The following is a 63,275-nucleotide window of genomic DNA, read 5'->3' as shown; positions in this document are numbered from 1 at the left end:
GCGGCCAGGACCGGTGCCCGTGTAACCAAGGGGACCAGCAGCAGCCTCCCTTCGCCCAGAAACACCGCCGCGATTACTGGGGTCGCGCACAAAGGCTCCTCTCCCGCCCGGTGCGATGGAGAAAGGCAATCAGCACGTCTGGGGCTGGCACCGATGCGAGCAAGTGCCTGGCAGAAAGCGCTCGCCTGGTTTGCCAGGAGCCACAAATAACAGTGTCGGCTCACTGAAACGATCCATTGTCTGCACAGGGAAAAACGTTCTGCTCTTGGATTACTCGCAGGCGAGGATCCCTTCCCATCTCCCTTCTCCAGAAGGAAATGCCCCAGGAACAAGACATTCCTGCATTCCTGTCCGTCCCCCCCACGCAGCCGAGATCGCGCTCGGCCAGAAGCTATCCGGAGCTAACAACTTTGGAGATGCTTTGGGCAACGACTCCCGCCAAGCTCAGCGGATTAGGGAAGAGGAGATGAGGCAAACGCAGCTAGAGCAGGAAAATTTCAGCCTGCTGCTAGGGATGTCACGGCACACCGGCTCCCCGCATCCCTCCACAAGGTCCTTCCCCGCGTGACCATCTTTAGGTCATCATCTCCCAAGCCAGCGGACACCAACGCAAGCCAAAGCAAATCAAGGCTCCCTCCCTGAGGGTCTCCGGGCAGTTTTAGACTCCGATCGTGACAGTACAGGAGCAAGATTTACCGGTCTGATCCTTCAAGCGCTTCCACCACACAGGCCTACCGCAACAAAGCCATGGTTGTGGCCGCTTTCGCACCTGCAAAACAGCCCACGCGTTAGCAATGCCTCCCGCCTCTGGGCGCAGAGGTGCCGTGGCCGTCCTCTCCGATGGCAATGCCGAGAAGGATGGAAAACAATAAAAGCCTGGGTGGGACACAGCAAACGGAGAAGAGCCACCAACCCGCACGCACCATCTGAATTCAAACATCACCTGTGGGACGTTTTAGAAAGGTATTTCCATAGGTTTCACAGGCCCCAAATTAACCGAAGGAGAGCAAATCACTCTTGGACACACACCAACACACCGTACTTCAGCAAGGTTATTATTTGCAAGGAAACAGGCTTTTAAAAAATTATAATAGTCTTGCTTTGCTTCCTCTGAGATTTGGCAAAGCAGCATCCGGTCCTTAATTGAACAGGGGATTGCTTTCGGACTCCGACCATCCGCTGAGTCAGTGGGGATGATCTGAATGTCCGGTTATTAATTTTATCAGCCCCACTGAAAAAAAAACAAATAAAAGTGTTACGATGCAGAGAGGCTTAATCCCAGGATGGAAGCTGGAAAGTTAGCCATGCCAGCGGCTACCATGTCACCCGAAGTTTAACGTGAAACCCGGCGAGATCCAGCAAAGAAAGAATCAGAGGGAGGAAAGCAGGGATCGGAGACAGAAAAAAAAACTCTTCGTTTTTTTGATTTAATTATCAGTGCTGTCAGGTCTTTTTTTTTTTTTAAAGATTGGGATTTCCCTCCTCGCAGCTAAAACAGCGGTGGCTTCTCTGCGGCCAAACCGCCCTGCAGGTGACTGTGTCAGCGGGGCGGTTAAAAAGCAAAGGAGCGAAGCCGCGCCGAGCTTTGCGGCCCAGCGCAGGGAGAGCAGCGGGGCCGGGGGGGGGGGGGGGGGGGGGCCGGAAAGCAGCAGCCGGCTCGGAGGGCACCCTGCGGCCCCCAGAGCCTCCGCGCCCGCCGGGCCAGCGGGCAGCACGCAGGGAAAGGATGCTGGGCAAAGGATGGGTATTATTTGCGACATTTATATAGGTTGCATTTCCGTGCACACGCTGCACCGGGGCGGCACAAGGATGCTCCGGTGAAACAAGCGGCTCTGGCTGCCCACCCGGGGGTCCGGGCATCCCCTCGGGGCCGGGGAAAGTTTAGCGGCGTCCAAATCCCCCGCCGCCCGCCCTCGCGGCCATGTGCTCGGCGGCGGCACCGGCGGCGGCTTTGTCCCTCTCCCCCTCCGCCCCCCGCGCTGCCCCCGGCCCCGCTCACCCGCTGCCGCCGCGCCGGGGCCGGTGTCGGTGCCGGTGCCGCCGCGTCCCGGCGCCTCCCGCTGCCGCCGCCGCCGGGCGAGTGGCGAGCGCGGCCCCGCGCGGGGCTGGGGGCGAGCGGCCGCCCCGCCCCGGCCCGCCCCGGTCCTCCCCGGCCCTCCCCGGCCCTCCCCGGCCCGCCCCGGCCCTCCCCGGCCCGCCCCGGCCCGCCCCGCGCGCCGGCACCGGACCCGGCACCGGACCCGCCGCACACGCGCGTTCCACCTCGCGGCGAACCCGCGGCCCGCGGCGGCTGAACCAGAAGCTGGAGAGATCACGCAGCGCCCATCCCGGAAAAAAAAAATTTAAATAAATAAATAAATAAATAAATAAATAATTGAATGCCTCACCCTCTTGGGAGCTGATCCTCCCGGCAAATCCTTCGGCTCCCGGGATTTTCCGGGGGGCGATCCCACAGCTCGCCAAGCTCCCCGCCGGCCAACAGCCCGGCCCTCCGCGGTTAGGGCGCTCTGCTTGTCGTCTCGCCTCTGCCCCAGCAGCCGCCGCCGCCGCCGCCGCAGCGCTCCGAAAACCCCACGGTTAGCAGAAATACGGGGAAAACACGGTCACCTAATTTTCCTTGTTGCTGCTAAGGAAATTTGCCTAACGCAGCTTCCGCGTCTTCTTTCAAGCAAATCACTCGTTTGTTCGCAATTGATTCGCTGCAGGGTTTTCGTGTTGCTTTTTTTTTTCCTTTCTTTTTTTTTTTTTTGGCATTCGGGATCCCGGTGCCAGCGCAGCCAGTCGAATGAGTAAATTAGCTCTCAGAAATGCGTTAATCATGACAGAAATCTCTCTTGCAGCCCAGAGCAATGTCTCAGCTACGTGAGGGGAAAACGAGCGGGGAAAACGAATGGCCCAAATTCCCAGCATTTCTTAAAAGGCCGGCGTGTCAGAGAAGCCGGATTCAGCCATCGCAGCTGAGGTTGCAGCTGAGGTCTTTATGGCTGCCTAATTTCAGAGCACCGTAAACTTCCCAACCTTCAAATGCCTAAAACTGAAACCTTGGAGCTTTAAAAAGAGCATCTTTTTGGGCGCTATAATTTTCCCAATGTGGCTTCTCTGCAAAGGACTGTCGGATGCATGAGGGGAACCGTAGGGAAGGAAAACTGGAATTAAATTTTGTCCTAGGCTTGCACCAGGACAGCCACGGACCGGCTGAGCGCTCAGTCGTGGGCAGAGTGGCTACGGCAAGGCCGGGGCCTCTTTGGCAGGACCAGGAAAAGCAGACGGTCACTATCCGTCAGCCTCTCACCTGAAAGCAGGGCGGCTGCGGCTGCCAAATTCCCAGGCAGACGTCTCGGTATTTCCTGGGCCCTGCGCCTGGCCCAAATAACCCCAATTACACTGGAAAATGACAGCGTTGCTAAACCTCTCTGATTACACCGTCGGTGAACTGTCTTGAAATGTTCATTCCAGGTGGAAAAATCTTTCTCATGCCAGAGGCTTTGGGATACAGGATAGAGAAAAACCTATTTTTCTACTAAAAACCATCCTTTTTATGTCCAAAGATTTGAGTGAAAAACAGCATAGCCTCATATTCTACCAAACAAAGCAACCTTTCTTTAAGGCTAAACCCAAGAATGACAGCTTTTAGCCCAGAACAATTTGGGGTAGTTGGGAACTCGCATAGCTTCGCCGATATGATATTCATCATTGTTCATTTAAGTATTTTACCAACGGCTGAGAAAACTTCTGATAAAAAGCCTCCCCAAATGCAGACCGGTATACAAAGCCCCCTAAGACAGGGTAACATGTCCCAGCCAAACATATTTCTCCCAAAGTATTGTTTGCCAGAACGCTGACTCAGCGAAAAGGCACGTGACCTGGAGAAGCCCTGGCGACTTAAGGGGACTTCAGGCTGGCGGGGACTTCAGGCACCGTCCCTCACCAGCAGAAGTGAGGGCATCGCCAAATCTGGTTTTCAAAGAGCCAGCAATAGAGAAACCCCCCCAAAACAACGAGGAAAACACAGGCCTAGACGGACAGGGAATGTCTATGGGGTCAGGCAACAGAAGCCAACCTCTCTGGAGATGGTTCAGCGTTGCTCGAGGCCAGCAAAGCTGCCCGGTTCCCACGCTCGCTCGTGGCAACAGTATTTTTTACCTCAGAGGGTTTTTTTTTAAAGAAAGAACAAAAAGGGCTCTCCAACACCTTTTATCACTTACTCTCCATACGGTGCGATTGTGCCAGTCCCCATTTCCACCTGCAGCGCATGGATCTCCTCCCGGCCGTGGGTCCTGCTGTGTTGGGGCTTGTTCCTGGGCACCCTTCCAGGCTTTACCCAGCCGTGAGGTGTCTTAGGTGGAAACATGATGGCACCCTGTGCTGCGACTAGTTCGCCTGGCCTCGTCCAGCAGCAAAAATGCACCTGTGGTAGAGCAATGGGCAACAGTGACAGCATCTACCACCCTCCTGGCAGAAGAGTAAAGGGTGAAGGCTCAGTAGGGCTCTGGGGGACGCTGATACCTCCCTGAGAGTCAGCAGACCGCTTCGTTCAATGTGCGTGTCCCTGCAATGTGCTTCTCCCCGCGCACAAGACACTTTTTGCACCCCAGATGCTGGTCGCCTAGTTTGCTGTGTGCAATCAACCCCCCCCCGCAGCATTTCTCCACCCACCCTCCCTTTCCTGCGGGAGCTGCAGACCAGAAGAGCGGATGTGCAGGCTTCTCCCAGCAGCGCCCGCCTCCCACCCACCCCCAGGACTTCTCCTCCCCGTCTTGCCCTGGGGAGAGAACGTATCTGGGCCCTCGGCACCTCTGATGTTCAGAGCAACACCGTGACGCCCAAATCCAAAGAAATTTTCAAAATCCGCCCCCCTGTTTCTGGGAAGAGTGGGTTAAAAGCACAGCCGCAAAGAGCTAAACCCCAATGCGGTCTCCGAACCGCCCGCCCTCCTCCTCCGGAGTTACCTCCCTGCTAGCATCTGGAGGCCTAAAGCCTGCCCCCCGTAGCAGGTCCCTGTTGGGATTGGGGACCTCCTGCGTGTCCTGTGGGACTGGACCAGTGCCACCCCGTGCATAGGCAGCAGCCCCTGCCTCCCTGCCACCACCGCCGGGGGAGAAAGGCCACGGATCAGCACGCCGATCGGCGACGGGCGCTGCTGTTGCATGGCTGGGGGGGGGGGGGGGGGGGGGAGCTCGGTTCTCCGCGCCGAAGAGCAACAGTGGCTGTTAAGAAACCGCCGGATAATAGCCCTTTTGACGGCTGCTCGGCTCGCGCTCGCGGGGCAGAGCGGCTGCGGCCGGGCTGCGCAGGGGGAGGGGGCGCGGGGACGTACGACACAGCGCGGGCAACAAGTGGGCTTTGTACGCCGGGGCCGGGGACACCCACAGCTGCTCCGGCCTCCTCTCCCGTTCGGGGTGCCGGGGCTGGGGGAAGAGGCTAACAAAGCTCTAGCGAATGAGCGTTGCACAGAAGAGGAGGGTTTTTTTCTTTTTTTTACCCATTCAGTCACTGCCCGTGTGTAAAAAAGCAAAGCGGCATCATCTCATCTCGTCCTTGCAGCGGCTCCGAAGAGGACGGACCGGCGCGGAGCAGCGGCCGGGCTGCTGCGGCGCCTCCTGGAAAGGGAACGCGCGTGAGCGTGTCCGTTCAGTTTGCGTGCGGCGAACGCTCGCAGCCCACGCCAGCCACGGTCAGCACCTGGAATCGAACCCGGCCTGCTCGCTCCGCGGCCGGCACGGGTTTCCCCCCGTCGCCCGCGCTGTCCTCAGCCGGAGCCGCGGCGGCGGTAGCGCTCCTCTCGGTGACCCGCTCGACCCACAGCCCGGGGCGGGCGGCCCTCGACCGCTTCTAGCCACGGCCCTGGTGGCCTTGGTGGCCGCGCCGGTGGCTTCCCGGGTGGGTCCCCCTCACCCGGTGGCGACGTTTCCTTCCCGCGCCACGTATTCCTTGCGGATGGGGGGAGAGGGTGATGGCAGCGGGCTACGGATTGCTAAATTAAAAAAAAAAAAAAAGGAAAAAAAAAACAGTAAGAAGAAGTAAAACCCACACGCTTTGCTTCCACGATGCTTGTCCCAACAGGACGCGCGCGCGGCCTCCCTCGCCGCCGGCGGGCTGGGAGAGGGACGGGCCGGCCGCGGCGGGGAGCGGGAGCTGGCGGCCAGCCGGAGGGAGATCGCCGGCGCAGACACGGGGGCACGCACACGTGGGCGACGGGGCTCATCAGCGCGGCTTCCTACCAGCAGGTCCAAAGGCCGGGCGGACGGGGCGGGGAGCGAGAAACCCCGTTCCTCATCGATCCCGTGATCCCGGCCGGCGCGGGAAACGCAGCAAACCAGATGGTTTCTCAGCCTCCCACAGACGGGGAAGCGAAAGCCCTACAGAGCCAGCTAATGGTCCCAGGCCGGCGCCACGCGAATGCTGCGGATAAGTGCCAACCACCTCCCCGGGTGCCACCTTGGCTCTTCCCGGTCCGGCTGCCAACCCAGGAACATCACCTGTGGAGCGACGTTCCTGGGGGGGCAGCGAACACCAGCTGCCTCCTTGCAAAGCGCCGCGTTGTCGGGGGCTCCGGGCGGGCTCTGGAAACGCAGCCAGCCTCCAGGAGGCATCTGGAAAAGCCATCGACACGGAAGCAGCAGGCACGAGGCACGGCGGGAGAGCGCGCCGCTGGTGCCTGCAGCTCTCCGACGAGACCGGCTTTTCCCTCGCTTTTCTCAGCGGCGTTTGCTGTCTGCAGGCACCGGGGAAGGTTTGCTCCTTGCGCTCCTTCCAACGGAGCGTGGGAAAAGCTCTCACCCATAGTAAAAACAACAAAAAAAAAAAAACAGGGGAATTTGCTTTCAAGTCTATTCTTCTCTCTCTCTTTCTCTTCAAGTGGAAAGCCCTGAGCTGGCTTTTTTCTTTGCGAGGAAAGTGTTCTGGCCAAGGCAAACCGGCGTTTTTCTCTGATGGTGTCAGCAGGGTGACGGGCAGCAGGACAAGCTGAAGGGCACAGCTGCGGCGAGTGAGCCGGGGCAGGGAGGGTGGTGGGATGGTAGACATGGCCCGTATGTGCCTCCCCTCCCAAACGGCATGTTCCGGATTCGGGAGGAAGAAATATGGGCTCGATCTGGGGGCATTTTGCTCCCGAGGGATGCACGCAGAGCCCTCGGTTTGGCGCTTGGCTCGGCGATGCAGTCGGAGAAGAGAGGAAAATCGTAAGGAAGAAAACGCGCCTGGTGCCGCCCCTGCTCACGAGCTCTGGAGCAAATAGGGATGGAGCAAGGATGGAGAAGCAACCCCCCCCGCCTCCAGGAGCAACGCCAGGGCTTCTCCCGTCCCTCCGCAAGCTGCCGTGCTGGATCGCGTCCAGCAAAGGCAGCCCCCGCACCGGCGCCTGGCACGCGGCACCGCCGTCAGCCCCCGCGTGCCCAACGGGAGACGGGCAGAGGGCTCCCGAGGGTCGAGACGGGAGCCGCGTGCCAGGCCGGCTGCTTAGTCCTCACCGCCACCGCCACCTCCAAGGAGCCGGCAGGAGGATGCTTCCCACCCCACCGGCGCAGCGGGGACCTGCCGGACTCGTGGCTCCTGGCCAGGAGGCATCGCTAGGCAAGTCCGACGGGAGGGCGATGGCTTCGGACAGCCTGCTTCAAACAAAGCTTGGGTGATGCAGGCAGGCAACGAACTTTCCAGACACAGGAAAAGGCTAAATCGTGCATTCCTCTGCCCAGCGGACCAAAACCCCCCCCCCAAAAAACAACAAAAAAACCCACTCCCTCTCCAGAAAACAAAGCTGAGGGACCCGACAGGAGTCTGCAGGACTCCCAAGGCGGTGACAAACCTGGAGAAAACGGATCCAGCAGAGAGCTGGCCTCTGCCCGCCCCGTGCAAGCAGACACCACAAGACATCTTCTCGTTTTGCCCGAGGACGTCTCCAGGAGGAGAATGAGGGCGTCCCTGCCTCCCCCTGTAGCCCTCTCTCCCCACCATGAACTGGAAACCCTGGGCACCAGCCGAAAGAGGGCTGCAACCCCCGAATACAGCGCCCAGGAGACCCGCTCCACGCCCGGACGTGGCCCTTCCTTCGAAAGGAGGGAATACGGTTTCGCTGTATCCAGCCACTGAGGGCGAATGTCGCGCGTGCTTCCAGGCTGCATCCCGCGAGGAGCCTGACGCCCCCGGCGCGGTTTTCCCCGCGCGAAGCTCCCTCCGCGAGAGCTGCTTTGGGCGAGCAGCTTGCGGAGGCGGCTGCACGCAGAGCCCACGGAGGCGTTTGCTTCCTTCATCTTCCCCCCCCCCCCCCCGCGCGCCCTCCCCTTAATTATTCGCCCTCCTCTTAATTATTCGCGCGTCAAGAAACGACTTGCAGCCTCCCCAGGGCAACCCGAAACTGCCCGCGCGCGCGCGGGGAAAAGCAGCAGAGAGCTCAGCGCCTCTGCTAGACACCAAGGTGTCTCCGCGCATTCATAACCTCTTTCAAAAGCCCTTCCTTGCACACGTCCGTTCCCCCCCCTCCTCCCGTCACCCCCTCCGGATGCTTTTCAGAAGCGACTGTGATTCATCCGAGGTGCGAAACCGCCCGGTAAAATTTTAATGCAGCCTGAACGCGAGAGCGCTCGAGCGCCTTTCAAGCAGCCCGTCCGTCCCCAGGAGCTGCTTTGAAGGCGAGAGCGCTTCCACGCCGCGCGCAGAGCTCCAAAGGGAATATTCGGGACCGATTTTTTTCCGTGGCTCGGGGAAGGCAGCGGCGCTTCCGTCGCGCCTCCCTCGGAGGACAAGCGCGAGCGGAGAAGCACGCCGGCTCTTGCCGCCCTCTCCCCGGCGTGGCTTGGCGCAGCCGGGCCACACTGACGGGTCTGGCAGGACCGGAGCTGCGCGCCGCCCAGACCGTGGGGTTTGGTACCCACGGGGTGCCCCACCGCAACCCCTGCCCCATCTCCTTGGGCTCCCGTGGGGAAGAGGTTGCCGGCCACCGAGGCCCTCGAGCGCAGCTTAGGAACGCCGACGGGCGAAGCCAGGAGCCGAGCCCCGCGTTTCCGGGCACCCTCTCGCAGGGCAGCCCTTCGGGCTCTTGCACCACCTCCGCACAGCGACCGAAAGCCCCTCGTCCCCAGCGGGTCCTGGCCGAGCAGCTCCAGCGACTCCTTCCCAGAGCATCCGTCCCCGTTTTTGCCTGCCGAGCCAGCCCAGGCAGCGCACGTCGGCCTCGGGCCGCGCGGAGGACTTTGGGAAGGTGCAGGCTGCAACCCCGCGTGTCCTGCACCATCACGCAAGGGAGGACGGAGCCGCTGAGAGAGGAGTGCAGAGGAGCTTTGAGTCAGTAAAACCCCCTGGTTTTTTGTTTTTTGTTTTTTTTTTCCTGCAAATTATGCAACCCGCCAAAGGAATTTGCCTCCTGGGCCACCACAAACAGGACTTTGAAAGGCAGGAATGCCTCTCTGGAAAGTTTAAAAGTAAAACACACCACCACCCCCTCGTCCCGTGTAGATATTCACCCCTCCGTGAGCAGCACCAGCCCACAGGGCTGGCGGGGGGGGGCAAGACCCAAATCCCCACCCGCAAGCACAAGGTAGCCTGACTCAAGCAAGGGGGAGAAGGGCTGCACGTGAGGACCGCGGGCAAAAGCCCGTCCGAGCCCCGGGCAGCAGGGACTAACATCTGGGCCAATACATCTGGGGCACTTGCAGTTATTCGGAGAAGAGCGTCTGAAGCACGTGGCACGGCTGTCAAGGACTAAGCTAGCAGGAAGCAACGGGTGCAGATAACAGAACTGCTGCCCCCAGCCTGCCAAATCCCAAAGAGGGGCTTATTTTGGGGGGAAGACCGGTAGATTTCAGAGCAAGCCGTAACCGCAAGAGAACCGGCACGCATCCCTCCTAGGACGCTTCCCGAATGAGACCTCTCGGAGGCCCCTTAGCCTCCAGCAGGACCGTGCCACCTCTAGACGCAGGCTGGCAAAGTGCCCAGGGCAAAGGCGAAACTCCTTCCGCGCGGCGTGTGCTCTCCCACTCGCAGGAAGACGCCCAGGGGACCCGTTTGCTTGCTCGGTGCCGGCCCGTGGCTCCTAAAGGCTTGCAGCCTGCAGCGCCTTGCAGGAGGCTGGAGGCGACCGAATGCAAATTACGTCGTCCTTAGCGCAATCCTAGAAAACAGCACGACGCAATTAGCTAACGGGCATGCCTTGCGTCTGGGCGGACACACCCGTGAGCTTAGGCATGCCTGCGAGGGAACGTCACCCTTTCCACGTGCTCGCTCCCTTTATGTTTTTAAAGCCATCTTCTGCAGCTCTGGCCCCTCACGGTGGGGACCCACGTGTGCCCACTTGATGCTGCTGGAGAGCCTTAAAGCGAACAGGGTGACAGAGCAAACCGGCTGGATGCTTTAGCCTTAGCCAAGCCTGGCTGGAGGATGCACCTCCCAAAAGCCGCTTGGGACCTACGCTCCGTAACATCTACAGGCTTTCCGGCGCAGAGGGTGGGACGGATGGCGGACAACGTGCACAGTTTGTCTGCACCGACATGGCCTCCTGGCCTCCAGCAACTTGCAAGGCTTCTTGGGCCAAAGCTGGTGTCTTTGGATGTAATACTCCCAGATCCCTCTTTCAGGAACATTTCTAGTGTCCCCCGGAGCGCATGTACATTTTCACCCTCTGCAACATCCTGCAGTATGCAATTCTGCAGCTCGGTGCTGGGCTGGGTGAAAAAACATCTCTGTTGGCTTGTTTTGAACCCGGCACCTGCTCGCTTTATTCAATATCTCCTAGGTCTTGTGCTGTAAAGGCAGTGCACGCCCATTCCCTCTCCAGCATACATGGTTTTATCGACCGTTCTCATACTGCACCTCAGTAACCTCCTTTTTCCTCTTCCCAGGCACAGCACAGGGCTGTTTGCGCCAGGCGTGTGTGAGGTGTGTTCGCACCCTCATCAAAGCAGCAGCTCAGCACAAACAGCGTGCGAGGGTGAGACACGGCACCAGGCATCCAAATAAAGCCGATGAGAAGACCAGTTTACAACCAGAGTGCAATCCTGCCTGTCCTGCGGTGGAGCATGGCGAAAACCCCCCCTTCAACCCTGAAACAGGGCTCCATCACTGCTAGGAAGGCTGAAACGCCGAGGTCCAGCGCCAGGTCGTAACACGCAACAGGCAGACACGTCTGGAGCGGAGCAGTAGCAGGAAAAACCCATGGAGGGGTGGGGTGGACATGCAGCATGCTTCCGTGCCATCCCCCTCCCCAAGGGTTGTTTTTGCTAAAATAAGATTTGAGCCTCTCGAGAGCGGCACCAACAAACCCGCCGGCCCCCCCCCGGTATTTTATCGTTGGGTCATGATTTACAGAGCAGTCTAGAAGTGGCTCTAGCCAAGGTAGAAAAAGAGCAGGAATGTCACCTCACAGGTCAGGACCGGATCCTGTTTGGTTTTGCAACGGTAGCTGTCATCAAGCTGGATGTCTGTCTGAAAGGTCTGCCCCGCAAGGGAAGGCCCCTGGGCACGTCGTCGGGCTGGAGACGGGAGTCACCCAGCGAAATTCTGTGCCTGGTGTTACGCAAGGTTCGGGGCTACGTTAGCAAAGATCCGCTCTGCAACCTAGTCCCTGCCTCCACGCTGCTTTCAAACCACGCTGCTCACTTCCAAAAAAAAAAAAAGAATAATTCAGCGTAAAGGGCAGGGAGCCTAGTCTGACACTACCAAGCGATGAAGCACGTTTACCGACATCCTCTTGCACCTCTTACCGAATCTCTGGGATCTTTTGTCCCAGAGCTGCCCAGCTCCATCCCAGATATTGTATGAGAAAATAGAAAATGAGACCAAAAGGGAACCTCTGCCAGAAGAAGCCCACCATTATCTTTAAAAACAAGTACTGGGGGTGGATACAGACCTCTTCCTGGATTTAAGGGAAAGCCCTGGTTTGTAGCTGCTGGATTTGTCTTCTGGCTCTGTTGGCCTACAGCGACTGCATTCCTCGTCGAGACAGGGCAAAATGGGTCCCAGGGCAGCTGCATACGCTGTGGGTAGAAAATTTTCAGAGGAGCCAAGAGAGCTGGAATTTGTCCTCTGAGTAAGAAAGACGAGCTCCTACAGAATGAGTTCAGCAGATGTTTTAGGTGACTCACTGTCTTCTGATAACTGCCCAGCTCCTGAGGCACTGCTGGCACGCAAAAACAAAGGTACGTCTGGTTGAATCAGGGGTGGGCGAAGAGTATCAGCAGCAGCAGTTAGCAAAGACATGCAAATGTTTATTCAGGGCCAAGCTGTGAACCACCACTGTTTCCCAAGGTCTTCAGGGAACATCCTGGAAAATCTGTGTCATCTTTGCTGCCAGATCTGGGCTTGCGCCTTGGGAGCATGCCTTGGGAGCAACATCCTTGCTCCATCCCTCAAAGGCAGCCCCCAGGGTGAAAGGCTGGAAAAGCCAGGCTGAGCCGTCTGTATGCAACACTTCCTGCCTGCCCTCCAAAAGCATGCCCAAAAGTGAGCCCTCTGCACCAGGCGGCAAGAGGTAAGGTCCTTCTGGCGCTGCCTGGATCATCCGGTGGGCCTCCAAAAGATGGGAGTGCCTTTTCCTCCGTCTCCTGCAGGCCTCCAAGACACGTCTCCAGATTCTTTGGCCTTGGTTTCTCCACCAGGCACCTAATCTACAATAACATCCTCTCCTCTACAACTGCCAAGAGTATTCAACACGACGTTAGGGGTCTCAGGGACGCACGGGTTACTTTGGGGAGCTCAGATAAACAGCAAGAGGATGAAAGGAGGAGCAAGGAACTCGGTGCCAGCGCATAGCTACATAACCCTTAGCTTCCCACTTAAAACCAGAGATCGGGCATTTGTCATGGAAGGAAAAGGAGCAGAAAACTCAAAGGACTTTGCGAAACAGCTCAGTGGCCTTGCATATGTCCCAAGGCAAACTTTGCAATTACGCCTCATTCTGACGACTGCTGTGGCAGCAAAGATGGCAAAACAACAGAACAGGCAACGGCGCCCCGGGTACGACTAGTGTTTGCCATGGGAAAGGATGCAGGCATTCTCAGCGCCGGCTATTAAATCCCAAATCCTGGCACTTGGGGAACTCGGCAATGAAGCTGCAAGTTCAGACATTTCGGTGAGGCTATTTCTAACGCAGCGACAGGCCTGAGCGAGGAATGCAAGGTCAGCTGTTCTGCGTGCACCGCGTTTCCGTGGTATGTGCGGGTAATATGGGGCCATATAACAAGGGGCTAACACCTGGCAAGGGAAGAGGAAAGGCGAAGGACTTTTGGACTTGTGTCCAAGTGCAATGCAAGTGTGTTCCTGATACAGGGGAATAACCCTGTTTTGGCATGTGTTGGCTATTTTCTTTTGCAGACCTATGGCAGCACTGGCTGGAAAGGACCTTCACGGTCTCTAGTCCAGCCTCCCACTCAGAGCAGGACGAACACCAGCACTGACTCAGGGCAGCCACTGCCTTGTCTAGATGAGACTTGGAAACTCCCAGGGATGGCGAGCCCCCACTGCTCTGGGGACTGGCCCCAGGGCTGCATCTCCTTCTGGGAGAGAAGTTTTTCCTAATGCACAGTCCGAAGCTCTCAGTGCTGCAGGAGCAGTTCCTTCAAAGGGGGCTTTGCAAATGGGGGTGAGGAAAAGAGAAGAGCAGAGGAAGGATCTGGGAATTAGCAAAGCTCAGATGTTTTCAGGTGGCCTTAGACTGAACTGGCTAGCTCTGTGCCAGGTGTCTGCCTTGCCAATGATTGCTTACCAGTGGGAGGACAGCTTATATGCTGAAAAGCTATGAGAGACATGAGAGGCAACTACAGGAGGGCGAAGAGGAAGGACTAAGGGGCAGGTGACACCATCACTATCACTCATTTGAGGGAAGCAATGGAAGAAACTGAAGACTTTGATGCCTTTTGTGGGTTTAGCCTTCACCCAAAAGTCGAATCGAGGGGTGAATCACTCGCCAAAAGGGATCCATTACCCTCCACGAACCACCAAGATAACCAGATGACTAGCTGAGACTTTGCAGTCTGTCTCTCAGGCACCTACAGGTAGTTAGCCAAGCCCTTGCCCTGGTGTTCAGCCACGATGATGAACAGAAAAAGGGCTGGGAAACGGGCCAGGATTGCGAAAGAAGAGGTTCACGAACTCTTCACTAGGTGAAATGTGTGCAAGCTAGCAACACCCGTTGTCAGAGGAGGAGCCATCTCCGGTTCCCGAGCTCTCCAAGAACCGCTGGAGGGCTGGAGCAGAACCAAGGAACTGGCAGAGTGTAATGTCCCATTTAAAAGGGTTAAAAGCAAGTTATGGATCCCTAATCCGGTGCCTAGAAAACTAACCTGCACAAAGGATTAAACCAGAGGCATCTAGGGGCTAATATGAGGACTAAGAAATGGGCAACAGGGATTTCTCAAGAGCTACTTTATACCAGATGAACTTAATTTCCTCTTCAAAGATCTGGCAGATAAAGGGGGAGCAGCAGATGTGACAAATTTTGACCTCCTTAGCGCTCCTTGTGTTATCCCATCCAGACTTCTTGTCAGAAAGGCAAATACTGACCAGATAAAAGATGGACACAAAACTGGTGCAAAAATAGCACCCTGGTCTGGTGCTGAGAGGTATCAGTGGCTTGTGGTAAGACTAGAACAACATATACAGAAAAGATCAGCAGGAAAAAGGTCCTGGCTTCGGTATTATTCAAAATTTCCATCCTGCAGGCTAGGAGGCACGCTGCCTTAGGAGCACTGCAGCTAACATTGAAGACGAGCCCAGAGGAATGCCAGAAAGCAAAATTAGAATTCAAAGTGACCTGACGAAGAAAGGGTTTGACATCGGTCAGATGAAATTCAGTCAAGTCAGGTGTAAAGGGCTATGCATTAGGATCAGTCCAGTGCAAGGAAAAAGGGATGTGGGATGAAACGGGCCACAAAATAAGACAGGGGAGCACACAGGGAGCAAGGCTTCCTCTGATGGCAGAGAATGATACTTGTCACTTGCTTCAAGAATATTTGCAACTCTGTTCCATCCCTGAATGAGGCTTTTTTTTTTTTTTTTTTTAAAAAAAGGGCTACCACTTTATTGGAGCAGCTGTTTTCAAAGCACGTCCGATACCTCCCAGGCCACCAGCTTGGCAGTGTGGTCTCTACCTCAGGAAATGAGTCCTGTGGCCAGGAAGAAATACAGCGTAAAGTGCCTGGCTTCTGCCCCTAGAGCTAACGGCCAGGAAAGCAGGAAGAAAGCCAGGTCCTGCAGGAGCTCGCGACACCCTCTCGGCTGAGTCCCGGCAGCACGTGATGAAGCAGCTGGAAGTGGCTTCCCCTGGCTGTCCCCCAAGATGCTGGGCCTGGCAAGAGCCGACGCAGAAGCTGCGCCCTCGCCCAAGGGATGCAGCCACTTCGCTGTCCCCGCACGCTCTGGGCAAGCGTCAGGAACCACGTCGGTGCCCCGGAGGAGTTCAGACTCAGGGGATGGGGACAGTTCTCCATAGCTTCTCCCTGCCCACGATGCTGTGCCTGCTGGCTCCTCTCTTTCCTGCCCGAGCAGCTGGCGCAGGCAGGGGCGGTGGGGACAGGCAGAGAGCCAGGGCCGGCTGCTCTCATTAGGGCTTAGACTTAACAAAGCTCCGCCGGGCTAGGAATAGCGTTGGGTGCCAGGTTTTCCCGCAGCACGTGGCTCGCGGCCTATGCCAGCTTTCAGAAGGAGCTGCTTCCCAAAGGATGCTGTGACCAATGAGTGGCAAACTGCCCGGGACAGCCCCGGAGAAGGGCAGCCCCGTGGCCAGCTGCAAAGCCTGGCCACCGCAGCCAGATCAGTGAGGAAGCCCCATCTGAACAGGGCACGGGTCAGCAATGTCAGCAGAAACCTCTTCCACCTCCCAGGGCAGGAACGACGAGGCCACCCCGTCCTGGATGCAGGACTGCCGTTCTGCAGCTTGGATGCAGAGCCAAATGCAGGTGGTCTTTATAAGTCCTCTGCACTAGCAAAAAAGTTTGGTTTATTTCCCATCTCCTCACCGAGGAAATGTCCCCGAAGCCCACTCAGCAGCTGCCCTTTGGCAGGGCTTCCTCGCCTGGAGACCTTCTGCTCTGCCATATGCCACTTCCCCTGCCGTGGCGGGTTCGCCCTCAACCTCTCGCTCCGTCCCCAAGGCCGCAGCCCTCGGGTGCCCATGTCCCGCCGCCCCCACTCAGTGAGATGCTGAGGTGCAGCATCTGTGCCCAGCATGCACAGGAGATCCCCAGTCCCCACGGCCCCAGGGATCTGGCCCATCACCCTGCATTCGCAGGCTGGGGGGCAATAGGGTACTGCTCCAGCCCAGCCTCCTCAAAGACCATCAGGCTTCTTCGCTCTCCGGTCTCCAACCATTGCGTAGCAATCTCCAGGGGTTTAATCTGTGCGATGGCTCTGGTGAGGCATCGTGGATGCCTCGGCAGCTGTGTGCAGTGATGCTGGGCTTTGTCTTCCCACAGACACCTCGCCCCCCCCCCCCCCCCCGGCCTCCAGTCTGCTCTTCCAACATGCTTGGCAGTTTTCCCTGCCTTCCTCGTGATAAAGCTTTGATGAGCACGGGTAATTTATTGCTGTTGTCTAGAGAAGCGCACCAGGTGTGACACGCAGCTTTAAAATGCTTTCTCTGGGTGCTTGCACTTGACACTGCCCTGAAGTAGCTGTTTCTCCAAGACGTCTCATTTCCTCCCTTGTTTCCTTGCTGGTAAGCATTCACGTCCCAAAACATTTGGCCTGGAGCAATGTCTCCCTGATCTTCTGTCCTGTTAACTGCCCCTGGCTTTGTATCTGATGTCCCATAGCCTACGGCACATTGCCATAGCGCTGGTTGTCCTAAGTGGATCTTCTGCTTGGATTTCACCCCAGCAAAGCACAGGAAATCGCCGGCTCCACCACCCCCAGAAAGAGCCTGCCGCTCTCAGAAACCCTGCCAAGGTGTTCAGTGACCTTTAGTTTTGCTGCCCTGGGGAGCTAATGGCAGTGTGCAATGCCCAGGCTCTCTGCTTTTCCACCCGGAGAAGCACGGTGTGTAGACACCCACCTGTAGACCCACCTGACACCCTATGGCCACTCGTGGAGCGCTCTGGATGCTCCCTGAATTGGGAGCTGGCTTGCTGCCCTCTGCCCAGGGCTCCTGCTCTGCTTGTATATCATCAGCCCACTCACAGCAGTTGTGGGTTGACAGGATTTTCTTTTATGGGAGATGTTTGAAGTGCCGGGGTGTGGTACAAATGCCATGGCAAAAAAAAGCAAACAAACAACGAAAACAACCAAACCAAAAACCCCAGAGCAGCACCAAACTGTGCACATCAGACTGGCGGCACCATGGGAGGGCGAAATGGCCGTGCTGGTGATGCTCTCTGCTCCTCGCCTTTCCAGTGTCCTTGAAGCATCGTTGCACCATTTCCTCTCCCTGAAGGTCTCCTGCACGCACCATGATTTACCATAGCGCTGTTGGCTGGACGGGGCCTCTAGGGTCCTCTCGTCTGACCTGCTGCTCGGGCCAGACAACTGCCAACACTAAGTCAGGACGGCTGATGGCTTTTTCAAGCTGAAACTTGAAAAGCCCTCAGGGTGGACTCATAACCATCTCTCTGGGGATCTCTTCCAGGGCTGCACCTCCTCCTGGGGAGGAAAAACATCTGCCTCCTTGGGAATTTCTTAGGCTTATGTCAAGACCCCCAAGCTTTAGATCACCCCTGTCCCAGTTATGCTAAAGGCTGCCATCTCCCCTGCCCCATGCCAGGCTTTCCCAGGGGTGGATCTCTCCCCTCTGGGCCTGATTTACTAGATCCTCTACGCTCATGGAGTGGGACATGGGCTAGGACACATCATAGCAGAGTTCATCTGTGCAGGGAGCCAGCAAGGGATGTGGGGGATGAGGAGTGTCACTGCTCTACCACTGCCACGGTCCGATCCAGCATCTGGGGCAGACAGCTCATGCCAAAGTGCTGGAGAGCTGCGGTGCAGCAGAGAGCCCGAGGTATGGGGTCCCCAGGCCAAACTCTGCTTTGCTGGTGCCTGTGCTTCACATGCTCTGCGTCTGATGAGTTCACTGGCATTTCTATGCCAAAACCCATTAGTTTTGTCTCCACTGGAGCGCTGACTACCTAGAAAGTATGTATTGATGGTCTCGAGATAGCACATTGAAGGTGTGCCACATTGCATGGGGCTGACACCTTGCCAAGAAAAAAAGTATTATTTTCCTTTCATTTGAATGATTTCTCTGACTAACTTGGAAGAGTGCTGTGCTTTCCTCCGAAGGGGGCAGGATCCTCCTGCGGAGAAAGCCTTTGCTCTCCCAGCCCAAAATTGGGCTGTCTGCTGACCTGCAAATAATGCGAGAGTGAGATGCAACTATCCTTCCAGGTCAAAACATCCATGGAATTTACAAATACGGTGTCAGGATTTCCTATAGTCAAGACAGAGGTCCCATCCCACCCATGTGCTGATCCCATCCGATCTCAGAATAAAACGCCCATAAACTAGCTGTATGGCCGTTTTTCACTCACCAGAATGGGCGTGGGGCAAGCTGTCTCCCTCCCAGCGGTTTCTCACGAGGAAAGGTTTAAGCAGGTCTTTTCTCAGGCAGCCTTAGCCATACGTCCAAAGGTGCGACCCACAGAGAGCTGCCCGGGCTCCTAGAAAATAGGCAATGGCACAGTCACAAGCCAGCTGAGCTTTGGATTTAGACCTTTCGCCCAAGGAGAGAGCAAAGTACGTGCAGGTGAGTCACGTTTACAGTAACTAAATGAGCCGCGACACCAAGTATTGCTTTTGCCTTACAAGCTGCGACAAGCTCAGTGCCCACATGCATTGGGCATTGCCTTTAGCCTCCAAGCTCCCTGGCCCAGGAGCTGGACAACCTGCGATTTCCACAGCCAGACGTAGGTCTAACCACCGTCTTCTCCATGTCTGAAAAGGGCTGCTGAACCCAGCAGCGTGTTAGGCGTCTCCAAAACCCAGCACATGAGCTTCATGGCCAAACCACTCTCAACCACTTCAGGACTGGGCTGAACGCAAATAGAAACAGCTGCAAAAACGCTTTTTATATCGTTCTCTGAACTGAAAGCAAGGACTCAGAAGAGGCACTGGACAACCTGGCAAGTTCAAATGCAGCGGTTTGGAAGTGAGAGAGTTTAGCAGATGAGGGAATACCTGGAGGGCATCTAATAATGCTTTCAACAACTAATTCCCACGTTCTAGCTTGAATATTTCTCTGACTCACAGCTGTGCTGCAGAAGCGGAGCAGAAACCTCAGCGTTTGCCGATAAATTTACTGCTCCCTGCAGGCGTTATGGGGTGCTGCCCCCCCAAATCGTGCGGGTGCACGTGGTGCCGTGACGCCAAACTCTGAGCAAGGGGAAGCAGCCAGGACTCCCGCGGGCCGTGGCCTTGAGCTCCATAAGCCGCCGCTGGTTGACGGCTCTGGAGGCTGGCGAGCCGGGGGCAGGGGTCTGCGCGCAAAGCGCCGGTCCCGCCGCCCGAGCTCTGGGGAGGACACACGGCTGGCGAGGAGGCACGGGGGGCCTCGCGTCGCCCCGGGGCCGGTCTTCAGCACCCCGGCACGCAGCGAGCACAGAGGCGACAGTGTGCCTGCGGAGGAAGCTGGCAGCCGGGCCGCGAGGAGCTGACGGCGGTCGCAGCTGTTGGCACAATGCAGAGCGTGTCCTGGCTACATCCGCGTGCTGCCCGGACCACGGCTCCAAAGCGAGGAGAAAGTGATGGGAAACCCTTGCTTTGCGCTCCTAGAAACCTCCCCCTGCTCAAAATCCTAGAGGAAAAGCAGCAGAAGGGAGCTGACAAGTCCTTCAAGCTAGACACCTACCTAAGGACGCTTTTCTGTAAGGTGGAGACTGCAGAGAGGCTTAGAAAACGAGGCCTCAAGCGCTTGCGAATTCTCCTAAAGAGAGCGCGAGGGTGAAGGACGCACGGCCGGGAGCTGTGCCCACCGGGCGTAAGGCAGCCCGGCGAAGCACCGAGCACCAGCTGCCCTTTGCCACGTCCGCACACCCAGCTGTCCCGTGGCTCAGCGCTCAGCCGCGGGTTGGGTGGCTCGGGAGTGATACGACCGGCGGGATCCAGCCCGTGCGGGACGGACACTGAGCTGGCTCCGGCTCTGCCTCCAGCCTCGCGGAGCCCCGCTATCTCGCTCTACGCGACGCAGGCAAATCCCCAGGGTCGGCGGGATGTAAACAGGAATTGCCAGCTGCAGGCTCTGGCTAAACAGCCCCGGCCCCAGCTGCTCCCGGCGCGGCAAACAGGATGCCTAGAGGTCCCGCCGCTGCTGGCGGAGATGGGTCCCGAGGGGAAGGGGGAGCCGGCAGCCCCCCTCGCGAGGACAGGCCCCGCTGGTTCCAGTGCCGCCGACTCCGCGGGAGGAGTGAGCTGAGGACCGCAAACCCCTAGCTACGCCATCCGCGCAGCGATGCCGACGGGCTATGCACAAGTTCAGGGGCAGGATGTAACCTAAGAGCCGCTGATAGGATCTAGTACCCGTCCGGGCTGGGGTCTTGCCACCAGCAGCCAGAAGCAGACGCCTAGAGAGGCCGAGAAGAGGGTGAACGTGTAGCAGCGCTGCCCCAAATGTGTTCCCGGCCTCCAATGACGCGGTGATGTCTGAGGCTGGAAGTAGCAACCCCGCGCTTAATAGCCCATCATGGATTTCCTCCCCCTGCCCCCCCCCCAGGGATCAGTCCTGTGCTCCATCCTGGCCTGGATCTTTTCTAGTTCCCCTTCGGCCAAGGCCTCTTCCTGCTCCAATTTACAAAGCAGGGCTGAAAGAAAGAGGTGAGCATGCCAACTAGAACATGCCTGGATAAAGTTTCCGTCGCTTTCTTAAAGAGATGGCTTTGCCAAGGTAGGAAAAACTAAGTCACAGCCCTGGAGAAGTAGGAAACACCAAGTAAGGTAGCTCTCCCCACCCGGCAGCCAGGGAAACGTGGGAAGGAAGGCAGCTCCAGCCGGCCCACGTTATCTCTAAGACCAGATGCCTTTAAATGCTTCCCCAGAGCTTGGAAAGGGCCAGGCTCTGCTTTGAATTGCTTTGCACACAGACTCATTAAAAAGTAAAAGGGAAGAAACGTACAATCTACAACTTCGGGGCATCGGGAAACGGCTCTGTTAATCCTATTTCCTTCCCCGAGCTTAGTCAGAGCAGGTCAGCAAGCTTTGGGGCCAGATCACCTAATCTGCTTATTGTTACCCTGCAATAAGGAGAGAAACACCCTGCTGTCGTTATTTATAAACCAGGGAGGCCCAGGTTGTTAAACCTGAAGCCGGTGCTTCGCTGCAGAGCTGCCAGGGCCCAGCATCTGCTCATCCTCCCCAGGCCAAGCCGTGTCCGCCGGCCAAACCCAGGCTGGTGGGCTAAGGGGAAGAGGGGCAGCGCATCCCTGGAGGAGCCGGAAACCACCCCGGGCTGGGAAGGAGCTGCAGGGAGAGACACAGCGCTGAGCGGCCCTCACGTGTGGCGCTTGGCCTCACTGTGCCACCCAGCTGGCCGCCAGCCCCTTCCCTTCACCTCCAGCTCCTGCAGAGGGAGAGCAGCTTCTCAAAGCCAGCTTGCGCCCCGCGTCCGAGAGCAAAGAGAAAACCAACCTTCTGCAAAAGTCGGGATCGGAAGATTTGAGGCTGTTTCCTGTTCCGGTGGCTGCTCCCGTCGGGGGGGTCACAGGGCAGAAGGCAGCTTTGCACGGTAATGCATCAGGCAGGTGGCACCTGGCCGGAGTAGTGGCTCCAAGGGCAGTGATGGATGGCTTGACACGGGGTCAGCATCTGGCACAGGGTGCAAGTTAAACAAGTTAAAGCCACGGAAAGGGAAACAGCAACTCCTGGCTTCGTTTCTCAAAAGAATTCTCGAGTGATTTGGCACCCACAAAGCCAACGGGCTCCTGAAGCTCTTGGGGAATAGCTGTAAGGCATGGAAAAGTGGCTGGTCCAGCACACATCCACCCAGCCCTTGATGTAGCTAAGGCCCCACAGCCACCAGTGCCTAGATGCTGCGTGGCTCGCATTAATCGTCCCGGACTAACCTGCAGAGGATGCTGCCCTCTTTCGGGCCCGGCACGACTGGCAGAAATTCAGGGAAATTTGGAGAGTCCCAAGGCTGGTGCTCTCACAGGCCAAAAAAACACCCCACATAAGGGACCTCAGAATGTGATGACTTACTCACACCTCCCTCTGTGGACATCCCAGGACCTTTTCCCGCTGAGAGCTGGGCTGCTGCACCCACGGGTGACTTCCGAACGCAGCCTGGGAAGGGACCGAGCTCAGTTATGTGCCCAGAGTTTAGGGAAGTGCTGGCTGGGATAAGGAGCGAGGAAGTGAAGTGCAAAGGGCTGGGAAGGTCCCTTGGGCCTGGGGAGGCCCACAGGAACCTCGCCAGCTTTCAGCGCCGCCAGCATTTCATTTTAATTAATGATTGTCATAAATTAATTCACCCAAAGCTGATTAAACTAAATTGGAATTTATTTTAAGTTCAAATGTATTAATGTATTCAGCTGTAATCAAGTGTATTAATTTGAAGTTCAGTAATAGGGCGGCTCTGTTCTGCCAGCAGGGAGGAGGTGGGACCGAGCATGGGCAGGTCCCCAGGTGACTCTGAGAGGTCCCAGGACCAGCCCCAGGACCCAGCAAGGGGACCGCGGGAAGCAAAGCCCTGGTGGCTCCCGCGCTGCACGAGGGTGCAGCCACCCGCAGCAGCCGGGGCCGGGTGCCAGGCAGCCCAGCCCGCGCTGGGCTCCTCCCCACCTGCACTTCCTCCTGGAAGCACACCTCCCCGCAACCCCGGCCGGCCGCAGCGAGCCGGCGATCCGGCGCCTGCCCGCCTTCCCGGGGTCCCGAAGCACCGCAGCGCAAGCAAGGCACCGAGCAACGCCGGGGCGCGAGCATCACCCCTTCTTCTTCTTCTTCTTCTTCTTCTTCTTCCCCGGGCGACGGGCACCAGCGGTGACCTCCTCCCTGTGTCCGCAGCAAGCAGGCTTTGGAAACCTGCGCCTGCGGGGGCATGCGGACGCCGGCGGCAATGATCGTGGGGCTGGTGCTGTGCCCCTGCGGGCTGCTGCTGACGCTGACGGGCACGCTGGCGCCCACCTGGAGGCAGGTGAGCCGCATGGCCGACCAGCCCGCCGACCTGGTGCTGGAGCAGGGCATCTGGGAGGCGTGCAGCGAGCGGCAGAGCAGCCACGCGCGCCGCTGCAGGCAGGCCGACGAGCTGGGCTACTTCGAGCAGGCGCCCGTGCGGGCGGCCCGGGGGCTGATGCCCGCCGCGCTGGCACTCGCCGCCCTGGGCTTGGCGGCGGCCGCCCTGGGCGTGCGCTGCTGGCGGCGGGAGCCGCGGCACCCGCTGGCCGGGGCGGCGGGGCTGGCGCTGCTCCTCTCGGGGCTGCTGAGCCTGGCGCCCGTCTCCTGGTACACCCACGCGCTGTGGGCGCTGCCCGCGCCGGCCGGCGGCACGCTGGCCGCCGGCTACGGCTTGGTGCTGAGCTACCTGGGCAGCTGCCTGGAGATCCTGGGCGGGTTGGCCCTGGCCCTCAGCTTCCACCGCTGCCTCCAGGAGCGCCGGGACCGCAAGCCGCCCGCCAGCCCCACACCGGCAGCGGGGAGCCGCACCGCCGCCGCCGCCGCCGGGGCCTACCGCAACCCCGCGGACGTGCTGCAGGACGAGCGAGACTGGAGGAGCGCCCTGCCTTGCGACTCCGACCTCTAGCCCTTTGCTAAGGGCACCTCCGAGCGGACTGGAAAGAGCCCGAGGAGCCGGCTTGCGGCTCCACAGCCTCCCCGCGAGCGCGCCGTGACTGCACCCAAGCGGGGCTGGGCGCACCCGCGTGAGCGGGGCACAGGTTAGCGCTGGGGACAGGGCAGGGGAGCACCCTCCCGCGCACCTCTGCTCAGCTCCGGGCCGTGCGCATACCGAAATAAATGAAGAGGAACGGGTTTGTGCTGCGGCGGGGGGGTGGTCACGGGCTTTCTGCCGGCTGGGCTGGGCTCAGGGCCGGTGCGCACGGCCGGTCCAGCTCCCCACGCTTCACCTGAAGCGGGGGGGAAAGGTCTGCAAGGGGACGGGGGCGGGGGGTTTTGTAGCACCTTCCTAAAGGACTTTTCCCTCCGCGGTCACAATCAGCTCGGGAGGTTTCTCCTTCCTCGAGCACAGCCGTTTCAGGGAGCAAGAGATCACAGAGACAGAGAAAAATAGCACGCACTTCCCCCTGCGAGGCCGTAAAACTGGTCTCACTGGTTTGTAAGGGACGCTTGAAGAGCAGAGCCGTGCTGCAAAACCTCTGTGTACCAGGACAAGAGCAGAGCCCAGCTGGTTCCCGTCCTGTACCGGCTTTTCCTGGGGGACGCTTTGCTGTTGCGGACACCAGGACGCCCACCGCTCCCCAGGAGCTCCAGGGCTGGCAGACAACTCAACGCAGCCTTCCCCGAGGAGACGGCACCGCCCTGGGACGTAGCAGCGAACCGGAGCTGGAGTCTGGCCAGCCGCTGGGAGCTTCGGCCGATAAAAGGAAGCCTCCTCAGGGGGCTGTCACCCTGGCTGCAGGGGGCCAGGGACTCCCTTCGCTGCTAAAGCGGCGCTGTGCCTTCCACGCTGGAGGGCACGCCGCAGCCCGAGCTGCCGTCACCTCGCCAGGCTGGTCAGAGCAGCACCCTCCCGGGCAGCACCACGACCCTTCCTAGCTCTGGCCGTCAGTCCTGACCAAGAGACGAGGGCCGGCTTGACAAGCTGGCTCCCACCCCACCAGAAAAACTCATGCCCTGGATGGCAGATCCTGACCAACTCATCGTGTCCTTCTCTGGCTTTCCCCTGTAGGAGCCACTGAACCAGATTTCTACCCTCAGCAAAGCCCAGAGCACCCTATTTGGCAAGCTAAGCCTTGCTGCAGAGGGACCATGAATGGAGATATCCTTTGCATGGTTAAGGGATGGTGCAGGATGCACCCTGCAGCAGGGGACCTCATTTGGGCTGCTCGGAGAAGATGCTGAGACTGGAGACTTCCTCAAAGACCTCCCAAAACTTTTTTGCTTCGGACTGCAAGTTCCCTGGAGCTTGGAGGTGTGGGAAGGGCAAGCCAAGCCCTTAGTCCCGTCCTCCCCAGGCTGGACACACACCACCACCACGGCACCAGAGATGCTGCACAACGTTCCTTTATGGAAATACAGTCTCAGGGGTGAGATGGTCCCTTCCCCAGCGGGGCCGGCAGCTCCTGCAGAGACCACAGATAGGTGCATCAGGGACAGGGCCGAGCTGGCCGCCCCGGGCCCACACCACACCTGGGTGTCCCCAGGACAGCCCTGTTCCAGCCAGAATCCCGGCATCCCCAGGTCTCCCCAGGCACGAGGGCAGAGCCAGCCTCAGAGCGGGCACCGTGCCAGCGCTGCCCAACGTGGGGGCCCTCAGAGCACCCCAGGGAGGCAGGAGGGTGCCCACCAGAGCCTTCCCCCCGCGCTGCTCACCTCTTTCCCGTCATAAGCTTCGTTCACAAAGGTATCGCTCTTGGGGGGAAGCTCTTCCTCCTCCTCGTCTTCTTCCTCGGGGTCGCTCTCGCGGTGGTACAGGGTCAGCACTCGGGTGGAGGCAGTGCTAGAGGTCCTGGGGAGAAGCGAGTACGCCGAGGGTGGCAGAGCCATCTCACGGAGATGGGGCAGAGCCCCCCCAAGGTCCTGCTGGGGTGATCGGAGGTTTCCACGCAGCCCAGGAGCGCCCAGGTACCGCTCCGTCCCCCTCCACCTCCCGTCCTGAGCCAGGCCGGGCTCAGAGCTCACCTCCTCCGGCTGTCCCTCCTCCGCATGTAGGCCAGGGCGCCCACGGAGGCCGCGCTGACCAGCAGCAGCACGGCCACCCCCAGGGCGATGGGACCGGCCACGGGCTGCACCTCGGCCTCCTCGCAGTAGTCGCCGCGGTAGCCCAGGGCGCAGTGGCACGTCACCCGCCCGGCCTCGATGGCGCATTCCCCGCGCAGGTTGCACGTCTCGCTGCTGCACGGCACGGCCCCCAGCACCTCCTCGGTGCTCGGCAGCGCCGGGAAGGGCTCCCCGCGCTCCCGGGGGCTGGGGGCAGCCGTGCGCCAGGCCGGCTTCTCCTCTCCCTCGGCACGGGGCGTCCCCGAGGGTGCCGCCGCGGGGAGCCGTGTCGCCGCCGCTGCGGAGGGGCCTGCAGGGATGCGCGCGGCTCAGCGCAGCCCCGGGTGGGAATCACCTTCCCGAACAGCCGGGAGGATCCCGCACGCCACGGCACTCACAGTCCAGCTCGTCGGAGCCGTCGGCGCAGTGGGGCTGCCCGTCGCAGGCCTGCTCTTTGGAGAAGCAGCTCCGAAGGTCGCGGCAGGCCTGGAGCGGGGCCGGGCACGGCGGAGCCGGCGCGCAATCCGTCCCACGCACCAGGCTGTAGCCGGCCGAGCAGCGGCACTGCCGCCCCGCGGGGTTGGGCAGGCAGAGCTGGGCGCAGCCGCCGTTGCTCTCCGCGCAGCCGTTGGCGCCTGCCGGGACAGTGCGGGTTCGCGGGGTCTCTGCGGGGAAGGACCCGGACCCCGACCGGGATCCGCCCCGTACCGCGGCGGCCGCGGACCCACCTTCCTGCGAGAACTGGCTGTAGATCCTCACGGCCAGCAGCTCCTGCTCCACGGCGAACCACCAGCTCTCGGCCCGCTCCAGGCGGCTGTGCCACACCTTGCTGGAGCCTGGGGACGCGCGGGGGTCACGTGCGGGTGGCCGGCACGGGACAGCAGGGTCCCACAGGGAGCAGCAGAGACCCCGCACCGTGCTCCGGGAGAGCGGGACGGGGTGCACCAAGCACGGGCTCACCGTTGGTCGAAGCCGTGGTCCAGAGCAGGAAGCCGTCTCCGATGGCAAAGAGCGAGAGGCCGTGCAGCCCTTCCCGCACCACCCGGAAGCGGGAGCCGTCCAGCTCCACGCTGTTGATCGTTCCTCTCTCTGCAGGAGACAGGCGTCGGAGGGCTGCGGGCTGCCCCGCGCTGGGGGTGGGGGGGGGCAAGCTGGGCCGTGCCCCGCAGCCGGGGGGCGAGCGCCGCACTCACCGCGGTCTGCCCAGTAGAGGCGGGTGCCGGCGCCGCCGCCGCCGAAGGTGAGGCCAGCGGGAGCGCGGGCTCTCCTCCAGACCGTCCTGCGGCCGGCGCCGTCCATGGCGGCGCACTCCACCGCCGCCCCCGGGCCGCCGCCGCCGCCGCCGCCCGCCGCCGTGACGAAGCACATGGTGGAGGCGCGGGGGCACAGCGCCAGCCAGGCGGCGCCCTGCAGCCCTCGGCCGAGCAGCTCCAGGGACCAGCGACCCCCAGGAGCCGCCACGTGGACGCGGCGCGGCTGCCCGCCGATCCAGTACAGGTTGCCGCTCGGCCAGTCCAGCGCCAGCGACACCACCGTGCCCTCCACGGCCACCGCTCGCTTCCAGGACAGCCGGCCCGAGTCCTTCAGGCGCAGCAGCCCGATGGAGCCGCCCCCCGCCTCCGCGAAGTACAGGCTCTTGCTCTTCACCGCGTAGTCGATGGCCGTCAACCGGCCCACCTTGGCCAAGGGGAGGGCTCGGTGCGGGGGAAGGCCCTGGGCTCCGGCCGTCGCGGGCAGGTCCTTCAGGTAGACCTGGGTGGGGAAAGGAGGTGGCAGCAGGACCATCCACCTCCAGGCATGGCAGCAGCTTGCCCAAAAGCAGCCGGGAGAGCAGACCCTGGCTCGGGGAGACTCAAGACGGTACCTGGGTCACAGCCGCCGGTGCCACCAGGAGGGCAAAGGCCGAATCGCGGAGGGGGAGGCACGTGGTCTCGTCGGCGGCCAGCGTCAGCCCGGCAGGGCACCGGCACTGCCCGGCGTGCCGGGCGCTCAGCAGGCACAGGTGGGAGCAGCCACGCGCTGCGCACGGGTTGGGGGACGCCGGTCGCAGCGCCGGGTGCATCACCTGCGGGGAAGGGCACGGTCAGCCCCACGGCCGCCAGCGCCCTGGGCACAACTGGCATCACGGCGGCCTCTTGAGGCCTCAACGTGGCCCGGCTCGGGGCAGGAAGGTGAGACGGAGGGACACCAAGACCAGAGACTCTTGACCACGGGGACCGCTGCTCAAGGACCCCGAGGATGAGGAGGGCAGCCAGGGGATGGCAGTGCCACGCAGGTACCCCTAGGTACCTGGAGGCCATGGGGCTGCCCGTGGCGCTTGAGCACTACAGTCCTGTTCTTGCCGGTGGCCTTGTCCACTCGCTGCACCGCCCATGCCTTCCTCTCCGACCAGTACAGCTCTCCCTCGCATACGGCCGCCGCGAAGGGGCTCTGGACCCAGCTCAGCCGCAGCACCTGGTGGAGGGAGGCACTATGAGCGCCCAGCCCTGATGCCCGTCACGACCCCGTGCCTAAAGCCTCCCTGCGCGCACCTTCACGCCGGTGCCGTCCAGGTGCGCTGAGCCGACGCTGCCCAGCTTCTCATCCAGCCAGAAGATCCTCCAGGAGGGGAGGTCGAGGGCCAGAGCGGTGGGCCAGCCCAGCCCTTGGGCCAGCAGCGTGTGCCGACGGCTGCCGTCCATGGTGGCCTCCATCAGCCGTGGGTGGCTCCCCACCTCTGACCAGTACAGCAGCCTGCGGGGAGGAGAGCGGTGCTGGCCCACGGACCTGCCGCAACGTCACCCCAGCCCTGGGGCGGCCCAGAGGGGCGGCGCAGCTTTTCCCGCGCAAACAGGGACACGCCACGGGCCCTGGCCAGGGCAGGTGCCCACACTACTTCTTCCTCAGGTGTATGGCCCCAGGCGAGGCCATCCCACCTCTCTGCCAGCTTGGTGCCTGGCTCCAGAAGGAAAATTGGCCAGGGCAGAGCTGGCAAGGAGATGCCTGCACCCCCTCACCCCCGTCTTACCCCGCCAGAGGCTGGAGCACCAGGGAGTGGGGCCGGTCCAGGTCTCCGTCCAGCACCACGGTGTACTCCGGGACCCCTCGCCAGGCGGCCCCCAGGCGGGTGGCCAGCACCTGTCCTGCCACCCCATCTGTCCAGTACAGGTTCCTCCCCACCCAGTCCACAGCGATGCAGTCCGATCTCACACCTGCAACACGCCCAAGCCTCAGCGCCCGGGGGGGGACAGCCACACGGCCCCCCCGACAGGATGCTCCCAGCCCAGATCCCTGCCACCCCAGGAGCTCAGCCTCCTCCCAGCTCGGCTCCCATCGGCATCCCTCCGCGCAGGGGTACAGAGCCTGGCGCCCTGGCGGCTGCGTGGCCATGGAGATGCCGGTCCTGCCCCCCTCGCCTCGTCAAAGCCCACCTTTCACCAGCGTGCCCTTCTTGCCCGAGTCGAGGCCCTGCCAGCGGATGCTCTCCGTGCCCAGGTCCACCCAGAAAACCTTCCTTTCCACCGGGTCATAGTCGAGCGAGAAGATGACACGCTCCTTGTCGGTGGCCAGCAGCACCTTCTCACGCCCGCTCCGCAGCCCGTAGGACAGCACCTCTGACTGCACGGCCACCAGCAGCGTGGGCTCCGGTCCTGGAGCAACACAGAGCCCCCCAGGTCCCACTCGCCGCCGGCAGCCCCGCAGTGCCAGCACACATGGACAGGGATCACAGGGCTCTGGGGCACCGCAGCCTGCTGGGACCTGGCCCTACCACGCAACTAAGCGGGGACAGACCTTCCCGCCGGCGGTGGGCTGGCAAGTGGCAACTCGCAGCTGAGCATGCCACACGGCAGAGGAGCAGGGCCATTTGGGGGGCTGCAGAGCTCCCCGTGGGCAGCAGGCGCCCTGGGGCAGGTGCCTGCCTGATGTCCCCTGGAGCGCCCGCCATCCCGCCTGGCCACCCCCGGGCTCACCGGTGAGCTTGCAGATGCGGCCGTCGGGCTCCAGCAGGTAGCCGGGGAGGCAGCCGCAGCTGTAGTTCCCCGGGGCGTTGAGGCAGGTCTGGCTGCAGGCTCCCTCACCCCGCTCCTTGCACTCGTCCACATCCGTGCAGGACACGCCGTCCTCAGCCAGCCGATAGCCCGGGGCGCACCGGCACCTCTGCAGGGAGAGGGACTATCAGCCCCACGTGCCCTCGGGCGACGCGGTGCTCCCCCCCACAGCTGCCTCCTGGCACTCACGGGGCCCTGGGGCGAGGGGTGGCAGAGGTGAGAGCAGGGCAGCCGGCAGGGCACGGAGCAGTTGCCCCCCTCGTCCGAGCCGTCCGCGCAGTCCTGACGACCGTCGCACACCAGGGACGCGTTCAGGCAGGTCCCCAGCCCGCACGGGTACTCGTGGCTCTGGCAGGGAGCAGGCTGGCCTGCGGGGACGTGCAGGTGGAAGGATGTCCTGAGCCTCACCCATCATCTCCTAGCCCTAGCACAACGTCCAGCCTGGCTCCAGGCTGCTCAAGCGCCAGGTGACACCAGCCCCGTGGAGACAACAGACACCCAGGGCCCGGAGCCGCCACCACGGACGCCGGGAACACGGACTTTACCCCGCGGCACGGCCAGCCAGCCCGGGGTGCCGCCCCACCTCCCCGCTGCGGCAGCCCTCCCCAGGCGGGACGCGCAAGGGAGGAGCGGGGCAGCGCTCACAGCCAGCCTCGTCGCTGCCGTCCGCGCAGTCGCTCTCTCCGTCGCAGCGCCAGGCCTCGGGGACGCACTCGCGGCCGCGGGCGCAGCCCCACCGCCGCTCCCCGCACAGCTTTTCCTCCTCGGGGCAGCCCTGCGAGAGCGTGGCGTGAGCGGCGCCGCCGGCCCGCGCGGGGGACGGGGGACGGGGACACGCCGTGGGCGTCCCTGCCGGCGCCACGCACCCGCTCGTCCGCGCCGTCCGGGCAGTCGGGGGTGCCGTCGCAGCGCCAGGCCTCCGGCACGCACCGCCCGCCGCGGGGGCACGCCAGCTCGCCCGGGCGGCACAGCAGCGGCGGCGGCACGGCGCAGCCCTCCTCGTCCGAGCCGTCCGGGCAGTCGCGGACGCCGTCGCAGCGCAGCGCCGCGGCCACGCACTGCCCGCTCGCGCAGGCGAACTCGGTGGGGCCGCACTCCTTGGGCACTGCGAGCGGGGCCGGGAGTGAGCGGGGGGCACCGGGCGGTGCCCGTCCCGCCAGGGCGGCTGTGGCACCCGTACGTGCCGGGGGCGGGGAGGGGGGGAGCCCGTCGGCCGCCCTGCCCGGCCCCGGGGTCTCACCGCAGCCCTGCTCGTCGGCGCGGTCCAGGCAGTCGGCGTGGCCATCGCAGAGCCAGCTCTCGGGGACGCAGCGGGCGGCACCGTCGCAGCGCAGGGCGCACTCCTGCGTGGGGCTCCAGCAGCCCGCCTCGTCCGAGGCGTCGGGGCACTGCGGCACCCCGTCGCAGCGCTCCCCGGACCTCACACACGCAGCCCCGCTCGAGCAGCGGAAGGCCCCTGGGGGGGGGGGGGGGGACGAGGGGCCGCGCTGAGCCCACGGTAGGCAGATGGGGTGCCCAGACCCCCGGCCAGCCCTCCCGTCCCCCAGTGCCCTGGAATGGCCCCGCTCCGCCAGGCCAAGGTTTGGTCCCTCCCAGCCAAGGCGTTTCCAGCAGCCCCAGTCCCCGGCAAGGAGACAGAAGCGGTCCTAGCTCCGCCACGTCTAGGTCCCTCCAAGCAGCGGATGATCCTACACAACCTCCATCCCTCCAACCCCACCAGGAAGCAACCAGAAGTCCCAGCACAGGGCCAGAACACAGACTTCCCCAGGTCCCCATCCCTCCAACCCCACCGGGAAGCAGCCATAAATCCTGGCACGGGGCCACCCAGGGGGCCGAGAACATCTCCTACCTGGGGTGTCACAGAGCTGGGCACAGCCGTCCTCATCAGAGCCATCCGCACAATCCTTCTCCCCGTCACACACGTACTCCTGGGCCACGCACTCGGTGCCGTCGCGGCAGGGCACATGCGTGCGGGGACAGGACAGATGGGGGACAGGGGTTGAGGGGGGCACAGGGCTGGGTGGGACTTTGGGGGTTGGGGGCACAACCCGTGCAGGGCTGGTTATGCGCCGGGTGGTGGCAATTGGCTGCACGGCGGAGGTCTTGGTTGGTGAAGGCCGACTGGTGGTGGTGGCGATGGCGGCTGGTTGCGTAGGAGTGGTCTTGGTTGGCCGTGTAGGGGTAGTCTTGGTTGGCATTGCCCAGGCAGTGAGTCGGGTAGTTGCAGTAGTTGACATAGGGATGATCTTGGTTGGTGGGGGCCGGGTGGTGGTGGTGCTTGGCGCAGAGGTAGTCTTGGATAGCGTGGGCCGGGCGGTGGTGGTTGGTGTTACGGTGGCCTTACTGGTTGGCACGTGAACAGCGATTGGCACGGTGGTAGTCTTGCTTGGCGTAGGCCTTGTGGTGGAGGTGGTGGGCCGAACAGTAGTAGTGGTTGTGGTTGTGGTTGTCGTCGTCATCGTACTGGTGGCCACAAGCGGAGGGAGGGGCAGGGCGGACTCCTTTTTCGTTGGTGCTGGCAGAGGCACCGGTGCTGGAACAAGAGCCCAGAGCTGGAGCTGCGCCTTGCCCGTGCTATGAGTGCCCCCATAAGCACCCTGCACAGCCCCCCGTACCAGGCCCCCTGCCCCAATTCGAGGCAGCCCGGGTCGCCCAACCGCACCAAGCACAGCGCCGACACCGGGTACGGTGCTGCCGTCATGCTTACCAGCCTGCAGCTCCGTGCCCACGAAGGTCACCACTCCCTGCACGTCCACCGCTGGCACGGCGAGCACGAGGGTCAGCGTCCTCCGGTCCCACAGCAGCAGAGCCGTCCCGTTCGTCGACACCAAGTAGGGCTCAAAGGCGGCCACGAGGCCGTGGGGCCAGCTGGGCGACAGGGTGACTGCTTGCCTCTTGGTCAGGCTCAGCGCCCGCAGGCCTGCAAGGCAGAGCGATGCTACTGACCCAGGGCTCACAGGCCCCCTCTTGGCCCACCCGGTTTCCCCTCACCCTGCTGCTACGGGAGGGATGCCAGGGCTGAGGCCATCAGCCCGCCCGTGGTGGAGCACCCATGGGCTCCATGGACTCCAACAGTGGCAGTGGACCTCATTGCCCACCCTCTGCCTGGGCAGCAACCCACCATGCCTAGGCTGGTCCTTCCTGCCTGTACATTGACCACCTCTGCTCCCTGCTCCAGGCCCCGCTGGGCTCACCCGAGGCTGAGCTCCAGAGCAAGGTGAAGGCCTTGCTATCCATGGCCGCAGGCAGCTCTTCGGGCCACGTCTCGTTCCAGGCATCCTGCGGCGTGCCCCCGGCCAGGCTGAGCTGCTGCAGCGGCTGCCCCCGGGCCAGCCAGTACAGAGCACCTCGCTGCCAGTCCAGGAAGAGGTGCTGGATGCCGCTGCGGGCACGGTGCAGGATGCGCGGGGCCATGCCAGGCGCCCGGCTCACTCCGATGTCCTTCCGGTTGCACGCGAGCCAGTACAGGTCCCCCGAGCGGATGTCCACGCGGGCAGAGCAAACTGAGCAGGCAGGTGAGCAGTTATGGGGCTGTCCCACAGCCCTACTGCCCCACTGTGAGTTCCCCCTGTCCCTGCACCCAGGAGACACCCTGGGGCATCACCAGGAAAGCTCACATGCCCCAGTGCCCCGTCTCCATCGCGCCGCAGGGTCTTACTTGGAAGCCCGGTCGAGATGGCCTCTCTCCTCCCTGGGTGTCCCACCACGCGCAGCAGCGTCCCGCCGTCGTCCGTGCCGTAGAGCACCGACCTCTGCCAGTCCACGTCCTGCAGGTGGAGGGGCTCCAGCCACTTCTGCACCAGCCGGCTGCGGGCGCCGGGGCCCACCTGCACCAGGGAGATGGCCTTCTCCTCCGCGTACACGATGGACAGCTCTGCGGGGGACCGGGCAGCGCGTGAGCACGGCGCCAGGGGAGCCGAGCGGGATCCCGCAGCCAGGGGGGCCAAGCGGGGCTGCCCACCCCAGGCCACCCGCTATGGGGACAAGGGGTCCCCAGCTCCCACGCAGCCCCGTCCTCACCTCTCCGGGGCTCATCAGGGTGCAGAAAGCACCTGCTCACGCCTCACCCACGCCAAGGGTTTTGCTGTGCCGGGAGCCGCGTCCTGCGCAAGTAGGGGCTGCCCCATGCCCCCAGGCCAGCCCCAAACCCCCGGGAACCCCCTGGTCCCCTCGCCCTGCGCGCAGGGCACTTCCCAAGCAAGGCCAAGGAGTAACAAGCAGCGCCCGTGCGTGCTGGGGACCCAGTCCCAGGCCACCCCGGGCACCCCGAGGGACGTGCCCTGCCCCGCCGCCGCCGCCGCTCACCTGCGCACTTCCCCGAGGGCAGGAGGAAGAGCCCCTCCGGACAGGCGCACTTGTAGCCCCGAGGGTGCACGGGGGACAGGAGGCAGAGGTGGCTGCACAGGCCCGGAGCGCACGCGGCCGTGTCCCCTTGGGAGCAAGGGGGCATTGGGAGCTCGGGCGGCCGCGACCGCCGCGCCTGCCCCCCATCCCATCCCCACGAGCCCAGGCTGCGCCCAGCCAGGGCGCCGGCATCACCCCGTGGGGCAGGAGGCACCCCAGGCCATGGGGGCTCAGCATCCTCCTACGGGTCCGTATGTCCCCTCTGGCATAGGAGCTCTCGCCGCAGGGCCACCAGGCGGGATGTGGCGAGTCCCACCCGGAGCAGCGGTTGGTGGCGGGAGCCGGGGCGGGCGCTGGGCACGGTACTCACGGGGAGGCTGCTGCAGGGCGTGCAGCACGGCGAAAGCCGAGACGGGGGCGCGGAGCAGCACCGCCTGCTCCCGGGGGGAGGCCCGGGAGGCCGACACCAGCTCGGCGCCGTCGGCCCAGAAGAACCGGCTCTCGAACGCCGCCAGGCCCAGCGGCTCCGCATGGCTCCGCAGGACGGCCGGGAAGGAGTGGCGCCCGCTGCCGTCCACCCGCAGCGTCTCGATGGACTGGGGGACAGGCCAGGGCGCCGTGGGGCAGGGAGCCTCGGTCGGCCGCCCCCCAGCCGTGGGGCGTCCCACCACCCGAGCCGGGCACCCCACTGCTGCCCTGTGGCCTCCCGGCACCCTGGGGGGGCTGAGACCCCCCCCACCCCAAACACACACCCACCTCCTTGTACTCGCTGATCCAGTAGAGCCTGCTGCCCGCGTGGTCCAGGCTCAGCCCCACCGGCTCCTCCATGGACACCACGGTGAGCTCCCGCCGGTCCGAGCCGTCCATGCCGGCGGCGGCGATGACCGTCCGGCCCCTCTGCCCGCGGTTCACCCAGTACAAGGACCTGGGGGCAGGCACTGAGCACCAGCCCCGCCGGGGGGGCCCCGTCCCTCCCGGGGCGGCTCGGCACGGCGGCGGGCGCGCGGGGGACGAGGCTCACCTCGCGGCCGGGTGCACCACCAGCTGCTCGGGGGCCACGTCCTTGCCCAGCACCGTCACGTAGCCCCGGCCGTCGCCCAGCCCCGCGCGGATGGCGCCGGGGTGGCCGCCGGCCCAGTACAGCTGCCCCGTGAACCAGTCCACGGAGATGCTGTTGGCCTCCCCGGCGCCTGCGGGGACGGGCAGGGTGAGCGGGCGCCACGCAACCCGGCGGCGGCGGCGGCGGCGAGAAGAGGGTCGAGGGTCTCACCCACCTGGGTAGAGGGTCCGGGCGTCCGTCCCGGGCGGGCGCACGCGGAGCTCGCCCTCCTCCGTGAGCCAGTAGTAGGTCTCCCGCAGCAGGTCGTAGGCGAGGGCGCGGGGCTCCGTGCCCGTGGCCAGCAGCGGCCGGTAGGCGAGGGTCCGCGCGTCCAGGAGGGCCAGGTCCTGCCCCACGGCCACCAGGAGCTGCGTCGCGTTGTCTGCCGGGGCGGCGGGGGGCCGTCACACGCTGGCGGCGTGGGGGACGCAGGACCGGGGCGGGGGGGGACGGGACGGCGGCAGCACCTACCGGCCACCTCGCAGGCGGTGCCGTGCCGCAGCGCGTAGCCCCCGAGGCAGGAGCAGCTGAAGGCGCCCGGCGCGTTGCTGCACAGCTGGCTGCAGGGGCCGTAGGGCAGGGAGCACTCGTCCACGTCTGCGCTGACGGGGACAGGCGCTGACGGGAGCCGCCGCGGCGCGGGCAACCCCCGGCGGCCGCCGTGCCCCCCTGCCGCCCCCCGCCGTGCCCCGTACCGGCGCAGCTCTGCCCGTCGGCTTGCAGCGCCCATCCGGCCCCGCAGGAGCACCGCACGCCCCAGTGCGTGTCAGCGCACGTCTCCGCGCAGCCCCCGTTGCGCACGAAGCAGCTCCGGCCTGCGGGCAGGGGGGGGACACGGCAGAGGGATTTCCATTTCCCATTCCCGTTATTTCCCCCCCTCCCCGCACCCCGACCCGGCCGCCGGCTCACCGCACGTGCTGGGCTCATCCGTGCCGTCCAGGCAGTCGTCCTCGTCGTTGCACATCAGCGCCTCCAGGATGCACTTGCCCTCGTCGCAGCGCACCATGCCGGCGGGGCAGGGGGCTGCGGGGCAGGGGGGCCACGTCATATGGCGGGGGACGGGACACCCCCAGGGGGTGTGTTTGGGCAGGGGGGGGGTCTGCTCACCGCAGACGTCCTCGTCGGAGGAGTCGCCGCAGTCGTCGACGCCGTTGCACTTCCACTCGGCCATGACGCACACCCGGTTGCGGCACTGCCACTGCGCCGGGCCGCAGGGCTGCAGCGGGCAGCCCTCCTCGTCCCAGCCGTCCTCGCAGTCGCGGTGGCGGTCGCAGAGCTCCCAGCGCGGGATGCAGCGGTGGGTGCCGGGGCACTGCACCTTCTTGGCCCCGCACACTGCCAGGGATGGGGAGGGCACGGAGGCAGCGCTCGCCACCCGCCGCCCAGCCCCGCGCTCGCCGCCCCGCCGCCCCCCGACCTACCGCAGTCGCGCTCGTCCGAGCCGTCAAGGCAGTCGGCGGCGCCGTCGCAGCGCCAGCCGCTGGAGACGCACCCGCCGTCGTCGCACTGCCACGCGTGGGGGTCCCCGCTGCAGGGGGCATCTGCCGGGGCGGCTCGCTTGCATGCACGCTCGCACGCTTGCTTGCATGCACACTCACTTGCATGCACACTCGCTTGCATGCACGCTTGCACGCTTGCTTGCATGTACACTCACTTGCATGCTTGCTTGCATGCACGCTCGCACGCTTGCTTGCATGCACACTCACTTGCATGCACACTCACTTGCATGCACGCTTGCATGCACACTCGCTTGCATGCACGCTCGCACGCTTGCTTGCATGCACACTCACTTGCTTGCATGCTTGCTTGCACGCACACTTGCACGCTTGCTTGCACGCTTGCCCCCGCCGCCTCCGAGCGCGGCCCCGGCGCCGATCCCCCCCCCCCCTTGGCACCCCCACATCGCTCACCGCACCGCTCGTCCGCCCCGTCGGGGCACTGCTGCTCTCCGTCGCAGAGCCAGGGCACGGGGATGCAGCCGGCGCCGCAGGCGGCCTGCCGCGAGGCCGCGCACCCGGGGCCGGCGGGGGCTGCGGGAGGGAAGCCCACGCACGCACGCCACCACCGGCCCCCCCTCCCTCCCTCCCTCCCTCCCCGAAAGCCTGCAGCGCGACGCCTCTGCCCACCACCCCACCCCCCGGGCACGGGATGCGCACCGAAAGTGCCAGGCCTCAGCTGGATGCCGGTGGAGGGGGGGTCCCCATGCAGCCCTGCAGAGCAGGGAGCTGCCCCCCCCCCCCGGGCCACCCCAGGATCTCCTGCACGGTGGAGGGGGGGCAGGACAGGGACCTCTCCTATCCCACTGGGGCAGGGGCACCCAAAATCCCATTTGGGGACGGGAGCAAGGGACCCCCCCAAGGGCTGGGACCACCCCCATATGCTCTCAAGGTGGGAAAAACGCCTTAGGGGGCAGGAACCCCCCCCACATCCCATTGCAGGGGCAGAGACCCCCCCCATATCCCCTTGGGGGGGAGGATGGGAGCCCCCAAGGGAAAGGGACCCCCACACCCCCTGGGGTGGGCAGGGACCCCCACATCCCATGGGGGGGGGGAAACAGGGACTCCCCAGGGGGCAGGGACCCTCTAAAGGCTCTCGGGGGGAGGAAGGGACCCCCCCCAGTGGCCCGGGACCCCCACATCCCACGGGGGGGGGGGGGGAAGAGGGAGGCAGGGACCCCTCCCAGCCCTTCAGGGGTGACAAGGACCTCTTAGGGGGCAGGGACTCCCCGGGGGGGGGGCAGCAATCCCCTATAGCCCCTCAGGGGGAGGACGGGACCCCCCCCCAAGCAGCAGAGCCCCCACATCCCCTCAAGGAGGGGGGGAAGCAACACCCCCCCCCATGGCCACCCCCCAGCCCCCCCCTCGGCTCACGGGCACGGCGGGTCCCAGTCCCAGTCCCGGTCCGGAGGAAGAGGAGGATGAGGAGGAGCAGCGGCGGGGGGCGACCCATGGTGGCGGGGGGGGGGGCTGCTTGGGGGGTGGGGGGGCACAGAAGATGGGGAGGGGGGGGCCGGGCAGAGCTGGGGGGGGGGGGAGCGCGGCGCGGCGGCCGCTGCCTTTATGGGCCGCCGCTATCGGCCGGCGTGGGAGCCGGGCGCACGTGCGTCCTGTTGTGCCGCGGGGCCGGAGCGTGGGAGCGCGGCGAGGGCCTTGAGCGGCGCCCGAAAACACGGCCGCCGCGCGGCCTTGGGAGCCCCGGCACAACAAGGAGAGGAAAAGCTGAGGGGAAAAGGGAAAAAAAAAAAACACAGCAAAACCCAGCGGGGCGGCAGGATAAGGCACCTGCCGCGGCCTGGGAAAGGACCGCCGGAGCCGAAGGCTAAGGGATGCAAGCAGCGCCCCAAAGCGCGAGGGCGTCCCGCGGGTCCCTACTGAATTACAGACCCCCCCGCCCCCAAAACCTTTTTAATTAAGGCATGTCTCGCCTCAACTTCAGGGAAAAAAAAGAAAAAAAAAAAGAAAAAAGCAGCATTTCCCAGATATCGGAATCGCCCGTCGCGGAGCCTTGCCCTCCCTGCCCCTTTTCCAGCCCTGAGCAAGCGGGCCGAACGCAGGGCGGTTTGGGGCGTGCTTGTTCCCCTCGCTCTCCCCCTGTTCTTCACTATTTCTTTTTCTTCTCTTTTTAAGTCTTCTCACATTTCTTACGGTGTTGGAGAAGTTGCAATGTTCTCCCACCACGGTTTTTTTTTTTTCCAAAAGACGGGGAGCTTTGAAAAGATTATGGAAGAGTTATCCACGTTTTCCTTAGCCTGTTTAATTATATCCAGTGACCCCCGTTTGAATGTAACTACATACACGCTTAGTCTCCAAGCTTGGATTTATCCAAGATTTTTCCTTTTTTTTTTTCCTTCCCCTCCTCCCAAAAGCTTCAGAAACCTATAGAAAGGGGAACTACCGCCCCCTTTTCCAGCATGCAAAACAGAAACGTGTTCAAAACATGCTTTTCCCCTCCGTCCCCACAGGTGGTTGTCCGGGAAGACCCACCTAAGAGGTCATTAATAGGTGGAGCTTTGCTTTTTCTCTGAAAACAGAAAATGGCCATTTTGGTCACATAGAGGATTATGCGGGAAACAGTTGCGAGGTTTTATACCGTTTCCATCTATCGACTTTCATCCCTGAATTTTCTTTTTTCCTGGGCGCGTTGCAACTGGGGGCAACCACGAGGCGTCCTACCTTCTATTTTAAGCTGCGGCCCTACAGACACTCGCTGCGATTTTCCTCCTTTAACGTCGCCCCTGCCGATATTCCCAGATGGAGAGCATCGCGCTGAATTTAAATGCGCGTCACTGCCGCCGCGAGGAAACATCTCCCGCCCCGCAGCGAGCGGCCCTGAACGCACGTGGCCTGAAGGAGGGCTTTTAATTGCCTTTTCCCGAGCATCGTTCCAAGGGCTGTCACCAAACGGTGCTGCATCCCGGCAAGGAGCAGCATCCTTCGCCGCAGCGCTCCCTCCGTTAATTAACGCGGTTAATTCGGAGAGGAACGGCAGAGAGGCCATCTGGAGCGACGACTTTACGAATGCACCGAAGGCACCGTTTCTTTCTCTCGGCAGGAACAACAAGAGCTACGCTGCTTCGATCGCCCTAGAAAAGGCCGAAAACCTGCTGTATTTGCCCTCGTGCCATTCGCTTCAGGACAGAACAGGACGGGATGATCTTTTTAACAAGCAAGCGAATCATCAGGAAAAGGAGCCAGTTCAGATCTTCCAGCGATTCTGGATAACAAACCCAGAAACTGCTGTTCGGTGCCCAAACAGGCCCCAAAACATTGGCTTATTTCCTAAAAACTCCAGGCCTGCGTTTGCACCTCCCGCACACCCCAGCTAGATGCGGGCTAAGAACCTACGGGAGGGACCGATATTTAAGCGCATCAGTTATCAATTGTGAAGCAAATGACAAAACTATGTTAAAAAAAAACCCAAGCTTGCTAAGCCTGGAGGACTGTCTTTAGCAGGAAACACAAGCGAGTTGGAATAGGATTTACACAGCTCGGTGCGGCTGAGGCAGCCAGGGGTGCTGCATCTTCGTCCTACGAGCCGGAGAGCAGCTCACAGCGTGCTCATCTCCCCTGCCTTCCAGCTGCCTTCTCCAGGCTGCACGCACTTCCTCAGATATCTGTCTCCATTTTCCCTCCTGTATCCTCTGCTCCTTAGGGAGTTGAGGCGAGGCGAGGAGATCCCCCTCAACATCTCCAGGGCTTCCCCCCCTTGGGACCTGCCCGTGGTGCCTCTCCGTGCAGCCACTGGGGAGCAGCAGAAGGCTGCAGGAAGGCCCTGCCAGCTCATCCCGCTCTTCCGTGGCTGCACGAGAGTTTTCCTGGAGACCTGGGGAGGATGGAGGAGGAAATCAGGACCTCCGCTTAGAGACGCCCTCACCCACGTCCGCCTCATAGCCACCCCTTTTCCATGGGCCACCTTCCTGGGGAGCAACCCAACCCTTCTCAAAGTCTCCCTGCACCCTTGCCGGGGAGGTGGGATGAGGAGATACAGACTAAGAGGACAGGCACAGGTTTGGCCCAGGACCAGGTGATGGGGGAGGTCTCCTGGTAGCTCTGCCCTACCTCTGGGGCCATGGTCCTGGTCCTTCCCCTTCCCTCCCAGCTCTGCCAGTCCTTCTGCCCCAGGAGCAGGGGGGGGAAACCACCGCCAGTCCACACCAGCGGGGCAGCAGCATCTGTTTAATAGCTCCAGGTTCCTCCTTGCCCATCCCCTGTCCCTGGGGACACATCCCTTCTGCATTCAGCATGTAGAGCAAACATCCCAAGTAAAGACACACTCTTGCTGTATTACTGGCCGAGTTCATTATCCGAGTAAAAATCCAAATAGTGTGAAGAAATGGTCTTCCTCTTCCAGACGCAATGAGCCCAGCACTGCTCCAGCATCGCAGATACTTGTTAGCATCACATCACTGTTTTTAGCTGCTAAATAAGGCATACAACGAAAAACAAATACATCTTTATCACCTCTTCTCTAGCTACGTGTAACTTTGCAGGAAATCCTCTGACTCATCATTACTTGGAAAGTTAGCCTGGCTTTAAGATGGCCCCAGAATTTTTACAGCTCCTCCCAATCTGGCTTTGGCCGGATTTCTTTTTTCAGATGCGAGTTTGGCTTTCTGATTTCCAACAGGCTACAGATTTGTCTCCTCCTCTATGTATCCAAGGCTGCATTTGCACTTGGCTGCTGCTTCTAGGTTCAGCCAGAGCAGGGACCAGCTTGCCCATGCCACGGCTGCTCATCCAGCCTGCCTGTGCAGGTCCCCTTTGCGGACCCGCGGGGTGCAGGTGGGGATCTGGGCATGCCTGATCCTCACCGCCAGCAAGATACAGTCAGTATCCTGCATCAGGATGTCCTCCTCCACCCGTCATACTGCTCTAGAGTCACCAATGCCTCCCGCTGTTGTCCACTCTAGGTGTTTGCATTAAAACCTCGCTTACTTTGATTGCTCCAGACCCACGGTGACAGGGCAGCACACTGATGGGCAGCACACGGTGAGGGCACCCATGGGGGAAGCAACAGCAAACCTCAACCCCTGACAGCACCTCCAGGGTCATCCCTCTGCTGGCCCCCAGCAGTGCTGAGAGCTGCGGGGAGACACAAAAGACAGTAAGACAGGCTAATTTGCCCTTCTCTCAGGCTGTCACAGCAGGTTTTATTTATTGCCAGTTAGCAATAAAGCATCACAACCCCAGGACAGCCTATGCTCCACCCATCACCTCCCTTGCTTGTTCCCCAAGGAGCTTTCAACAAACCAAGCTATAAAGAAAAAAAGAAGCTACAAAGGAAGGGAGAGGAAGTGGGATAGGGAGAAGGCTAGGAAAATGCACAGTTCTGCTCAACACCTCACCCAAGCTCCAGTGATCAGCACTTCTTAAGCCAGACAAGGTGTCTCCACCTAATAACCCCTGATGGCTTTTTCTTCCAGATATACCTTTTTGAACTCTTGCAAACCTCAACATCCCACAGCAAGAACCTCCTCCTCTCAGCTCTGCACAGCAAGGAGAATTGGGTTCCTCTTCCTTCCTTTTAACCAGCCACCTGAGAATTTCACCTGGTGCCTCCTCGTTCTTGTATTTGGAAAGACATTCCTCTTTGCCCACTCACAGCTGTACCTTATCTGTACTCTACAGGCTGAATAATCCTAGGCTGTTCAGCTTTTCCCCATGTAGAAACCATCACAAACGTTTGAACATCCTTGGTGCTCTCCTCTGGTGCTGGAGAGACCAGAATTGTGCAGAGCATCTGCGATGTGGCCACACCATGGCTGTAGATACACCGCTGCAAACAGCATTCCCATTTTGGAAATGGAAGATTTCTTTTCCACTTCCCCATTTCCTGGCCTTTCCCAAGGTTTGCCTCAGAGGTGGCAGGAATCAATCAGTTTCTTGCTGTCCTGCAAGCTGCAGCCAGCAGCCAGACGCCTATGAAACAGGGCGTCCCTGCTCCTGGCACGTTCTCATGCTGGTTCCCGCCAGCAATGTGCTCTGCTGGGATGCGGTGTGGCCAGCCCTTGCTGTTAGGGCAGGAGAGGGGCTCCTCACCCTGCGGTAGCAGCCGGGACTGGAGCGCAAACCCAGGGCAAATCCCAGATGTGGCAGGATTTCGTGAGCAGGAGTCCTCACAGGGCAGTCCTTGCACTGCCTCTCCGCCACGCAGTGAGTTGCCCAGCATTTCCAAGCTAATCCTTCTCCCCGAAAAGCCCTTCGGAGGCAGCCGAGAGTGTGCTGTGCTAACCACCTGAGTCAGCTCAACCCGGCCCACAGGGAAAGGGGCGGCAGGGCCAGGCCAGCGCCGACCATGAAAGCTCTCCCACCGCCTTGGAGGACGCTGCTCTTCAGCACCGGCATCATTGTTCGCACTTACTGGAGCGGATGGTACGGGGCGCTCCAAGGGCGAGGACGGCAAGCACCGCAGACCCAGCTTGCTTTACAATAGACGTATGCATGGTCGTGTCCATCACAGCCCATTAACGCCTCCCTTCTCGGTCACAAGCACGGGGAACAATGTTAGCTGCATGGGTAGCACGCCTTGCTAGCTGCTCCTCATACTGCTGGAGCATAGGAGATACCTTTTGGTGGGGGGCTGCAGGAGCAGCACGCTAACACCAGGCTGGCTCAGCCACTTGATCCAGATCACCGTGAGGACGTAAGCTGAGGAGACCCACCAACGCTGATCACCGTGGCTGCACTTGGCACAGATCCGGTCACTTCTCAAGCATGCATCTTGCCTTTGGTCACCTTCCCCTCTCCTAGTAGGTCCCCTGACCATAGGATTAGGCGACGAAAAGCAGTAGAACAGAGTCAACCCCTTGAAGTCCATCACCACCACGCAGTCCCTGGCACCAAAATCAGTCACTGGCTGCCACTCCTCTTCCCTAGCAGATACCAGGGAAGTCGGCAATTGCAGCAAGAAAGGCATCGGCCGAGGCGGCCACCGCTGTTCACTATTGCAGGGCCCATATATTTAGATGGGCTTTGGGATGTGTGGCCTCTGGGCTTCCCCAATCGCTTGCCCCGAGTCAGGAACGGGGCAGAGAAACCCCAGCGCTCAAGCAAACGGAGAGAGTGCTCTGGGAGGGCTTGATGGGGGCATGAGACGTAGGCAAGGCTGGAAACTCTCCCCGAAACAACTCCGCCTAAAACCTACCGATTGCAAAAGTCTCGTGCGGGATGAGCACTACATCTTTATTTAACCGCTCAGGGAGGCCCTGCTCTCTGCCAGGTCAAACTGCACTGCGCGCTGCTTTCCACTGACCGGGCTTGCAGCCCTGCACAAAATACTGCTATTGCCACGTTGCCCAAAAGCAGGCCTCCGGGGAGCTAGGGCTGTGTCCAGACCATCTCGCTTAATCCTGCAAATACCAGTTCTCATAAAAATAGAAACAATCGCCTTCTCACAGAGCAACTCGCTGGATCAAGTTTCCAGTGCCCACAGCAACCAAGATAAATTAGTATTATCTTTGCGGCTGGTAGATTAAACGGCTTCTCTCCTGTAAAGCAAAACAGATGAGGGAGGGGGCAGCTGGAGCATCCCCTTATCTGTATGATATAATGCGCCTGCTTACTTTTCCGCAGCGATGACATGGGAAGTGTGCTCGAAGCCAAAAAGGGAGCATGTTTGCTGTACCTAGCATGTGTGTTGGAAGAGAGAGAGGCCCTCCAGCTCATCAAGCAGCTCGCGTTATTTAAAACAGTCCTACAGCTCCAGGGAGCCCTGCGGTTAGCGTAGCCTCTCGGGAGCTCGGCGTCCAGGGCGATGCTGCCGTGGAAAACTCGCTGGGACGAGGCTGGGAAGCGAGCAGAGGACAGAGCCCCGTCGCCGCGGCTCTGACGCTGCCTTGTTTTAATATAAGAGGCGTTCAGATGGGCCTGCCGGTGCTGCTTTGTAGGCTAATCTCCCGTCGCAGGGTAGGGTTTCCATTTCCAAGCCGTATCCCTTCTTTCATTTTAATGCCAGGATTTTAATCAGCCTCAAATGAAGAAACGCGAAAGATTTGCCTACATGCTTACTGCTGCTTACTGCAACTTCGTCTGGGCTTGGGCGGGTGTTGGTGAGACGCCCTGCTAGCTCTCCCTGGAAAACCCAAGGGAAGATTTAAAAATCTCCCATAATTTGAGCCGTCTTTTCAAGTGAGACGCCTCAAAGCTACTGAGGTCCTGATTTTGAATGTGTGCGAGACCTTCTCGGAGACTGGGAGTCTCCCAGGAGGTGCCCAAAAGTGCTGACGTCCACCCTGCGGAGCGGCAGCCGCCCCTTGGGAAGCGGGCGGACGCTACCTTTTCCCATCAGGGCAGTTGTGGGACTGTCAGGGCTGGGCATTTTGCCATCCTTCGGAGCACGTGAAGACCCAGAGCCGTGGGGAAAGGCGGGACACCGGCTCTGCTCTCCACCAGACCGCTTCCTTCTCTCCTGAGCCCTGCAGCCACAAGACGGGGAGGGGGCAGGAGATGCCGTCACGCAGGCAACATGGGATGCGGTAGGCGTTGCATCCTGCACAGGTGGGAAGAGAGGCTGCCCCGAGCGGGCTGCGTGGTGTGGAGATACCGGCATAAAGCCGCGGCAGCCCAAAAGCTTCAGCACGCGTGGGCTGGCCACACATCTGATGTAGGCCAGGATGCATTTTGCCTGTTTCACGATGAAAACACACTGCCAGCTCATATTTAACCTGGCATCCACCACCACATTCCCACCCATCTCCAATCAAGGCTGTCCCAGGCCCTATGGAGAGATGAGAAGGGCTATAGGAGACGAGACGTAACCGAGACAAGCTCAAGGGCCGCAAAACTTCCTCCCCCGTTAGCCGCACACACATACAACCTGCTGGCTTGTCTGGTTTTTCGGAGATAACCCTCGGGTTACGCACTCAGGAGCACCGACCGTCTGAGCCCGCCCGTGCACCCAGCCTCGGTGCGGAGCCCGAAGCCCCGGCAGCCTCCAGGGCAGAGCACAACGCTGCCCGCTGGGAGGCGAGCGGGAGGACCGGAGGGCACGGTAAACATCCGCGGCGTATTTACCCAGCCGCAGTCCGGCAGCGAAGGGCGACGCGGCAGGAGGGAGGCTTTGGTGGTTCTTCTTGGGGCCGCGTCGCCCTTCGCCGCCTCGAACTCCGTGCGGACGCCAGGTCGGACTCGTCGCTCCCCGTCCGCCTTCCCGAGGGCAAGCGAGAGGTGAACGGGGGCCCACCAAGGTCCGGCCCGCGTCCCCGCAGGAGGCGACGGGAGGGCTCCTTCCCGGAGGGGAGCCCGGCCCCTCCGGCTGCCCCAGGCAGCGATGCAACGGCCCGGCGGTCGCTCTCCCCGGTGGCAGCTCAAGGCCTGGCAGGGAGCTGCGTTGACTTTGTGCTCCAGGGTCGCGTGTCCCGAAGCTGGCAGCTCTCGCAGCACGCCTCCGCCACGTGAGCGGCGGCCGGCGCGCGCAGGCGATGCTCCAGGCCGGGCAGCGGAAGGCCACCTACCCCGGGTGAGCTTCGGACTCCTTCCCCAGGTCCCTTATTTCAATCACCGTCCTGCCATCCGGCGAAGCGGAGGGACCGTTCCCATCGGCCCAGCATCGGGCAGAGTTAAGGTGATTTAGGGCCGAGTCAGACTTCTCCTTCTCCCGGGGGAGAAGCCGGGGTCAGAGGAAACTCCGCCGCGACGGGGACCGTCCGCAGTCACCCGTGCCCTCGGCAGACTGGCAGCGACCTCGCGGTGAAGCCAGCCCCCGGGGAACGGGCAATGTCGCAAGCCCTGGAAGGACGACAGGGAGACCACGGTGCCGCTTGCTGGAGGCCTCCTCCGACAAGTGTTTGCTAACCCTGTTTGCTCGGAGCCTGGGGTTAAAAATCGAACTGCCTGGACATTAGCCCTGTCCACCGCGAATAGCATCGCCCACCACCGCAGGGGACTTTGCGACGGCACACACACCGAACACACGCTTCCGCCGGCTACGACTGCTCGCCGTGAGCGCAGTTAATTTAAGCACCTGCCTGCTTTTTCCTTCCACACTGAGCTCAGGCTGAAAAGCATTAAACAGCCTTAAAAGTCTGGGGGGAGCTGGGCATCCTTCAGGGTAGGACAGGGCTCCCTTACAGGTTAAAAAACAGTCTCCGAAAAGCCGGAGTCACACGGCCACGCAACGGCCGGCTGCCGCTTTGCTTGGCACCGTATTTATCGGTCGTTCTTGTGCCAGACGCCAGCCTACAGCTGCCTCGCACCGTCTCCAGCTCATCCCAGCAAGAAGCACGCTTCTCCCTCACGCTAGGGCCTGTAGATCGAGATGTCACTGACGACCCAGCAGAAGAGATCGGGAAAGCTCTGGGCCTCTTTGGGGTGACATTCGGTCACCGTGGGACCTGGTCCCTGGAAAAGAAACTGGGTCACAACCTCCGGCAAGAGCAGAACCCATTCAGCGCAGGAAAGGCAAACCGCACGGGAGTCTCCAGGAGCTGCTCCAGTTTTGGGGGGGGGGGGGCTGAAACCTGACCTTGATCTGCCCCTGCGCAGTTTTGGGCAAGGCTGCCGAAGGACCTTGTGGGAGACCTTCCGGCAGACGCTTTTGCATCTGAAGCAAGGAGCAGGCGCCGTGCGGTGCGCGAAGGGGGGGGCTGCGGAGGCCGGTGGGAGCCCCGAGGACAACGTGGGAGAACGAGCCCGTGCGCGGCAGGCAAAAGGGCAACGTCCGCGGGGCGCAGCACGCGTCTCCCGAGGAGCGAAACGCGACCCCGAGCGCGTGGGGCAGGTGTCACCCCCTCGCATACCGAGCCCCGCTGCCCCCGGCCCACGTGCCCATATGAGGCATTCCCCAGCTGCCCTTATCACTATTTCAGGCCCACTTGAATTCCTGGCTCTCATCGGGCTTTCTCGAGACACTTGAGCCCCCAGGCTCGAACGCCACGAGGCCACCTCGGGCCCTTCCCTGGCGCTGAGCAGCGCAGAAGCCGCGGTGGCAGCACCGACCTAAAGGCCAGCTCAGAGGACCACAGAAACCACGGACTCTTAGGCTGCTGCTTCTAACGGCCCCATCTCTTACCCAGCAGAGACTCGTTTCACCTACCACGGGGTTGCCACCTTTGATTCCCACACCAGCGATGCTGGCTGCTGTCCTCTGCGCAGGTCCCAGCTCTGCCAGCACGGGGCGGTTGGAGGTGCCAGTGCCACAGGCTGCCCTGGTACTGGTGGTCTGGCTGAAGCGTGGGGGTGGGAAGCGTCCTCCCAGGCCAGCCACCCTGGATTACTTTCCTGGCCAGCTCAATTTGCAGATCAAGGATTTCCTGGAAGGGAGGCAGTGTCTTTGCGTGCAACAGTAGCTTTTTCCCTTCCGTGAATGTGTCCGGTCCTGTTTTGCACTCACAGCAACTTCTAGCCTCCACCAAGTCCCGTGAGTTTCACATCTTACCTACAGCCCCTTTATAAATAGAAAATTCAAGAGCAGTCTGCTGCTAGCAGCTGACGGGATGACGGGATCTCTCGTACAATCCTCATTCGTGTAGTAAGTCTTAGGACAGAGTGCGCGGTGAAATGAACCAGCCAAAATTACTTGAGACGACAGCACAGCTTGCAGCGGAGCATGTCACGGGTAACGGTTCTGGCCAGCACAAGCCCGTCTTGCCCACAGTGGAAGCTAAAGCGAGCAGGAACCTTCAGAGGTGCAAAAAGTCACACCATGCTCGGTGGGCAAAGGTCTGCAAGACAGATTGCTTGCACACAACCCACAGATAGGCTTGTTTGCCTTATGCAGAATAAGATATCTTTGCATTAGTAATAGACGCGTGTGTTCACCTTTTTAGCTTTGGATAACTTAGCTTTAGCGATATCTGATTGCTTCTGGCAGGTTAGGACAATTTTATATTAGTAATAAATTAATAAAGGAAGGGATTTGCTCTGATATGGTGCAGTGAGCTCGCACTCACATACCGCTTCCAATCTGCAAACTCTTTGAGACCTTCACTGAAGCATTTTGAGAGTCATCTGTGTTTTCTTTCCTTCTCCTTTCCATGCTCATACATGAGGCTTCCGTGTCTTATCTGCCTCTCACCATTCTGTATTTGCTCATTCTATCACATCCTCACAGTTTTAAGCAATGCACCTTCTGTTGCTCCTGTGAGAGCCCCACTTCCCTGAGATGGGTCTGTGAATTCTTGTGGTTCACATGGTGGGGATCAGCAGCATCAGTGCTTTGAGAAGGGCAACAGCTCCCAATGGAGCTATGTAATCATACAATCATGGACAGATTTAGGTGAGAAGGGAGCTCCGGAGGTCTTTGTCCTCTCCCCGCTCCAAGCAGGGCTACCCTCACAGCCATGTCAGGTTGCTCAGGGCCTTGTCCACGCAACGGTTGATGTTACCCAAGGGTGGAGATGCCACCATGCCACTGCCTTTCTGAGCCCTGCACCAGGGCCACCCCACTGTCCTGGGGCAGAGATGTTTCCTCCTGCCCCCGTCAGAAGTTTCTGCATTGCAGAGGTGCCCACTGACTCTCATGCTTCTGCTGGGCACCGCTGAGGTCTTCTCCGTCGCACTGACCAGGTAGTGGAAGACATTGTTAGATCCCCGTCAGCTGTCTCTCCTCCACTTTGAGAGGGACACGGAGAAGGCAATTAAAGCTGGAGCGCGGCGCACTGCCTTTGACATATCGCCCCGCACCTTCCGGTCATGAGGTGATAAGACGCTCATAAGGCAGAGGGGCCTGCAAAACACAGGAAGTCCACTGAAGAAACAGGATGCGTGTCCACGCGGATAAGAAACGCCGGGGGACTGCAGCAAGACAGCACGGGGACACGCAGCAGCCAGGCCTGGGACAGACAGGCCACCGCAGCAGCCGTCGGACGGCATGGGACGGGTCGGCCCCTGTGCAACCAACACGGGAGGTCAAGGGTCCCTCGGGTCCCAAGGCAGCTGCCTGCAACCCTTTATCTAGAGATTTATTTTATATATGTTACTGGATGACGTGAACCTCTCCTGTTTGTTTTGCATTTCAGCTCTAATGTGCAATTTATGTTTTATATTTTCTATTTCTAAATTGCATATTAATTTTATAGTTACATGCTGATTTATTCCCTTACAAGATACAACTATGCATTTTCATATTTATGAGTGTATAACAAAACACATGACCCCCACCACCGCCCAGACTGCAGGAGCCAGGAGCACTAATGAACTTGGCCCCCAGCTGATATGAGAGCTGAGACCAAGAGCAGCCAAGCAGCAAAACCCAGAGCCGGTTCTTTGATCAAAGCCCCCGGGTTAACCAGGGGCCACCGTTTGCTATTTACAGCCGCCTCGGCTCACGTTCAAGAAGGAGGCTTTAAAAAGCCTGGAGGCAGCGTGGATGCCAGGGTAGCTCTGTCCTGCACGCACGGCATGCCGCTGCTCGCACGAGAATGGTGTAAATCCCAAATTGTGTCACAACACAGGCTGGATGAGGGCCAGTGTGCAGGGGAGGTCACTGGGAGCTGACACAAACTTGTGTCAAACTTGGTTTAAGCTATTAATCGAATAGTATTTGATTATTTTGAGCTAAGAGAACTCCGCCTAGCTTTTGGAGGACCCAAACAAATCCCAAGCAAATCTGGAGGACCTGAGCAAATCCCACCACAACCACCAGGCTACAGGACCGAGGGCTACAAAGGTTGTCCCGGGGTTGGCAGCCAGCTCAAAGCCAGCTGACAGCATCGACAAGCAGAAGCGTGGTAGCCCTCACAAGGGCTCCCATGGAGGAACGGGCAAGTATGAGCAATCGTCGTGAGGGACAGGGAGTCAGGAGGAAGGGCTTGCAGTCATTTCGAGGCCATGCCACTGAAGAGAGCTGAGAAGGTTGGCAGCATGTGAGTCGGGCCGGTCCTCTGTTTGCGGACTTGATGTCCAGCCCTTCTTCTGGATGTGACAGCAGGCTCCTGTCTCTCGGAGACATGGTGACAAAGCATGATTTGAGAGCAAAGATTTGAAGCATTCTGTGACCCTCTAATGATCAGGTTAGTGTGGCTGGCTTTAAAAAAAACACAGTGCTTGCTCTCTTCCAGGCTGTCTCCGCATTGGGAGCCTGAAAGTCACCGGAAACCTCGTGTTCCGAGGTGACCCTTAGATGAACAGAAATAATTAGCGTGGAGTTTGGGAATGCAGGTACCACCTGCCTGCCACATTTCAGCACTGCGCTGTTAGTTTTGACGGAGCGGTACTGCACAAAACAGGACTGACGCAGCAGGGACCAAAGCATTTCAAAAGGCTGGCAAAGACGGCCTACCAGGAGAGACTGAAAGGCATTTCTCTTTCAGAAGAAGCGCCTGACTTGTCGTTGCATTTGGGAGAGGGAAAAAAAAGGATCAGAACCTAAGAAAGATCAAAATCTGCGAGACTAGGTTTCCTTTTTTCTCTGCAACGGAAAAGCCCAATGGTGGATGATGTTTTGCTCTTTGAGCTTATCTGAGCACAGGGATCATCACAGCTTCTTTCACCTTTGCATGTAGAGCGATTCTTACACGAGCATGCCTATGTGCATTACTGTGTCCATGCGGGTACATCTGTGCGTGTGCGTGTGTGAGATTCAGACCAACGGCCACATTGCTGTCCTTCTGCACGAGAAATGGAAAAGCAACGCTGCATTCGCTTCTTGCCTCAAAACAGTCTCCCAAAAGAGAGCACGGTCACCAAGGGGACGTTCGGCTGCTACGAACCGCCCATTGCCACTTTGCTAGATTTGTCTCCCTTTTCTCAGGAACAGATAAGTCAGCAAATCCAATTCCCGACCTCCTTGTGACGACTTTCAGAACCACCTCATTTATTTCAACTTACTGACTGCCTTACACCCCCAGGCTTTCACTGCTTTTCTCATTTGCATTGCATCTTCTTTACATTGGTTTTCCACCACTTCAGGAAACCAGTGGTTGCTGTGCGAGCCTGCTGGCCCTCTCCTCTTCCGCACGCCCGGTGGAAGCAAGGCCGATCAGCAATAGGAGACGAGGAAAGGCTAGAGGAGGAGGGGACGAAGGAGACGGCCAAAAACGTTCACAGGCTCCGTGGGTTCGGGCCTCACGCCATGCCCGGCTGTCGGCACTTGAATGCTGCTCCAAGTATTGTCTGAGGGCCCGACTCCCTCCTCCCCGACCAAAGTCAGCAGCAGGCTTCCTAAGAATAAATAGCCCGCTTGCCAGATCCCGACACAGCTATTCGTGACCTGGGCGCGTCTCTTTTGGCAGGCACGTTTCCTAAATTCTGCCTTCTCCAACCCAAGTTTAAAAGTGCTTGGTCCAGTACAAATATGCCGCGCAGCGCTGTATCTGTATGCACAAAAACCTGGGATGTCAAGCTACCTGTTGAGCTGCGTTTCACATGTGACCTAAGTGCAATAACGACCATAGAGAAGAGGGTTTTTTGCTAGCAAACAGTTTCTGCAAGAAGGAAACTTCAGGCTTCTGGTTATTTGGGAAAAATCTTTGAATATCATCAGGCTTTTCCTGGGATTATGTTAACACTTTCAAATAAACAGCCCAGGTTAATCTTGCAAAATGCTTTCAAAGAACACAGAGGCTGCAGATGGGAGCAGCTCTAGCCGCCTTCCTCAGCATCGTTGCCTCAGTTCTTGCCTTTACTGTTGCTATTGCCTACGGTACTTCCTTAGATGCCGTTTAGAAGTCAGGCATTTTGCTCCTGCTGGTTTCCAGATTCCCTCTATAGTGATGCAGAGAGATCTCCTGGTCCTTTCCAGGCAAGCCTGGAAAGCGAGTGATCCTGTCTTTTATTGCCATTGATCTTAGGATGAGACTAAATGCTTCACAGAGGGACCAACCATTCTCTGTTTGCAGTAGAGAGCGCCTAGATACTGAAGGAGCCCTATCTGAGGGACATGAACCCTTGGGGAGAGTTTAGGACCATATTTGTTAGCAAGAACTATGTGCATCCCTCAGCCTGGCCTCCTCTCTCAGCCTTTGTCAGCATACAAGAAGTGACTTTCAAGCAAAGTACAGTCTCTCACACAAGGATTTGCCCTCAGAGTCCCCAAGTCTGGCTACGTGCAAGTTCCCAAGAAGCTGCCCCACCAAATAAGGCTTGCAGTCTTTCTAGGGCACCACAGTCAAAATATACATTGCTTCGCCGTGAGTTGCGCATCTAGGGCAGATCTGAGTCCAGCAAGCCAGACGCTCGCACGGTGTAAACAAGCCAAGCCATGCTAAAGTCAATGTATCTGGACGGATTTAGCCCGCCTGAGGAGCAGAGCATCCCTCTGTCTCTGCAATCGCATTACTGTATCAACGGAAATAGCACCGGTTCCTTTCAATCTTCTCACCGTTCCACCAGGGACCTTGCTGTCCCTCTGCTACAAGGGCACACGGGGAATTTGGAGGATTTCAGATTCTAGTCCAGGCTTTTGCCTCCGAGAGGCTGTGTCTCCATGCTCCTCGTTGCCTTCACGTAGGAGGGCATGTACACCGTACAGACAGGTTTTGCACATCGCACCTACACAGCCAGGTGCTCCGGGGTTCAGACAAACAGCACAGGGGATGGCAAGTCACCGTGTTTCTTTGCATCAAGCAAGGCATAGTCCATAGATCTCCATCCCCATGTTCCCTAGGGGAAAAAGGGATGTTCTCAAGGAAAATCCCCGTAAGGACAGGTACACTGTTGTTGCATTGGCTGGTGCAACCTTGGGGCAGACAACCAACCTCCTCGCTTTCGCTGTGATTTTCCCAGGACTTTGCTAACGGCAAGGAAACCTGCAGACAGCATGAAAGCAAGGTCGCGGAGCAGCTCTCTGAAGAGAGCGTTGCAGACCTTGAGAGAGCGGGAGGCCCCCTTCTCTCCTCGGAGGGACTCACCTACATTTAGGCCCCAGCCTTCGAGGAGGAGGCTGTTTTAACCCTGATACCCACGGCCGGGGGGCACCGCGCCGGCCCTGCTAGCTCTCCTGCAGCGCCGCCCAAAACAGCCTTTACTACCCCAGGCAGGCTCTCCTCCCAGGTCACATGTTCCCAGGGACCAAAAGGACTCCAAAACTAGCCTCTCCTTCAGCATTTTGACATGAGGCAATACCCAAAGAGAATTGCTTCAGTGTTACCCTCACGGCCTTGTTGCATGCAGGTGGACTTTTTTTTTTTTTAAAAAAAAAAGCCCTCTTCTGCTTGGTGTGCACCCCGTCCCCTCCCCGCGGGGGCAGCTGGACCCTTGCCGCAGGGCGCCCGCAAAGCCCGAAAGGGTCCCCGAGGACCCGCTCCGGGCTCCCCCCACGGCCAGCCCGGCTCTGCCTGGTGCCCGACGCGGCGGGAGGGGTGGAGAAGCTGCGGGGAAGCCGTCGAGACCCCAGCGCGAGGGTCGAGCATGGAGCTAAATATAGCCCTTATCTCAGCCGCCGAAAGATAACGGCCCGCGCGCGCGGCCCGCCGCAGCGCCCCGCGCCAGCCGCTGCCTACCTTTGCTTCGGGGGCAAATACCAGGCGGCGGTTGTGAAACGCCCTGCCCCGGTCACGGCAAACAGGGCTCCGGCAGCGGAGGCATCTCCCTGCCCTCTCCCAGCTTCTCCAAATCTCATCACTACCTTCATCTAAAAACGGGAGCCTCTGAGGCTAAAAGGATGTTTTCCCCTCCTCAACAAAACCCTGCTGTCTTGCGGGACAATAAATCCATGAAATCGCAGCTTACAGCGGGGAGTCTCCAGGTTTAACAGCAGCCGTGCATACGCTCCCACAAGTTAATGGGAAGCAAATGTCGGCACTTTAGCCCTGCTTTTTTGCTCCGTAAGGGGAGAGGAGAGGGAGCGCTGCTCGCAGCTGTGCGCTTAGAGGCCAGATGCAGCAAGAGAGAGGCAAACGCCACGCACATCGCAGGCGGCTGCCGGAGACGAAGCCGTCCCCGCGAGGAAGTCACTTTTTCCGCTTCGCGCCGTAAAGGCTGCCAGGGAAGAAGGCGTCGAAGCATCCCCTCGGGATGCGGGCACCGGGCCCGGGAGCCTCCCCGCGCAGGCAGCGTCAGCGCGGCCCCGCTGCCCGGTGTCACGAGATGCGGACGTGCCAGCGGGCCCGAGCGCCGAAGCGTCCCGGGCCGGCCCAAGACCGGTGCCCAAAAAAGGCTTTCCTGCCCCAAGAAGGGAAAAAAAGAGGTAGCGCTTCTCACGCGCCCGTTTGCAACTTCCACAAAGCTCCGCGCTTCCACGCAGGCGCCCGAGGCCCGACACGGAGCTCGCACCTCCCGCCAGAACCAGCTAATACCGCTCGGACGGAGCGGGCTGAAATAGCAGGTTGCCCCCACGCGTGGGAGGGTCCCTTAGATTTTTTTTTTTTTTTGGGGGGGGGGGGTTTGCAAGCCTCCAGGCGGCGGGTCCCGCTGTTTGCACGGTTATGGGCCAGCAGTCGCGCCACGGGGCCTGGACGAGCCCCGGGGGGGGGGGTAAAGACCTAGGGGTGCCCAAAATAAATGCACCCCCCCCTTTTTTTTTTGCCCCCGCAAGCAGCCGGCTTTGCCCCGTGCCCGCACCCCGGGGAGGGAGGGAGGGGGGTGCGGGCGCCCCGCCCCGCCGCGCCGCGCCGCCCGCCCATTGGCCCGCCGCCGCGTTCGGAGCGCGCTGATTGGCTGCGGCGCGCGGCGGCGGCGCGGGGAGGGCGGCGCGGCGGAGCCGGGCGCCCTTAAGACGGCGGGGCCGGCGGCGGCGCGGGAGGCGGCGGCGAGTCGGGCCGGCAGCGGTGGCGGGGACTGGCTCCATGCACTGCACCAGGTACGGCCCCCTGCAGCCCTCGGGGTTCCCCGGGTGTCTGCCCCGGCGAGCGCCTGGGGCCCCCGGGCGGCGGGTCCGCTCCCTGGCTCCCGTTCTCCCTATGCGCTGGCATCATCACTGCGGTGATGATATCGGCAGGTCTCAGCTGGGGCGGCTCCCCGGGGTTTAGCTCTGGCCTCGGGTTTGGCTTCTGGGCTGCCTTCCCCCTCCGGTTTCTGAATCACACCCCCCCCCGAGCCTGGCTGCTTGGGCCTGGTGGGCCACAGCTGCCGTGAGGGGTAGCCCTTGGGCAGCGATGAGTTTGTCGGGCCTCTGTTCTCTCCTTTCCATGAGGAAAGGCACTGCTGGAGGATCTGTGCGTGGCTAATGCCAGGCTCTGTGCCGGCTTCCTCCAGGAGAGGAGAAACCTGGCTGTTTCTGGCTCTCCCGTGTGGTTTAGCTGCACAGCTGGCGCCTGTGCTCGCTCACAAAAGCGAGGGTGGAAGGGACTGGCTGCGGCAGGGTTAACGCGCCTTGCCTGGGCTCCGGGTACTTGCTCCTCAGGGCTGGGCCGGGCTGCAGGAACAGCCTGGCCTTCTCCCTGTCTGAAGTGACGGAGGGCTGAAAACCAGGGTGTGTAAAATGGCAGCATGGAGCATCTTAAAAACTTCTTGCAGCTGGTCAGGCTGTGTCTGCAGGAGTGGTGGCAGGGGGAGGCTCCCTAAAAGCGGTGCTGGGAGAGGCGGCGAGGCAACCTGAGGCTCTTGATAATCGTGGATGCAAAGAACTCCCTTGCTCTGAGCCCCTTTTTGAAAATGGGGAAGAGTGGGCAGGGGCATCCTCCTCTGGAGAGGGTGGAATTGCCAGAAGATGTTTTTGGGTACAGACAGCAGAGTCTAGTCTCTCCTCCTCCTTTCCAGAGGAGGAAAAAGGAAGCAGCCTCCATAACTGCATAGGGCTGCCTCCCTCTCCCTTCCTGCCTTGCCCCCTCTGCTTCCCAAACTTGCTTTCCCATGTGAGCTCTCAAAGCTTATTCCCTGCTCCCACCTTCAGAATACCTGGAGTTCAAGAGCAGAAAGTGATGTCTGGAGTGTGAAAGCGAGCTGCGGCCAGTTTGTGGAGCAGGCTGCTCAATTTAATAGTGGGCAAGAAAAGCTCTGCTGCAGCCCTTAGCTTGGCGAAAGGTCCAAGTAATGCAAATCAAGCTGGATATTGCATGCCTCTTCATCTTAAAAATCGGGAGTGTCTGAGGCTTGCTAAGAAAAGCTGAGTTTTTTGCAGCTATGGGAATTCAGTCAAATAACTTCTGCTGGGAAAAGATGCGACTGCGGGAGAAGAAACTGGCCTAGATAAGAGGAGCAGTGGAGGCTGCATTATTTTAAAGGAGGAAGTGACCTATATAAAGCATGTCTGAATTAAAAACTTGGCAAAACCAGGTAGAGCCGGGCAGAACGGTGTTAGCAGACAGGTGGATCTGCCGCCTGTCTGATACGGAAACCTGGAAGGAGCTAGGTGGTGGGTGTGTTGGCATGTGTGCTCCAAACAAGCAGACGCTGTTGCTGGACGGATGCGGTGAAAGACCCCTCGGAGCCGCTCTGTTGGTGCTGCAGGGTGGGGAGCTCGAGTGCTGAATCGGAGCGTAGTTCTCCTGCTTTTTCTTGGCACGGGGACTGCAGTCCTGTACTGGAGCTGGCTGTGCATATCTCCGGCAGCTTGCACACCGGTGTGGCATGTGGTCAGCAGCCGCTACTACCGCTGCTGGCTCGCAGCGGTGGACACGGTGGGAGTTAGGTTTGGGGCATGATCTGCAGCCAAGCAGGGAATTTTTATTAAGGGAATATTTGGAGTCCAGCTGATTGTGGAGGGGGACGCAATAAATCTGTGTCCTGCAGCTTATCCAGAGCTGGGCCAAATCGATTCTGCCAAGAGCGTCCAGTCTAGCCTCAACGTAAGGGACGGAACGACAAGTATGATGGTTTAGGAGCTGTTTGCCTGCAGATGCAACTCCAGGCTACGGCCACCAAGATGCCAAATCTCTAGGAAGCTGCCCTAGAGTGGGTGCCCAGAGAGGGGACTGCTGCATCCCTGGGAATATGGGCCAGATGCTAGAGAAGGGAAGGCCATGGTGGAGGACCACACAGCCTGGGCCTTCTGTGGGAAGTACTTAATTCGAAAGCCTCAGTCAACCTTGAGTAGGCAAGCGGGTGTCCTTGGCTGAGCCCTGTGGCCGCACCGATGTTCCCCAGGGGCTTGGCACAAGCGCTGCAGAGGTTTGAGGAGCGAGCTCCGCACCGGAGGTAAAACTTGCTGAACTGTCTGAGCTGACCTCTAGCTCAACCCAACGAGTGGCCTCTTAAAAACGCCTGCCGCTCAGGCTTTGGCGAAAGGTGAGGTCAGTCGCACGCAGCGGCTTGTGATGAAATGGGTTCCTGTTCCTACAAAATCGCCAGATGCAGTGGGGACAGTCCCTGCTCGAGGGAGGAAGCTACGGCAGAAATACTGCATTAGGTAACACTGGAGTTTGCGATGATACCTGTCCTGCTGACCACAACCTGACCCGGCCATGACTTTTGTTTTGGGTCAAAAAAGCTCCCGAGGCTGCTTTTGCTAGCCTGGCAGGGCAGTGCCAGCATGTGTCTTCAAATGATGGCCCTGGCCCAGTTGCAATTGGAGGCAGCCTTGTTTCTGAAGGACGCAGTAAGCTCCGCTTCAGCCTCTTCTGCTGCAGCATGCTTCTGAACATGCCTGTCAATCATACCGTACGAGTACCTGCCTTTAAGGAAGCTTTAGGGACATGCGGGGATGATGGAAACTAAACTTCTTTGAGGGGGGAGGAAGCGATGTAGCGATGGTCTGACAAGTCAGGTTAATAAAATGCGCTTCAAACAAACTGACCCTTCTCCTCCTCTTTCAGAGTACTGGACTACTTTCCCCACAAGCAAGCGATGGCTGTGGATGTGGCGATGCAGCTGTACCTGTGCCCTTCGCCCTTGCGGAGAGAGAAGCGTGCCTGCAAAATGGCTCCGAAGCCCATCAAGCCGCTGCGACCCTGCATCCAGCTGAACAGCAAGGCCGCGCTGAGCGGGCCGGAAGAGGCACCGAACTCCTTCACAGAAAACAAGGTGAAGAAGAAGGTGTCGTTCGCAGACAGCAGGGGCTTTGCTCTGACGATGGTGAAGGTGTTCTCGGAGTTCGACGATCCCCTAGATATTCCTTTCAACATCACTGAGCTGATAGACAACATCGTGGGGCTAACGACCGTGGAGAGGGACAGCTTTGTCCTGGACTTCGCTCAGCCCTCCGTGGACTACTTGGACTTCAGAAACCGTCTCCAGGCAGACTGCGTGTGCCTTGAAAACTGTATGCTCAAGGAGCGGTCTATCGTGGGCACGGTGAAGGTGAAGAATCTGGCTTTTGAAAAGACCGTGAGGATCAGGATGACGTTTGACACCTGGAAAAGCTTTGTAGACTACCCGTGCCAGTATGTCAAGGATATGTACGAAGGGTCAGACAGGGACACGTTTTCCTTTGACATCAGCTTGCCGGAGGGAATTCAGTCCCATGAAAGAGTTGAGTTTGCCATCTCCTTTGAGTGTGACGGGAAAGTGTACTGGGACAGCAACAAGGGCACAAATTACAGGATCATTCGGTCCGAACTGAAGTCTGCCCAGGAAGCGTTTCACCCTTCAGGTGGCCCCGACTTCGGAAGTGCCTTTGACCAGTTTGGGAGTCCCCGGTGCTCCTACGGCCTGTTTCCCGAGTGGCCGAGCTACTCGGGCTACGAGAAGTTGGGGCCTTACTATTAATCTGGGGACCAAGTCCCGATTGACTAACTGTTGCTGGCATGTCTGCAGGCCCGGGAGCTGGTCTGAACATGAGGTGTGCCAAAAGATGGAAGAAGCAATGCTTCACGCAGTCCTGCAGGAGCCTCCCGGCAAAACGAGATGAGCGTAGCACTCTGCTGGAGGCTGACTTGCGGTCAGGGAAGCGTCTCTGGCATAGCGGGCTACCTTCCCCATCTTAAGTCAGACTGCTGGCTCTCCAGATGCTCAAAGGAACAGGAGATGCTGGTCCATTCACTGCTGCTAGTCCTTCCTCTTCTGTAAAGCTGCTAGTCTCCAGAGAAACACTTGCCACAGTGCTTGTATTGTCCGTCTAAGCTATGTAGTGGTGGTTGGTTTGTGTGTTGTTTGCTAGTGTTAAAAAGCTTTTTTTTTTTTTCTCCAAGTATTTTCTAGTATTTCTTTAGCGTGCTGCATTTCAGCTTTGTGGCAGAGCTCCTCCTGCAAAGCTGAGCTGTGCCTGTCAGAAAATAATAACTTATAAGCTGGTTGGCTTGTGGGGGACTGAGTCCTCTTCTCGCGCCCTTCCTTGTAGTGTGGGGTCCTCTCTGCTTGAGATGGAGGAGGCGTTTTGGAAACGAAAATGCAACTGATGGGAAATGTGACCCTGGAGGAGAATGTCTGTATGTATAGTCACCAATTGTTTTATCAGCTGATCTTGAAAAGCTTTCATCATAGCCTTGGTGGTGTTATCTAAAAATAGAGCTGTGCTATAGCTGTGCAGTGCTCGTAACAGCTGTGGGTTGACAGCCTAGATTGTTTTCTTCAGAACCTTCCCCTTTTAAATCATAAGTGACAGATGATGCTTTTTTTCCCCTTGATGCACATCTGAGGTCAGCTGTTGGCCTTGCTGGGTCCTGCAAACGCAGTTCTCCCTCCTGCAAACCGTAGAGCAGGGTTGTGCTCTGCCTGCGATGGCTGGGGCCTGTGCAGAGAGCTGTGCCCAGGCGTCGTGGGAGCTAAACACGAGCAAACCACGCAGCTGCTCTCTGCCGTGTCCCACTAAGAGAAGGCCACAGAGCCCACTCTGGTGGGAGTGACTTGACTGAGAAAGTGGTGGTGCATGCAGTCCCAGCAACGGTTTGCCTGTTGACCTCCACACTTCTTGCATACTAGCTGAGCAGAATAACTTATTCCCCATGCTCCAAGGGAGAGTGGCAAATAGCTTGTAGAAACAGGTCAAGAGAATATATTTTTCTTCTAGTGTATAAGCTTTATATAATTTTTTTGGGTGCCTATAATAGCCTCTGTTGGAGGGGCTGGAGAGAAGCAAAGTACTAGACTACTTAACTTTTTTAAACTTAGCTTTTTAATTCTGGAGACTACTGTATAAAATACTTCTAAGCTGTTCTGCCCTAACTTAGAAGGTGTACTGAGCTTGCTGTTGGATACCGAAAGGACAAGAAGAGCCTGCAGGAAGAATGGCTAGCCTTCAATTGCTGCTTTTTTTTTTTCCTCAAAACCCAACATCAGTGTATCTTATCACTGTGCTTGATCACAAATTCCAGGCAGCAAATTTACTTGCTAGCCCAGCGCTCATCAGGCTTGATATCTCTGTTCAAACAGCTTCCTGCATCAGCCCTGTTGACCTGCATCCTCTAACATGGTCTCTCTCAAGGGACCGCTGCCTAGCTTGCCTTGAAGCTGTTTTTAGACTTAAAGCAAATGAGTGATACTGATCTAAGATTTAGTGTGTGATGTTAACGCTCTAAAACACTGATGGTAGAGATGTGTTCTCCGAGCATGTGCTCGTGCCTGGGAAAGGCTAGTGGTGGCCTGAAGGAAGGCATGTATGTCCAGGGTGCTGTGGATGGTGGTATCTCCTTTTGGGGCCTGTGGGTCTCCAGGCCATGGAAGTGGTGTGCTTAGGGAAGAGTATGGAAGATAAGCTAGAAGAGCAATACCATAAGTAAAAGATGGGCTTGGAACTGACTATCTGACCAATAGTGGTTTAAAATTACTACTTGTGGCCTTTCCCCTTCTCCCCTTTTCCACTGCTAATGTGAACGTAGAAGTGAGGGGTTGCTCTCCTCGCTCTATGCCTGGAAGTGCCTTGTGGGGGTTTCTGCATGTTTGTTTTTAAAAGATATTTTTGTACACAACACTCAAGTGAAAAATGCACTTTATAATCGCAATGTAATGACTCTCTTTTAAAACTGTGGTTCTGTTTTTATCTGATTGTTAAAATAAAGATGGAACAAAACATTGGCTTGTGTACCTTGCTGTGTTCTCAGTTAAATACCCACGGGGCTGAGAAGGTGGTTTGGAAACAGGACCTGCTTCCTGCAAGCAGCCTTTGGCAGGGAGCAGCACGCGTTCCCAGCAGACTCTCCTGCCCAAAATGGGAAAGAGCTGCCTATTCATTTAGTCTCCTGTCCGTATGAATGCTTCTAGCTGTTTCCAGAGCCTCTGGAGCAGCAGGAGAGTCCCACCGCCTTGGCAGTGGCTGCAGCCCTGGTAGTACACTGACACTCCTCCTTTTTGGAAATGGTCTGTTTTCCTAGTTGAAGGACAGGATTTCTTTTCCAGCTGTTGGTGGATGCTCTTGTATTTCTTAAAAGGCAAGCTGCACTTTCAGATATATTAGTCCAAGCTAGCAGTAGCAGAGACTTGAGGCTGCCCCTCAGCTGCTCCATGGTTACCTCTGGTCCTGGATATGCTCTGCAGTTTCCCCACTAAACTCTGTTCCTGAACCATGCTTTGCAGTGCCTTGTTTGCACTGTTGGGAACAGCCTTTTCAGGTTTTTCTGCATTTATCTTGAGTCGGTCTGTCACACAATCAGTTTTTTCTTCCCCTACATGGCAGTAGAGGGGAAAAAAAAACCCCACAAGGTCTGACTTGGGTTCACTGAGCTCTCTCTTGGCCTGGGTACTGGTGTGTGGTGGGGGCTAGGAGCGCAATCGCATTAGGAGGGTCAGGCTCTTTTCTGATACCAGAATGAAGTAACAAATCAGACTCAAACTAGTTGTTTCTGTTGTCACTGCAATAAAAGCACTGTCTGGAAGCTCGGGCCCATTGCAGAAGGGGAACAACTCTGCTGTAAATGTTTAACAGGGCTAGTTCATGAACTTCACCTGGTTTTGACCATAAAAGCCAGGTCTTGGAGACTTCTTGTTATGCAGACTGGCAGAGGGCAAGACTTAGCCCTTGCCCTGCATGGAAGTAAAACTGATTGTGGCTATTTCTGAGTTTCTCACTTTCATAATGTGAAGCAGCTTTGCAGGGTGTTTGGCTATTCACAGCAGCTGGTTAAGGTAAAACTCTCAGTTTCTCAGGTTCTTTGCATCAAAAAAACCCCCAAGCATGTTGACAAGGTGAGATGCAAGCTGTTTGATCAAGTTGTAAAACTGTTCCCTGCTGCAAAAAAGGAGCATGACAGAGGCACGCACCTAGGAAACTGGAGGTAAGCCCCTGGGTGAAACCTCTCCCTGCTACCACGTTCTGTTTCTTGCTGGTTCCTAATGCTTCCCTCCCCCTTGGCTCAGGGGACCATGCAGTGCTTCAGATCTTTTACTGTTGTTCTTTTGATTAAACACGCTACACGTCTCTCCTTAAAGGCCTGGGAATGGAAGGACGTCCCTTTATCTTAACACTTTTCTAGGAGCAGGGGAAAAAAATACATATCTGTTTAAAAATGCCATTCTTTCCCTACCACCACCCATCCCAGCACGTCCCCAGCTGATTTGGGTGGTTTGGGCAGCACCACTTTTACATTCGAACAGTGACCCGAGCTTACAAGCCAGCTAACCGCAGTCAGCTATTTCCTGTAACAGTTTCGTGGCTGAAAACCCCATGTGACAGTTTCTGCTCTAGAGATGAGGAAGTCCAGCCTAAGCCTGCTGACATCCGGGGGTTGCTGAAGAGGCTTGCAAACATTAGGAGTGGCAAGAGAGCTCTTGGGTTTCTCTCCTAACGCCCAGCACCTTGTTGCTAGAGGATGCAGACACGGACGGGGGTTACCTTAGTGCCTGGTGCAATTGTGCACTTGCTGTTTAACATGATAGGAAGGTTTTTTAGGGTGCTTC

At 59.7% G+C, this 63,275-nt stretch overlaps 3 protein-coding genes across 10 annotated transcripts; 2 read left to right on the top strand and 1 right to left on the bottom strand.

Moving 5' to 3' along the window:
• The first annotated feature begins 22,760 nt into the window (after window positions 1–22,760).
• CLDN23 (claudin 23) lies at window positions 22,761–24,839 on the top strand. Its single transcript, XM_067297296.1, has one exon. It carries the CDS (start codon window positions 22,946–22,948, stop codon window positions 23,645–23,647), a length of 702 nt encoding a protein of 233 aa, XP_067153397.1. The 5' UTR covers window positions 22,761–22,945; the 3' UTR covers window positions 23,648–24,839.
• LOC106495833 (low-density lipoprotein receptor-related protein 2-like) lies at window positions 24,834–37,310 on the bottom strand. Of its 8 annotated transcripts, XM_067297288.1 has the most exons (31): window positions 37,164–37,310; window positions 36,361–36,794; window positions 36,163–36,276; window positions 35,949–36,068; window positions 35,725–35,850; window positions 35,429–35,635; window positions 35,176–35,344; window positions 34,911–35,079; window positions 34,525–34,750; window positions 34,116–34,241; window positions 33,469–33,684; window positions 33,005–33,313; window positions 32,518–32,730; window positions 31,660–32,343; window positions 31,051–31,266; window positions 30,677–30,915; window positions 30,456–30,585; window positions 30,000–30,178; window positions 29,733–29,919; window positions 29,193–29,411; window positions 28,790–28,973; window positions 28,314–28,515; window positions 28,072–28,236; window positions 27,647–27,847; window positions 26,976–27,534; window positions 26,743–26,871; window positions 26,511–26,618; window positions 26,181–26,417; window positions 25,705–26,092; window positions 25,396–25,531; window positions 24,834–25,145 (listed from the first exon to the last, which is right to left on the bottom strand). In XM_067297288.1, the coding sequence occupies exons 2-31, from the start codon at window positions 36,422–36,424 to the stop codon at window positions 25,104–25,106; spliced, it is 6,264 nt and encodes a 2,087-aa protein (XP_067153389.1). In that variant the 5' UTR covers window positions 36,425–36,794; window positions 37,164–37,310; the 3' UTR covers window positions 24,834–25,103. The 8 variants fall into 8 exon arrangements, with proteins under 8 accessions (XP_067153389.1, XP_067153391.1, XP_067153394.1 ...); XM_067297290.1 differs by lacking the exon at window positions 29,193–29,411; XM_067297293.1 differs by lacking the exon at window positions 33,005–33,313.
• Window positions 37,311–55,377: 18,067 nt separating this feature from the next.
• On the top strand, window positions 55,378–61,657 carry PPP1R3B (protein phosphatase 1 regulatory subunit 3B). The gene is made up of 2 exons (XM_013956404.2): window positions 55,378–55,428; window positions 58,322–61,657. The coding sequence occupies exons 1-2, from the start codon at window positions 55,415–55,417 to the stop codon at window positions 59,211–59,213; spliced, it is 906 nt and encodes a 301-aa protein (XP_013811858.1). The 5' UTR covers window positions 55,378–55,414; the 3' UTR covers window positions 59,214–61,657.
• The last annotated feature ends 1,618 nt before the right edge of the window (window positions 61,658–63,275 follow it).

This window comes from Apteryx mantelli, chromosome 5, assembly GCF_036417845.1.
Source record: "Apteryx mantelli isolate bAptMan1 chromosome 5, bAptMan1.hap1, whole genome shotgun sequence".
NCBI classification, from domain to species: domain Eukaryota; kingdom Metazoa; phylum Chordata; class Aves; order Apterygiformes; family Apterygidae; genus Apteryx; species Apteryx mantelli.
The sequence above is the reverse complement of the archived record's forward strand: the minus strand, read 5'-3'. Positions and strand labels throughout refer to the sequence as shown.

Coding starts and splice junctions, on each gene's coding strand:
- CLDN23 (XM_067297296.1), top strand. CDS start 22,946: ATGCGGACGCCGGCGGCAATGATCGTGGGGCTGGTGCTGTGCCCCTGC.
- LOC106495833 (XM_067297288.1), bottom strand. CDS start 36,424: ATGGCCGAGTGGAAGTGCAACGGCGTCGACGACTGCGGCGACTCCTCC. Junction 28,237..28,313: donor TGGACGGCACCGGCGTGAAG/GTGCGCGCAGGG, acceptor TCCCTCCACCAG/GTGCTGCGGCTGAGCTGGGT. Junction 26,093..26,180: donor CGGCTCCGACGAGCTGGACT/GTGAGTGCCGTG, acceptor GCATCCCTGCAG/GCCCCTCCGCAGCGGCGGCG.